At 33.6% G+C, this 72,089-nt stretch overlaps 3 protein-coding genes across 3 annotated transcripts; 2 read left to right on the top strand and 1 right to left on the bottom strand.

Moving 5' to 3' along the window:
* Nucleotides 1-22,910: 22,910 nt before the first annotated feature.
* On the top strand, nt 22,911-29,027 carry LOC114309233 (protein IQ-DOMAIN 13). The gene is made up of 6 exons (XM_028254937.2): nt 22,911-23,407; nt 24,537-24,634; nt 25,137-25,592; nt 26,224-26,460; nt 27,358-27,489; nt 28,061-29,027. Exons 2-6 carry the CDS (start codon nt 24,560-24,562, stop codon nt 28,817-28,819), a joined length of 1,659 nt encoding a protein of 552 aa, XP_028110738.2. The 5' UTR covers nt 22,911-23,407; nt 24,537-24,559; the 3' UTR covers nt 28,820-29,027.
* A 1,808-nt stretch (nt 29,028-30,835) lies between these two features.
* On the bottom strand, nt 30,836-35,991 carry LOC114309232 (stearoyl-[acyl-carrier-protein] 9-desaturase, chloroplastic). Its single transcript, XM_028254936.2, has 3 exons — nt 35,778-35,991; nt 32,549-33,056; nt 30,836-31,805 (listed from the first exon to the last, which is right to left on the bottom strand). Exons 1-3 carry the CDS (start codon nt 35,906-35,908, stop codon nt 31,245-31,247), a joined length of 1,200 nt encoding a protein of 399 aa, XP_028110737.2. The 5' UTR covers nt 35,909-35,991; the 3' UTR covers nt 30,836-31,244.
* A 10,320-nt stretch (nt 35,992-46,311) lies between these two features.
* LOC114309248 (uncharacterized) lies at nt 46,312-49,300 on the top strand. Its single transcript, XM_082876512.1, has 6 exons — nt 46,312-46,359; nt 46,459-46,527; nt 47,205-47,372; nt 47,478-48,084; nt 48,224-48,620; nt 48,736-49,300. The coding sequence occupies exons 1-6, from the start codon at nt 46,312-46,314 to the stop codon at nt 49,298-49,300; spliced, it is 1,854 nt and encodes a 617-aa protein (XP_082732638.1).
* Nucleotides 49,301-72,089: the final 22,789 nt, after the last annotated feature.

Here is a 72,089-nt window from a genome sequence, read left to right as displayed (position 1 = left end):
ATGATTCGGTCATCATTCTAATTATCTGACACAGGAGGTGCCGGAGGCGGAGGTGGAGGATGTGGCTGCTGCCACTGTTGTTGCCATTCCTGTTGTTACCTCAATGTCTCTATCATTTCCTGAATTAGTCTTTCCATTCTATCCAGTCTGGCAGTAGAAGATTCCTCTATCTGATCACCTCTTGTTCTCACCATCTGATTAAACTTGCATTATACTTTATACAAAAGATACACAGGTATGCATATACTAAGGAGCATACATCATCGAATAATTTGAAATACAAGCAGTTCACAAACTTATAACACATAGTCATTCATATCAAAACAGTTAGGCATATTCTCGATGCTTCCGAGTCCATATTTATCACATGAATGCATCCTAGATCTTTTCTAGACGCTCATTGCTCTTTTGGACAAGTGTGTGAGTTATTAACTCGTGCTCTGATACCACTCTGTCATGACCCAAACCCGTCCCTATGGGTTAAGGCCATAACCGGCCAGTAATCACGAGATTACCTACGACCTCAAACCAAATAAAACAAAACTCATCAGAGTAAAAGGGCCAAACGGAAGCAATTAAACCTTTGTCCATAGAGCTGTGCTTACATGGCACATCCAAACAACCAAACATATATACATTAATAACTCACAACAGAAGTACAGTAGCATAAGTTTTGTACATACATGTTCATATAAGTTTAAGTCAACCCATCAAAACTATATACAAGTATATATAAAGTCCTCGCCAACATGACAAAATAAACAAGACAACAAAAGGGCGAAGACGGGTCTCATGCATGAGACGTTTGGGCTGACTCTTCAAAACTTCGACTGTTTCTCACAATTTCACCGGGGCTGGTTTTGGACGTCCCTTGGCTCACCTACATATATATGAACGAGCGTGAGTGAATGCCCAGTGAATAATATCAAATGAGAAAGATACATAAGCAATCATTGAAATAGTTACAGCAGACGACCTTTGGCCTAATCATTTATATCTATCGGCCTTTGGCCCAATCATTTATGTTAGTCAACCTTCGGCCCAGTCATTTATGTCAATCAGCCTTCGGCCCAACCATTCATGTCAATCGGCCTTCGACTCAATTATTTATGTCAATCGGCCTTCGGCCCAATCATTCATGTCAATCGGTTGTCCATAATTCAAACTAGCAAACTTGTAAAGAAATAAGCAATTGGACAATTGACAAACTTCAAAATATTGATATTACTCACAGTGATCGGTCGGTTGGTTTGTCCTAGAGCTCGACCCTACATAGTCCATGAACACAAAAGGGTCACCAACAATTCAATCCGTTCTTAAATTCACATTTTCCTCATTAGGCTTTATTCTTATCTCTTTAACTCAATTACAATGCTTAATGTATGCCTAAGAGTACTTAGAAGTGAAGGAGAACGGAAAATGAAGCACAGAACGCATAAACAAAATTTCAGAAAATAGGGTCCCCGCTCGAGTGTAGACTTCCCCGCTCGAGCAGACCCAATTGGTCTGCAAAAGTGCTGGTTGCATCAAATCCACGCTCGAGCGTGAACTCGGGCGCTCGAGCGGAAGGTCTGTCTATATAGCTCCCCGCTCGAGCGGACGCCATGTCTGCAAAATATGCTAGGAGCTCGTATTTCACGCTTGAGCGGCGGTTTCCCCGCTCGAGCGGACATCAAGAATTCTGGATTTTCCAGAATGTGTTCTTGAGCTCAAAACGACCTCCAAAGGTTCCAAACTCATAATCTTGGTTCCCAAACATGCAATTACATTACATACCATAAGTACACAAGTAATAGGAGGCCAATTGCTCAAAATCATGGTCACATTTCTTCAAAATCAATCAACATTTTTTGGTATACTCATGGCTCAAGCTTTCAAATCTCATATAAGTTCATAAATCAAACACGCATGCAATCTTTTAACTCCAATTCCATTTCAAAAGATGCAAATAGTGTATATTCTCATAAAGCTCAACAAAACCAAGCTTGCATGTATGATCAAACTTCTAATCTTGTTTAATTGGCATGCTACATGCTAGATTATGCAAACTTATGGCAATTGATAGCAATTCTATGCATGCATGACCATAACTCATCAAAATCAACACAACTCATGATTTAGCTTACCAATTAATCTTGAATTCATAAAATCACAAGCTCAAACTTAAGAATTTGGGGTTGATTACTCACCTAAGAGTTTTAATTCTCACAATCTATGGTAGATTCTTGAGTTGGACTTCAAATTCACAAGCCTTCAAGTTCAACTTTGATTCTCCTACACTCTCTCTCTCTTTAGTTCGGCCTCTCCCTCTCTCATAGAGTGATTTTAGCCAAGATGAAATAAAAGAGAGGTGTTGAGTGTATAACGACCCTCACTCAACACATTATTTTATTATAAAATAATTAGGCACCTAATTCATTAATTAAATCAATTAATTCTGATCTAAATCAATTTCCAATCAAATTTCACCATAGGCTCTAAAAATTACGCTAATCACAATGGCGTAATCAATTTCGGGTTCTGTGGCCGATAAGGCCTTCAATTTAATTTCCAAAGCAGATAGTCAAACAGATAATCCTACGGTGAACAAATAGAAATTCAAAACCACATATTTCACATAATGGCACACGAAATCATATTAGACACATAATCATACTCATATTACGGACCAATTAACACATTACGGAACAAGGATATCACAATATGCCTCCACCAAGGACTTAGCTTGGGAGGACTGTGGAACTGAATGCTTAGTATTGTATTTTCTTTATTTTATTTTGTACAAGCCTAGTGTATTGAGCTGAAGACTCACTTTTGATGTGCCCAAGTATTGACTTGGAAGAGTGTAAGCCTTTAGGGTTTATGATTATCTGTTCGACTTTCATCTCTTTTCTCAATCTTGTACCACATGCTGTAGATTCAGGATGTATTGTTTATGAATGGATATCGCATATGTCACCTTTTATATATCAAACTCTAATTTATGAAAACTTATCAATTCATATATATTGTCACTTATCAATTGTTATAAGATGGGTATATTGTATTTATTTTGGGACGTTATAGCAACTATGAAAGGATTAAGATCACAAATTCCTCTGTATAGGCACAATTCGGATTGGATTCGTATCTAAACAATCATAACTTCACTGAAACAAAAAGAACGAATAAAATTACAACTAAAAAGAGTTTTGTCAAATGAGGTTACCAATAATAAAAACTTAACAATAAGGATTAAATTGACCCAAAAAAAAAAAAATTACATTTAAAAAAAAAAACTGAGTTATTGATTACATGTGATGGTTGCCATGAATGATTTTGGGATGGCTTTTGCGCAGAGGTGAAATTGTGAAAGCAATCAGGCACGTGCATACAGATAGTTATAAGTGCACATCAATGAGTATATGTTCACCTATTCGAAAGCTTGTGAACACAATCATGCCGATTGCCCAACATGGTATATGCAACTTTTCAGAAAATATATGAAACATGATCTGATCAATTGGTTGAGATACAAAGGCTAATGGGCCACAATCCACTTCATCACTTGTTTCCAAGTATTAATTCATCTTGATATTGTGTTTCTAACTAATAAAAGTCACGACTTATTTTTGCCAGTTGAGTGGAAGAGAAAGTCCATTTATTTATATCATTTGTGCAATTTAATTAATTAAAAGCAATGTGTATATATTTTACAGTAATACTTTAAATTTATTGAATAATTTTAAAAAAATCTGGAATGCATTACTTGGTTGCAATACCCTACATGGGTTATACATACATGTAACATATAAGTTTATATATAAGAGGTCATGCTCATAACTGTTAATAAAGAGAGAAAAATTTGAAGGCATTTTTTTTATGAATTCAGATTATTTATTCCTTTCTATGCACTATCTTTTATCCTTTTGAATTTGATTAGTTTGATAGAATTATTTATGCTAACAGAGAAAGCCTAGTAAATCAATACAACGTAAAATTCAAAAGGAGGTATATAAAGAAGCAGGTGATCTTAATTCATTTTTTACACATTTCAAATCACTTTCACATTTATTTATTTATTTATTTTAATAATTCTTTTTTTATCTATCTAGCAAAACTAATGACAATCGTATGACGATTATTAGCATTTTCCATAGATATATTCTCCACAATAACAAGGGGTAGGCATAATTTCATGGTTGATTTTTGTGGGGTTTATAAGATAGAGGGCCAACCACCACCACCATAATGGGGCAATTTAAGAAATTAGTTAAAAGTTAATTTATAATTTTTTAATTTATTTTGAATCATATTATTTTACATATTTTTTATATAAAAAATGATTAAAAAAATTAATTTTTAATCAACTTCTCACATTACTGCAATTTAATGCAAGCCAACAAAACAGGGCAGTGTTGGGTTGAAAAAGTACAGGTCAACAAAGGAAAGTGACCTTACTTAAAGCACAGGGTGTCCTTAAATTCAACAGGACCACCATATATTCTTATCTATTAACATTTTGTTTAGTGTTGGCGTTAAAATTGAAGGTCTTGAGTTTTAGTGATCTTAGGGGTGATTTGGAATGTTTAAATAAGTGTTTGTCTTGATTTTTTATAAAAAAAATATATAGGAAAATAGAAAAAATAATTAAAAAAGTAAAAATGAGATATTAATACATATTGATTGATATAATCTAAATAAGTGCATGTATGTAAATAAAAGTATCGGCAATTCTAAAGGCCTCAAATTCGAGGCCTCAAATCTTTTTTTTTTTTTTTTTTAAGGGTGATTATGTGTAGAGATGTGCCAAAAAATTAGATATTACACACCAACTCATCGTATAAAATTATATAAAATTAACAAAATTTAACCAATAGTCTAACTGATTAGTCAAGTTTATCACTCAACCAGAGTCCAACCTAATTGACTGATCAGTTAGGCTGTTAGTTAAAATTTTTTAATTCCATATAATTTTGTACGATGAGTTGGTGCGAGATGTCTAATTTTTTGACACACCCTACACATAATCACTTTTAAAAAAAATTTAAAAAAAAAAAATCAACATAGCTCAACAAATAAAATTAAAAAAAAAATGCATATGGAATTGACAAATTTTAACCAATAGCTTAACTGATCAGTCAATTTTATTACCCAACCAGTCCAACCCAACTCACTCACCTTATCAAACTATATAGGCTGAGTTGGTGTGGGATGTCTAGTTTTCTAGCACATCCCTACACATATACCACCTTTGCAAAAAGAAAAGAAAAGAGAAAAAAAATTTAAAAAAAGAAACTAAACTAACACAGCAAAAAAAAAGAAAAAATAAAAAGAAAAAGAAAGAATTTGAGGCATATTTGAGGCCTCCAAGCATTATACAAAAAGCATACCTTTTTAATGGATGTTAAACACCTACCTAATGAGCAACTCAAGGGGTTGTGGCATCCTGGCAAGATTTTGGGACGTAAGTCCTGAGGTCCCAGGTTTTACTCTCTCCAAAGCCAGTCACTTGAGCGACAACAAATATGGTTGGTAGGACCTCTCAATGGTTAGGCCTTTTTTTTTTTTTTTGGATCTTAATAAGCTATTGAAAATTTGTCGAATCGTTTTCTTTAAGATATTAAGAATATTTGAGATGCACATAAATTAATTTGAATATTCAGTTATTAAAAAAAGAAATTTGTTAAGGTTTGCAAACAAAACTTTAATGAGACACAAACAGCTTGTATGAACAACTTAGATAAAATAATTTTTTTGAAGAAAATTATTTACTTTGGTACTTAAAGATAGCAAAATAAATAATAAATAGATAATGTTGTTAATGTACTTGTCAAATTAATAAGACAGTTCCTTCAAAAAAAAAAATTTAATAAGACAGTGGTCATCTTTATGGGAGGAGTAAGAGGAAATGAAAGATTGAAGGAGAGTTTGGGAAGATAGTTAAAAATTATTTTTTGATTTTTTTTTGACTTTTTTATGAGAGAGGAAAATGGGTTAAAGGAAAATATTATAGATCCTAGGTGAATTATCAAATATTCTACTAAACTTTTCACATTGGTGTGAGATCCACACACATGTAATTTGTGTAGATCCCACATTCATGTGAGAGATTTTATAAAATATTTAGTAATTTATTTGGAATTTCTAATAGAACTCCGAGTTAAAAGCCGAAAAGTAACTGCGTTTCCAAAATAGAATTGATAGCTGTTGTAAGTTTTATTTACTTGAAAGTTTTGGAATGTAATTGTAAAATGTTTTAAAATTATATTATGATGTATCAGAAAAAAAAAAAAATTAAAATTAAGAAAAAACTATCTTAAATCTTGGGACATGACATGTGCCGCTTATGCTCTATTGATTTATGATTAATTTTTCACAAATTTTATTTTTTTTCATAATTCTTGTTAAAAGTAGGGACAATTATGTCCCATTGTAACTTAAAAAAATAATTATACAAACATAAAGAATTTATGATTTTAATTTAATATTTATAAAGTTTATAATTGATTTATAATTATTTTTAAAATAAAGTACTGGCTTTTTTAAGGCTAGGAGAATGGAGGATTAGGCAATTCTTTATTAATTAATTAATTTTGAGCTTTTACGCTAGGCAATTTGTTGTAACTTCTACTTATTCAAAAAATAATTTAAATAGTACTTTTATTATTTGTAAGTTGAGAAATAAGTGCTTTTAGATTCAATTTATAAATTATCAATTTAAATTTAAATAAGTTGCAACAAACTTACCCTAAATCAACACATAACACGTGTATTTTACATTTTAAAAATAAATAAATAAATAAAGAAAAAATTAAGAAAACATCCTTCTTCAACTTTGTATAGTAGGAGAGCTCTAAGATATTTTTTTTTAGTAGCTAAGGTTTCTCAATATTTTCACAGAAAAAATTTAACTTTGAAAAATTTTGCTCGGCTCAAAGAAATTTTGGGCTTAATTCAGAAAATTTGTCTGCAAAAATTGAAATTTCTCAAAATCGGACAAAATTTCTCTGAGTTAAATTTTCTCTGTAAAAATATTAAGAAAGTTTAACTATTATAAAAATATTTTATGTCTTTTATCTTATAAAATCTTAATATTAGAAATCTTAAAAGAATTCTCCATAAATAGTGGGCTAATAAATGTTAACGTAAAGATCGAGTGGACTGGCTTTTAATATGGTACTTGATTTTTTTTTTTAGAAAAGTTTTCAATATCTATTTATCTATACTATATATTAAGTAAAAAGAAATTTTTAACCTCAAGCTTTGTGAGAACTCCAATCTCTCAATTTAAATTTCTTGATTTTTTGATTTAAAAAAAAAAATCTTAGCATTTATTAACATCTCCAAACTCCCAAGTCTTACCCCTCATAATAACACTTTAATGCATTAAGAACAAACATAAAAAAAATTCTTTGAAATTCAACACACATGAATTCCTTGAAAAGTCCCAACACATATGATTATTATCCCTCATAATAACACTTTAATGCATTAAGAACAAATATAAAAAAAATTTCTTGAAAAGTCCAACACATATGATTATTATCAAAATATTAAACTTTAATATAATATAATAAAAAAAACACATTTAATTTCTTGAAAAGTCCAACACATATGGTTACTATCAAAATATTAAACTTTAATATAATATAAAAAATGAAAAAAATAAGACATTAAAAAAAAAAACTTTTAAAAATCACAATTCATATATATAGATAATTGTAAACACAATAAAATAGAAGGATATTCATGTCTATATGTTTTTTTTATAAGATCTCATCAATTATAATAAGATAGCATTTTATTTCTCTCATCTTATAATCTATATATATTATATTATATTATATATTATATATTATCTATCTATACTATATATTACGCAAAATAAGGTTTTTAACCCCAAACCTTGTGGGAGCTCCAATCTCTCAATCTAAACTTTTTTATTTTTTGATTTAAAAAAAAAAATCTTAGTATTTATTAACGTCTTCCAACTCTCAAGTATTACCCTCATAATAACACTTTAATACATTAAAAACAAGCATAAAAAAAATTCTTTGAAATCTAACACATATGAATTCCTTGAAAAGTCCCAACACATATGATTATTATCTCTCATAATAACAATTTAATGCATTAACAACAAGCATAAAGAAAATTATTGAAAAGTCCAACACATGATTATTCTCAAAATATTAAACTTTAATATAATATAATAATAATAAAAAAAGACATTTAATTCATTGAAAAGTTCAACACATATGATTATTATCAAAATATTAAACTTTAATATAATATAAAAAATGAAAAAAAAAAGGACATTTAAAAAAAAAACATTTAAAAATCACAATTCACATAGAGCTCCAATCTCCCAACCTTAATTTTTAAAATTTTTTATTTAAAAAAAAACTCAACATTTATTAATTTGGTCAAAATCTCCTGATCAACATTTATTAACTTTTTTTTTCAATCCACATGTCTTTCCACATGCCTACATTTATTGATTTGGTCAAAATTCCTAATCAGCATTTAAAATCTTCTCATACAAATAATTATAGATACAATCCGTGCATAGTTATTGCAGTAGCCTTTTTAATTTCTCATATACACCATGGTTAGTGATAAGATTGTTAAATTATTTTTATAAAAAATCTTAAAAAACATAATTTATATATTAAAAAAAATTTAAAACAAATACAAATATCTATAATTATCCCGTGCATAGCACGGGTAATAGACTAGTACTATATATTAAGCAAAAGGGGGTTTCTAACCCCCAAGGCATGTGGGAGCTCCAATATGCCAATCCTAATTTTCTAATTTTTTATTTTTTTTCAAAAAAAAAATTAACCTCAGCATTTATTAATTTTTCTCAACCCATAAGATTTTTTGACTTCTCTCATAATTATTATAGTACATTTTTTAAAAGAAATAATTTGTATATTAAAAAAAATTTAAAACAAATATAAATATCTATATCTATCTATTTATTTATATCTATCTGTAACCCACAAGGTTTGTGGGAGTTCCAATATCTGAACCTTAATTTCTTAATTTTTTTGATTTTTTTTTAAAAAAAGACTTAGCACTTATTAAATTCTTCCAAGTCTTTTTAACTTCTCCAATACACACACTCTATTTAACTTTTTGCATACCCATTGCAAACAGTGAGCCTCCTTTTTGTTTTATCCTTCTTGACTTCTCACTTCTACACTTTCAACTTCAGTGACCACGTATACAAACAGTAAGTTTTCTTTTTGTTTTCTCTTTCTTGACTATTCCTTTTATTTACTGTTTTAATATTAGAGTTACATAGCGCATACAAATATTTGTGATTTGTCTAACGAATAAAAAATTATAATTTGATTTTTTAATATGATTGAAGTTAGATAAATATAAACCCTCACAAAGAGAAAAATGTGATTATAATTAATTGAATGATTCTTTTTTTTTAATGTGATTGTAATTAGTTTAATAGTTCTTTTTCTTCATTTATTTATTTTATTATGGAAAAAATGTGATGTGATTGTAATTTGTTCAATGACTCATTTTTTTAATATGATTGTTGTAGTTAGTTCAATGGTTTTTTTTTAATGTTATTTAATCTTTTTATTTAGTATTTTAATTTTATTTTTAATATGATTGAAATTAGATAAACATAAACTCTCACAAAGAAAAAAATGTGATTGTAGTTGGTTCAATGTTTTTTTTTTTTATAATGTGATTGTAGTTAGTCAATGGTTCTTTTTTTCATTTATTTTTTTTTTTTATTATGAGAAAAATGTGATATGATTGTAATTTGTTCAACGGTTATTTTTTTTAATGTGATTTAATCTTTTATTTACTGTTTTAATGATTTTTCTTTACAATTATTTATGAAAAAAATATGATTGTAATTAGATAGTATAAAAATATTTGTGATTTGATTTGATTTTTTTCTGATTTGATTTTTAAAGTACCAATTATTGATAATGATTAGATTGTATTTTGAAAAAAAAATTGTAATTGATTTTTTTAACTCTTTGTGTTTTTTGAAAAAAAAATTATTGTGTTTTTTTAACTATCAATTCACTTAATTTGTGATTTGATTTTTAATTCACTGTATTTTTTGAAAAACAAAATGGATTGTACTCATTAGGGTCACTATGTTTTTTGAAAAATAAATTATTGTGTTTTTTAATTATCAATTGACTTAATTTGTAATTGATTTTTTTAATTATTTATGATGATTAGATAGTATTAAAAAAATTGTGATTTGTCTGATTGAAGTTATTTCCTTTTGTTTATAATTTTATTTTTTAATATGATTGAAGTTAGATAAACATAAACACTTACAAAAAGAAAAAATATGATTGTAATTTGTTCAATGGTTCTAAATAATCTTTTTATTTACTATTTTAATGGTTATTTTTTTTAATTATTATTTTTATTATGAGAAAAATGTCATTGTAGTTAGATAGTATTAAAAAAATTGTGATTTGTATGATTGAAGTTATCTCCTTTTGTTTATAATTTGATTTCTTAATATGATTGAAGTTAACTCACAAAAGAAAAATGTGATTGTAATTTGTTTAATGACTCTAAAAAATATTTTTTATTTACTATTTTAATGGTTCTTTTTTTAAATTATTATTTTTTATTATGAGAAAAATATGATTGTAATTAGATAGCATTAAAAAAATTGGAATTTGTATGATTGAAATTATCTTCTTTTGTTTATAATTTGATTTTTTAATATGATTGAAGTTAGATAAACATAAACACTTACAAAAAGAAAAATGTGATTGTAGTTTGTTCAATACTTCTAAATAATATTTTTATTTATGATTTTAATGGTTCTTTTTTTCAATTTTTTTTATTATGAGAAAAATGTGATTGTGGTTAGATAGCAATAAAAAAATGTGATTTGTATGATTGAAATTATCTCATTTTGTTTATAATTTGATATTTTTAATATAATTGAAGTTAGATAAATATAAACACTCAATGGGGTTTTTAAGCAAAAAGGAATTTTTAACCCCAAGGTCTGTGGGAGTTTCAATATCTCAATATGAATTTTCTAAATTTTTTATTAAATAAAAAAACTCAGCATTTATTGATTTAGTCAAAATCCTCTGATCAGCATTTATTAACTTTTTTCAATCTACATGTCTGCATTTATTGATTTGGTCAAATCTGCTGATCAGCATTTAAAATCCCCTCATACAAATAACTATAAATACAATCTGTGTATAGTTACTGCAGTATCCTTTTTAACTTCTCTCATACACTATGATTAATGATAATATTGTTAAATTATTTTTATAAAAAATCTTAAAAAATATAATTTATATATTAAAAAAATCTAAAATAAATATAAATATTTATAATTATCCCGTGCATAACACGGGTGATAGGCTAGTACTATATATTAAGCAAAAGTGGATTTTTAATCCCAAGCCTTGTGGGAACTCCAATCTCCCAATCTAAATTTCATGATTTTTTGATTTTAAAAAAAAAACTTTGCATTTATTAACTTCTCCCAACCCACAAGTCTTACCCTCATAATAACACTTTAATGCATTAAGAACAAGTATAAAAAAAATTCTTTGAAATCCAACACATATGAATTCCTTGAAAAGTCCCAACACATATGGTTATTATCCCTCATAATAACACTTTAATGCATTAAGAAAAATTATAAAAAAAAAAATTTCTTGAAAAGTCCAACACACATAATTATTATCAAAATATTAAACTTTAATATAATATAATAAAAAAAGAAGTCATTTAATTCCTTGAAAAGTCCAACACATGTGATTATTATCAAAATATTAAACTTTAATATAATGTAAAAAAAGAAAAAAAGAAGACATTTAAAATAAAATAAAATAAAAAGACATTTAAAAATCACAATTCACATATATAGATAACTAGCCTATCACCCGTGCTATGCATGGGATAATTATAGATATTTATATTTGTTTTAATTTATTTTTAATATATAAATTATATTTTTTAAGATTTTTTATAAAAATAATTTAACAATCTTATTACTAATCATAGCGTATAGGACAAATTAAAAAGGTTACTACAGTATCTATGCACGGGCTGTATCTATAATTATTTGTATGAGGGGATTTTAAATGCTAATCAGGAATTTTGACCAAATCAATAAATGCAGGCATGTGGATTGGAAAAAGTTAATAAATGCTGATTAGGGGATTTTGCCTAAATCAATAAATCCTTAGGGTTTTTTTTTTAAATCAATATTTAGAAAATTAAGATTGAGAGATTGGAGCTCCCATAAGGCTTGGGGTTTAGAAATTCCATTTTTCTTAATATATTTACAATTATTTATATATGTGAATTGCGATTTTTAAATGTTTTTTTTAAATGTCTTCTTTTTTTCTTTTTTTATATTATATTAAAATTTAATATTTTGATAATAATCATATGTGTTAGAATTTTAAGGGAATTAAATGTTTTCTTTTTTTTATTATATTATATTAAAATTTAATATTTTAATAATAATCATATGTGTTGGACTTTTCAAGAATTTTTTTTTTATGTTTGTTCTTAATGCATTAAAGTGTTATTATGAGGGATAATAATCATATGTGTTGGGACTTTTTAAGAAATTCATATGTTGGATTTCAAAGAAATTTTTTTTATGCTTGTTCTTAATGCATTGAAGTGTTATTATGAGAGTAAGACTTTAGGGAATTGCGATTTTTAAATATCTTTTTTTTTTTAAATGTCCGTTTTTTTTCCTTTTTTATATTATATTAAAGTTTAATATTTTGATAACAATCATATGTGTTAGAATTTTCAGGGAATTAAATGTCTTCTTTTTTTTTATTATATTATATTTAAGTTTAATATTTTAATAATAATCATATGTGTTGGATTTTTCAAGAAATTTTTTTTATACTTGTTCTTAATGCATTAAAGTGTTATTATGAGGGATAATAATCATATGTATTGGGAATTTTCAAGGAATTCACGTGTTGGATTTCAAAGAATTTTTTTTTATGCTTGTTCTTAATACATTAAAGTGTTATTATGAGAGTAAGACTTTGGAGTTGGTAGAAGTTAATAAATGCTAAGGTTTTTTTTTTTAAATCAAAAAATTAAAAAATTTAGATTGGGAGATTGGAACTCTCACAAGGCTTGGAGTTAAAAATTCATTTTTGCTTAATAAAAGTACTAGCCTAACACCCGTGCTATGCACGGAATAATTATAGATATTTATATTTGTTTTAGATTTTTTTTAATATATAAATTATGGTTTTTTAAGATTTTTTATAAAAATAATTTGACAATTTTATCACTAATCATAGTGTATGGGAGAAGTTGAAAAGGGTACTGCAGTAACTATACACGGATTGTATCTATAATTATTTGTATGAGGGGATTTTAAATACTGATCAAGAGATTTTAACCAAATCAATAATTGTATGCATGTGGAAAGACATGTGGATTGAATAAAGTTAATAAATGCTAATCAGATGATAGATATTGATATTTTTTTACGATTTTTTTTAACATATAAATTATGTTTTTTAAAATTTTTTATAAAAATAATTTAACAATCTTATTACTAACCATAGTGTATGGGAGAAGTTGAAAAGGGTACTGCAGTAACTATACACGGATTGTATCTATAATTATTTGTATGATGGGATTTTAAATACTGATCAAAAGATATTAACCAAATCAATAATTGCAAGCATGTGGATTGAAAAAAGTTAATAAATACTGATCAGGAGATTTTGACCAAATCAATAAATACTGAGTTTTTTTTTTTAAAATAAAAAATTTAAAAAATTCAAATTGGGATATTGGAGCTCCTACAGGCCTTGGAGGTTAAAACCCCCCTTTTGTTTAATATATAGTATAGATAGATAGATGGGATAATTATAGATATTTATTTTTGTTTTAGATTTTTTTAATATATAAATTATGTTTTTAAAGATTTTTTATAAAAATAATTTAACAATTTTATCACTAACCATAGTGTATGAGAGAAGTTAAAAAGGGTTCTGCAATAACTATACATAAGTTATATCTATAATTATTTGTATGAAGAGATTTTAAATGTTGATCAGGGGGTTTTAATCAAATCAACAAATGTAGGCAAGTGGAAAGACATGTGGATTGAAATAAGTTAATAAATGCTGATCAGGAGATTTTGACCAAATCAATAAAAGCTGAGTTTTTTTTTTAAAATAAAAAATTTAGAACATTTAGATTGGGATATTAGAGATACTACAAGCCTTGGGGTTTAAAAATCCCCTTTTGCTTAATATATAGTACTAGCCTATCACCTGTGCTATGCACGGGATAATTATAGATATATATATTTGTTTTAATTTTTTTTAATATATAAATTATGTTTTTTAAGATTTTTTTATAAAAATAATTTAACAATCTTATCACTAACCATAGTGTACAGGAGAAATTAAAAAAACTACTGTAGTAACTATGCACGGGCTGTATCTAAAATTATTTGTATGAGGGGATTTTAAATGCTAATAAGAGATTTTGATCAAATCAACAAATGCAGGCATGTGGATTAGAAAAAGTTAATAAATGCTGATCAGAGAATTTTGACCAAATTAATAAATGCTGAGGTTTTTTTTTTAAATCAAAAATTTAGAAAATTAAGATTGAAAGATTGGAGCTCCCATAAGGCTTGGGGTTTAGAAACCCCATTTTTCTTAATATATTTACAATTATCTATATATGTGAATTGCGATTTTTAAATGTCTTTTTTTTTAAATATCTTTTTTTCCATTAAAATTTAATATTTTGATAATAATCATATGTGTTTGACTTTTCAAGAAATTAAATGTCTTCTTTCTTTTATTATATTATATTAAAATTTAATATTTTGATAATAATCATATGTATTTGACTTTTCAAGAAACTTTTTTTATGCTTGTTTTTAATGCATTAAAGTATTATTATGAGGAATAATAATCATATCTGTTGGGACTTTTCAAGGAATTCATATGTGTTGGATTTCAAATAATTTTTTTTTTTATGCTTGTTCTTAATGCATTAAAGTGTTATTATGAGTGTAAGATTTGGGGGTTGGAAGAAGTTAATAAATGCTAAGTTTTTTTTTTTTTTTTATAAATCAAAAAATCAGGAAATTTAGATTGGGAAATTGAAACTCCCACAAGACTTGGGGTTAAAAATCCTCTTTTACTTAATATATAGTATAGATATAGACAGATAGATATATCTTTTTATTTGTATTTTTATTTTTGTGTGATTTCTATTCGGGTAATTTTTTTTCAATTTATTTAAGATGGAGTTGTGAGTATTTTTTTTTTAAATTTAATTTATCTGTGGTTTCTATTTGTTTTTAATTATTATTATTTAGGTAAGTTATGATGTGAGTTAGATATGTGATAGACATGTGAGTTTTATTGATTTAAAGTTTATTTAGATAAACTTTAAAGATTTTTTTTAGTATTTTAGTTTTTTTTTTGTTATGTTATAATATAATATATAAAATATAGGTAGATATCTACAACTTTAATAAAAATATTATCTGATTTTTTGGGGAAGAGAAAAGGAATGCAAGTTTTAATATTTTTTTTTTGAAAATTTGTGAGAGAGATTAGGAGGGAGAGATTATGAAATATTTTTGTTATTAAATAAATAAATCAGTCAATAGTTTTTTTTAATCTATTTTGTAAATTAAAAATCAATAATTTTGGAAAATTGATTAATTTGTCCTATTAAGTGATTTAAAATTTTGATAGATATACATTAAAAAAAATACATAATTATATTATTAAATCATAATTCAAATTTAGATGTTATATCTTTCTGAGATCTATAGCTAAATTCTTATATTTTTTATTATTTTTGTGTGTAACCATAGTGTGTGAGAGAAATTGAAAAGGGTATTGCAATAATTATGAGAGAAGTCAAAAGCGATTATGGGTTGGGAGAAGTTAATAAATGCTGAAATTGGGTTAGGAGAAGTCAATAAATGCTGAGATTTTTTTTTTTAAATCAAAAAATTAGAAAATTAGGATTAGGAGATTGGAGCTCCCACAGGCCTTGGGGTTAAAAACCCCCTTTTGCTTAATATATAGTATAGATAGATGTGTTGGACTTTTCAAGGAATTAAATATCTTCTTTTTTTTATTATATTATATTAAAGTTTAATATTTTGATAATAATCATATATTATATTAAAATTTAATATTTTGACAATAATCATATGTGTTGGACTTTTCAAGGAATTAAATGTCTTTTTTTTTTATTATATTATATTAAAATTTAATATTTTGATAATAATCATATATTATATTAAAATTTAATATTTTGACAATAATCATATGTGTTGAACTTTTCAAGGAATTAAATGTCTTCTTTTTTTTATTATATTATATTAAATTTTAATATTTTGATAATAATCATATGTGTTGGACTTTTCAAGAAATTTTTTTGTGTTTGTTCTTAATGCATTAAAGTGTTATTATGAGGGATAATAATCATATGTGTTGAGACTTTTCAAGGAATTCATATGTGTTGAATTTAAAAAAAAAAAAATTATGCTTGTTCTAAATACATTAAAGTGTTATTATGAGGATAAGACTTGGCGGTTGGGAGAAGTTAATAAATGCTAAGGTTTTTTTTTTAAATAAAAAAATCTGAAAATTTAGATTGAGATATTGGAACTCCCACAAGGCTTGGGATTAAAAACCTCATTTTGTTTAATATATAGTATAGATAGATAGATAGATAGATAGATAGATAGATAGGTAGATATCTACAATTTTAATAAAAAATATTATCTGATTTTTTTGGGAAGAGAAAATGAATGCTAGTTTTAATTTTTTTTTTGAAAATTTGTGAGAGAGATTAGGAGGGAGAGATTATGAAATATTTTGGTTATTTAATAAACAAATCAGTCAATAGTTTTTTTTAATCTATTTTGTAAATTAAAAATCAATAATTTTGGAAAATTGATTAATTTTTCTCATTAAGTGATTTAAAATTTTGATAGATATACATAAAAAAATACATAATTATATTATTAAATCATAATTCAAATTTATTTGTTATATCTTTTTGAGATTTATAGTTAAATTCTTATTTGTTTTTAATTTTTATGTGTAACCATAGTATATGGGAGAAATTGAAAAGAGTGTTGCAATATTTATGAGAGAAGTCAAAAGAGATTGTGGGTTGAGAAAAGTTAATAAATGCTGAGATTTTTTTTTAAATCAAAAAATTAGAAAATTAGGATTAGGAGATTGGAGCTCCCATAGGCCTTGGGGTTAAAAACCCCTTTTGCTTAATATATAGTATAGACTAGCCTATCACCCGTGTTATGCACGAGATAATTATAGATATTTATATTTGTTTTAATTTTTTTTAATATATAAATTATGTTTTTTTAAGATTTTTTATAAAAGTAATTTAACAATCTTATCACTAATCATAGTGCATGAGAGAAATTGAAAAAAGTACTGTAGTAACTATACACAGATTGTGTCTATAATTATTTGTATGAGGGGATTTTAAATGCTGATGAAGAGATTTTAACCAAATCAATAAATGCAGGCATGTGGAAAGACATGTGGATTGAAAAAAGTTAACAAATGTTGATCAGGGGATTTTGACCAAATCAATAAAGGCTGTTTTTTTTTAATAAAAAATTTAAAAAATTCAGATTGGGATTATTTAGAGCCATTGAACAAACTACACTCACATTTTTCTTTTTGTGAGTTAACTTCAATCATATTAAAAAATCAAATTATAAACAAAAGGAGATAACTTCAATCATACAAATCATAAGTTTTTTAATATTATCTAACTACAATGACATTTTTCTCATAATAAAAAAAATAATTGAAAAAAATAACCATTAAAATAGTAAATAAATAAGATTATTTAGAACCATTGAACAAACTACAATCACAGTTTTCTTTTTGTGAGTGCTTATGTTTATCTAACTTCAATCATATTAAAAAATAAAATTATAAATAAACGGAGATAATTTCAATCATACAAATCACAATTTTTTTAATGCTATCTAATCATCATTAATAATTAAAAAAATACAATAATTTATTTTTCAAAAAACATAGCGAGTTAAGAAGATCAATTACGATATGTTTTTTTGGGTCAAAATACAATCTAATTATCATCAATAATTGGTACATTATGTGACCCTAATGAGTACAATCCATTTTGTTTTTCAAAAAATACAGTGAGTTAAAAATCAAATCACAAATTAAGTGAATTGATATTTAAAAAAACACAATAATTTTTTTTTATAAAAACACAATGAGTTAAAAAAATCAATTACAATTTTTTTTTTAAAATACAACGTAATCATTATCAATAATTGGTACTTTAAAAATCAAATCAGAAAAAAAATCAAATCAAATCACAAATATTTTTATGCTATCTAACTACAATCATATTTTTTTCATAAATAATTGTAAAGAAAAACCATTAAAATAGTAAATAAAAGATTAAATCACATTTAAAAAAAATTATTGAACAAATTACAATCACATCATATTTTTTTCATAATAAAAAAAATAAATAAATGAAAAAAAGAACCATTGATTAACTACAATCACATTAAAAAAAAAAAAGCCATTGAACTAACTACAATCACATTTTTTTTTCTTTGTGAGTGTTTATATTTATCTAATTTCAATCATATTAAAAATAAAATTAAAATAGTAAATAAAAATATTAAATAATATTAAAAAAACCATTGAACTAATTACAACAATCGTATTAAAAAAAAGAGTCATTGAACAAAGTACAATCACATTACATTACAATCACATATTTTTTCTTTGTGAGTGTTTATATTTATTTAATTTCAATCATATTAAGAATAAAAATAAAATAGTAAATAAAAAGATTAAATAACATTAAAAAAAAAACATTGAACTAACTACAACAATCATATTAAAAAAAAAAATCATTGAACAAACTACAATCACATCACATTCCCATAATAAAATAAATAAATGAAAAAAAAGAATTATTAAACTAACTACAATCACATTAAAAAAAAAAATCATTCAACTAATTATAATCACATTTTTCTCTTTGTGAGGGTTTATATTTATCTAATTTCAATCATATTAAAAAATCAAATTATAATTTATCTAATTTCAATCATATTAAAAAATCAAATTATAATTTTTTATTCATTAGACAAATCACAAATATTTTTATGCATTATCTAACTACAATATTAAAACAGTAAACAAAAGGAAAAGTCAAAAAGGAGAAAACAAAAAGAATACTTACTGTTTGCATATGTAGTCACTGAAGGTGAAAGTGTATAAGTGAGAAGTCAAGCAGGAGAAAACAAAAAGGAGACTCACTATTTGCAATAGGTATGTGAAAAGTTAAAAAGAGTGTGTGAATTGGAGAAGTTAAAAAGACTTGGAAGAATTTAATAAGTACTAATTTTTTTTTTTTTTTCAAAAAAAATCAAAAAAATTAAGAAATTAAGGTTCATATATTGGAACTCCCACAAAACTTGTGGGTTAGAGATAGATATAAATAAATAGATAGATATAGATATAGATATTCATATTTGTTTTAAATTTTTTTTAATATACAAATTATTTGTTTTGGAAAAGGTACTGTAGTAATTATGAGAGAAGTCAAAAGGTCTAGTGAGTTGAGAGAAGTTAATAAATGTTGAGGTTAATTTTTTTTTAAAAAAAAAAGAACAAAAAAATTAGAAAATTAAGATTGACATATTGGAGCTCCCACAGGCCTTGGGAGTTAGAAACCCCCTTTTGCTTAATATATAGTATAGATTGTAAATATATTAAGAAAAATGGGGTTTCTAAACCCCCAAGCTTTGTGGGAGCTCCAATCTCTCAATCTTAATTTTCTAATTTTTCGATTTAAAAAAAAAAATCTCAATATTTATTGATTCGGTCAAAATCCCTTGATTAACATTTATTAACTTTTTCCAATCCACATGCTTGCATTTATTGATTTGGTCAAAATCCCTGATTAACATTTAAAATCCCCTCATACAAATAATTATAGATACAGCTCGTGCATAGTTACTGCAGTAGCCTTTTTAATTTCTCCTGTACACTATGGTTAGTGATAAGATTGTTAAATTATTTTTTATAAAAAATCTTAAAAAATATAATATATATATTCAAAAAAATTAAAACAAATATAAATATCTATAATTATCCCGTGCATAGCACGGGTGATAGGTTAGTATATATTAAGAAAAATGAGTTTCTAAATTCCAACCCTTATAGGAGCTCCAATCTCCCAATCTTATTTTTTAAAATTTTTTATTTAAAAAAAAAACTCAGCATTTATTGATTTGGTCAAAATCTCATAATCAGTATTTATTAACTTTTTTCAATCTACATGTCTTTCCACATGTCTGCATTTATTGATTTGATCAAAATTCCTGATCAGTATTTAAAATCCTCCTCATACAAATAACTATAGATACAGCTCGTACAGAGTTACTGCAGTAGTTTTTAAAAAAAAAAAACTCAACATTTATTGATTTCGTCAAAATCCCTTGATCAACATTTATTAACTTTTTTCAATCTACATGTCTTTTTCACATGTCTGCATTTATTGATTTGATCAAAATCCCTGATTAGTATTTAAAATCCCCTCATACAAATAATTATAGATACAGTCCATGCATAGTTACTGTAGTAGCCTTTTTAATTTTTCATATACACCATGGTTAGTGATAAGATTGTTAAATTATTTTTATAAAAAATCTTTAAAAACATAATTTATATATTAAAAAAAATTAATAACAAATATAAATATTTATAATTATCCCGTGTATAGCACGGGTGATATGCTAGTACTATATATTAAGCAAAATGGGGTTTTTAACCCCAAGCCTTGTAGAAGTTCCAATTTCTCAATCTAAATTTTCTGATTTAAAAAAAAAAAAATCTTAGCATTTATTAACTTCTCCCAACTCCCAAGTCTTACCATCATAATAACACTTTAATGCATTAAGAACAAGTATAAAAAAAAATTCTTTGAAATCCAACACATGAATTCCTTAAAAAGTCCCAACATATATGATTATTATCCCTCATAATAACACTTTAAAAAAAAAATCTTAGCATTAACTTCTCCCAACTCCTAAGTCTTACCATCATAATAACACTTCAAAGCATTAAGAATAAGCATAAAAAAAATTCTTTGAAATCCAACACATGAATTCCTTGAGAAGTTCAACACATATGATTATTATCCATCATAATAACACTTTAGTACATTAAGAATAAGTATAAAAAAAATTTCTTGAAAAGTTCAATACATATGATTATTATCAAAATATTAAACTTTAATATAATATAATAAAAAAAGACATTTAATTCCTTGAAAAGTCCAACACATATGATTATTATCAAAATATTAAACTTTAATATAATATAAAAAAAGAAAAAAATAAGACATTAAAAAAAAAAACATTTAAAAATCACAATTTACATATATAAATAATTATAAAAACAATCCGTGCATAGCACATGGTGATATGTTAGTATATACATATTGAAATTGAAAGTTCTCTTTAAATTTTAATTTCCAAGATTTTTTTTAAAATTTTTATTAGCAGGTCAACCTAAAATTTAATTTAAGTTTAATTTTTCTAAAAACGAAAATGTTTTTTATTTTTATTTTTATATTTTTTTATATATATTTTTATAATAAGCAATGTTAGAGATTTTAAATAAATTATCAAATATTTTACATAATATTCACATAAGGCATTGGCTTCCCTCCCGTCCCAGATCGGATTGGAGGGTAATGTTGGGCTTGTGGGGGCTTACCATGGGTCTCGTTTCGATAATTCGAACCGTTTAATTATGTGTAGAACTCATCGAACATTATATGCTTATAAAAAATCACGTTGATCGGATATTGATAGCTATCTCATCGGATCAATTTTTTGTCAATTGTTTATTTTTTCATTGTCCATTTTTTTTTTATATAAAAATGATTTGATCTCTTAACTTTCGATAACCGATCAATATGATTTTTTACAAACATATAATACTCGACGAGTTTTACAAATTGAACGGTTCAAATTATCCAAACGGGTCCCATGATAGGCCCCTACAGGCCTAGCAACACCCTTCAATCCGATCTGGGATTGGAGATTGGACTGGAGGGAAACCAGACCCTCCACATAAATATAAGACCCACACCATCTGGGACCCGCACCATTGGGGGTGTTTGGAAGGAAAAAGTTTTGGTTTTTTTTGACTAAAATAAACAAAATAAGTTAAATAATTAATAATATAAAATGTCACATCAAATCTATAATTATTTTATAAAAAATGGTTGAGAGCACTAAAATGGGAGCACTAGGGAGAGCACCAATAATGTGCCAGTGAGCTTATTTTTTTTCTTTTTTTTTTTTGTTTTTGACATTCCCAATACATTAGTGCTATTAGTGGCGCTTTTTTAATAGTATGAATCATTGTTATTATTTTATTTATTTTTCAGAAATATCACATCAAATTATAAAAAAAATTAACTATCTATCCAAACATAACTATTTTAACTCAATAAAATAACCAACTTCCTAAATGCCCACAATAAGGCTGCTAATTCAAAAAAATCAACTAAATTTAAATTTAAATCACAAAATAATAATTTTAAATAATTAAATTTAAATTTGTAATATTACTACTATATAAAATATTTGATAATTGGGTCTTTAGCAAATTTTGGAATTTAGACCTTGACCCTTGCTTTTCCAATGGACCGTTTGGCACGCGCCAATACAGAGGTATGTGGGGTACAAGACATTTATTGTTTTTTTTGGTGTCATTCATTGTCTTTGTCACCATAACGTAATAATGAATATTTAATTAAATAAAAAAAACACAGATAGAAAAAGAGAAATAGAGAGCAACCTAACCTAACCGTATACAAATAAGTGGGGAATTGCTGTCTAAAATAGTCTTCCCATTCAAGTAAAGTTTGTTGTTGTTGGCCAATCTTGAGTGACAAAGTAGCCAACCCTTCTCTCTCTCTCTCTCTCTCTCTCTCTCTCTACCCATTTCAGACCATGATATTTCATACCATGATATGATATGATCAACCCAAGCAAAAAAACAAAAATTAAAAAATCAGAAAAAAGGTGAGAAAGGTAGGAAGAAAAAGTAAAAACCTTGCACGGAAGAACCAGATTCTAAGTTCTCTAAAGAGACTTGGTAAAAAGCAGAGTCTGAACCCAAAATTCTTCACTATTATGAAGGGTAGAAGCATGTTATGGTGTGCTTCAGGAGAGGGAGGTTAGAGAGAGAAACTAATTAAGAGTTTTAGGTTCATCTCTCTCTTCTTCAACAGTTGCTTTCTTTTTTCCTGGTTCAGCTTTCTGAAAGGTGTTTGGAAGAATGGAAAATAACTTCTTCAGGTATAATTACTTTCTTGTTTGTCTCAATTGCACATGGGTATGTGCTAATTTATTTTATTTATGGAATTAATTGACTGTAAATCTTGAAAAGGTAGGTTTTTGGGTTTCTTCCTTTGTGGGTTCTGAAATTTTTGTTGGGTAAAATTCTCCTATTAAATTCCTTTCTTACTTTGCTCTGTCTTGCCTTGTAGTCTTTGATGTTTGTTTACCTGGTGAACTGTTAATTTGTCTTTAAACTGTTACAGATATATTTTATAATCTCTTTGATTTTCTTCCCCTGTCCTAATTTCAGTTTTTTTTTTTTTTTTTTTTTTTTTGTTCCCTAGAAAAATCATCTTCTTCTATTCTTGTTCCCTGTACAGAGGAAATAGACCAGGCTTGGGCTAGAATTTGTCATTTCCTTAATTCATATGTATGTATGTCACAAGAATTTGACATGAGATCTTTGCCTCAAAAAATATATTTTTGGATCTGTATGGATAAGAATATTTTAATTAGGTTTTAATATCACACACTTGGCTCTGACTGCACAATCTTGTATCCTAGAATATAGTAGGTGATTCTGATATGTGAAATCATGCAGATTATCTAAGTTATTTACTGAGAATTTGAATCCCAACTGAAATTGTCCTCGTTTGCTCCATCAATTTAAAGTTTTTTTTTTTTAGAAGTTTTATTTTCTTTATTTTTTCCCATTTGTGATTCTTTGTGGTGAATAATCCAGGACAGAAGCAATTTTCTTGTCATAGATCGACAAACTAACTCATCTGAATGAAAACAAGTTCTTGGATATCATGATAATTTGTTTATATTTGTCTGATTTTCTGTCTTGTATATCTGTTATTCATCAATTTTGACCTAGATGATCATAAATGCCGAAAATATTCAGCTGTGAAGAATGTATAAAACTCGTGGATCATAAATTGAGAGCGGTTTTTAATCTGTACTATTGAGGGTATTCATAGTCATTGACATGACACTGTAAACATTCATATGTCCCGAACATTGCTTCATCATATATAGCTCATTGGGAGGCCATAAACTCTTATACGTGATCTTCATTGTAATGCGATATCTGGATGTTGGATCATCTGTAATCAATTATACTAATTTGTTTTTCCCATTTCAGGGAGGAAAAGTGATGCTAGAAACATGGGGAAGAAGGGAAGTTGGTTTTCTGCAATCAAGAGGGTTTTCATACCCAGTTCTAAGGAGAAGCCTGTAAATGTAAGTGAAATCTTACTTGGTGTGTGTTTAGATGCAATTTCAAGTAGTAATGACGTCCAATTTCTAACCACAAAAGAAATCAGTAATCAGATTACAAGGCCCCAAAAAATGCTTTTTGTTTTTGATGACATATGTTGTGTTCAAATGAAAAAAAGTAAAAAATTCTAGTTTTTTTGGTTTTTCAAAGGCTTTTGGCCTAGAACGTCAATCAAAAGAATTTTTTTTTTTTTTGAAAATTAATTATTATTTTTTTGCTTGCTGAATCAAAATTTGTGTTCGTCATACCAAACATGCAAAGTTAAGAGAGCCGGCCATCTTGTGTAAAGTTGGTTTTTTTCAAAATTTAAATTGTAGAACAACTTAAGTTTTGTTTGAATATGTGCTGTTTGTTTAGAGTTTTGGAAGTGCTTGTACTTTGCTTTGAGACTGAAAGCAAGGAAGATTTTGTGATGCTTTTCAGTTGATGTCATTGGTTTCACTTAATTAGGTCGTATTGTTGTAGGGATCGGAGAAGAAAAGTTCCAAGGAAAAGAAGGGGCGAGGAATATTGAGGCATGGAGAGACGAAATCATTCATTCCCCTCTTCAGGGAGCCGAGCAGTATTGAGAAAATCCTCGGGGAAGTAGACCAACAGAACATACTTATTGGGCCATCCACGCCTGCTGAGGAACCAAAACCAGCACCTTTGGTGGTCCCCCGGGCTGCCTCTCCTAGGGTTGCTTCTCCAAAAGTTGTGTCTCCCAGAGCTACTTCTCAACGTGTTACGTCTCCCAGAGCCTCTGTTCAACGAGTTACGTCTCCCAGAGCTGCTTCACCACGTGTTGCTTCTCCTAAAGCGGCTTCTTCAAGAGCTGTTGTTCAGCATCACCATAAGGAAGTCAGCTACAGGCCAGAACCGACTCTAAGATTCCACCATATTTCTGCCACCAAGATCCAAGCAGCCTATAGAGGCTACATGGTAAGATTTCTTAGTTTTTGTTGTTTGGTGGTTGAATTTAAATAGATAATGAAATATATAATAGAAAAACTAATAAACAAAGTCCAACTTGACTCAGTTTTTATTTTATGAACTCTTATATCTGGTACTGGCATTACCAATTGAGACTGTTTAAGATTGAGTTGTTAGTTCTTCCCTTTGAGATCCCTTTCATCCATTTGCTAGCACGTCCTCACTTTTGTGCTGTGTTTAGATCTTGGATTTGTATAGGGAAAACAAATCATAAACAAAAAGTGGAAAAAAAAAATTCAGCTTCTACTTCATTCATTTTTCCCGTCCTGTTATTTTCCTTCGACAAATCCAAGATCCAAACACAGCATTGGGGACAAACCAGCTTTGACATACCAGTTAATTGATTATGGTTTGACCTTAATCCCGTAAAACTTAAGCATGTAATATGTAATTTGTGGACATATTCATTGACTGGACTGTACTAGGCCACATTTTTTTTTTCTTTTTAACTATTTCAGAGAATGTTTTCACATTTCAGAGCCATCTCAGAATGGCATAAGGTTATTTGGTTGGTTTGGTTTTTATGGCTCCAGTATTTGATTCTCACCCAATTGACGTTGCGAGTGTTTTTATTATACAGGCAAGGAGGAGCTTTAGAGCTTTGAAGGGTCTTGTGAGGCTTCAGGGAGTGGTGAGAGGCCAGAATGTGAAGCGACAAACTGTGAACGCCATGAAAATGATGCAACTCTTAGTGCGTGTTCAAACTCAAATTCAGTCGCGCAGGATCCAGATGTTAGAAAACCAAGCAATCCAACGTCAATCTTACAAGAACGACAAGGAATTAGAGAGTAACTTCGGCAAATGGACTGCAAGCCAGGTACTAGTTATTTAAGTTTTACAGTGATTCATTTGTAATTGCTTTCCTACTTATTACCCTTTCATTATTGGCCCATTTATGGGAGGTTTTGACCAACATGTTCACACTAGTTGTGACTTTGAAAAGTTGATGCAATATTTACAGCAGTTCTAGTGGGCCTACCCACTTAAATGTTTTATGGGTTTGACTTGGTCAAATATGGTACATAGATTCGTACTAGACACATAAATGCAATCCATTTACCTCCATTACTGAACATGTTGCATTGGAACCCCCTGTTTCGGCATGTAAAAAAATCAGTTTCTGTTGGGCTGGGATGGGCTCGAGCTGAGACCACCAGGATCCCACCAAGCCAATTGGCCCTAGCCTAATCCCATCTTGTGGATCTACAAGTTGGGCTTTTTCCGGGGCCCTTCTTTTATTTTATTTTTTCAAAATTTTCACCAAAAACTGAGCTTGCTGGGGTTAGGTCAGGTTGGGCGTCAAATACCTTGGCCTAGGCCCTACATGCGAAGTCATCCAGGTCTGGGCTCTGGCCAGCCCACAGTCCTCTGGCCAAATTTTACACAACAACATGGACGGATTAATCTCGTCCCTTGACATTATTATGATGATAATCTTGTGTGGATTCTTATACAAACCATTTAGCTTCCTTCAATGTACTGTATATGTCACAGGCAGCTCCAATCAAACTTAAGACTAGATACTTGAAGTGATCATGTTGGTTCTTGGATTCTTATTTTCATGGTATTTCATTGGCCTTAAGGATTAATGTAAACTAATCAAATTGATCATTTGATTTTTGATTTTGTGATTTTTTTTTTTTTTTTAAAAAAAGTTTGTTTCTAAATTATCAGTTAGGCTAAGTGCAATTGTTAATTGGGAATGTTGGTATAGTCTGAGGCAGGTCATCAAGGAGACTGGGATGATAGCTTGCTGACAAAAGAGGAAAGAGAGGCAAGGCTGCAGAAAAAGGTGGAGGCAATCTTCAAGCGAGAAAGATCAATGGCTTATGCATATTCCCACCAGGTATTGTACCTCGTTTTAGCTCAAAGCATCTTTGTTTTTTGTGCCCATCTTAGTACATATGCTCATCGTGGAGTGGGACTTCAATTGGATCATGATGTTGCTGAATATCGACTCTGTATATCTGCCAAATCGACATTCTTAGTTTTGCCCACTGCATGTTTTATGTCTTGTGTTCAGAGACCGTAATTTCTTGCTCAGTCGATTGATGTCTTAGTCAGCACAACAAGAGTTTATCCCAAAATCTTAATCTTGTGTTGGATAGCTTGATATACATTGTTGGATCCATTTTCTAACAGCTTAAGCGTTTGCGAATAATTGGTGATTTAACAGTCTAAAAGGCTATGTGTCTCCCAGGAAATTCTCTGTACAAATTACTTGTTTTGGTGTCATTTTCATTTAGAATGTTTTTGTTTCCGTACATTTTCGTGTTTTCTGAAACAAAAACATTTGAGAAGATTGAAAACTCCTATTGTTTCATATGATTTTCAATTTATTGGTTCCAACACAATTTCCTTTTCTTGATTATTTTTTTCCCCTGGCTTTTTATTTTTAAAAATTTCCTTGCCATCAGTTGTGGAAAGCCAATCCTAAATCAGCTCAAACATCGCAAACGGACATCCGGTCCGGTGGTTATCCTTGGTGGTGGAACTGGTTGGAACGCCAACTACCTCCTCCCACAAACCCTCCCGAAACTCAATCCACAAAGTCTTTGCACCCTAGTCCTCTGAGGCCTACTCTTGAGCCAAAACCGAGCCCACGACCCGCATCTGTCAACTACAAGCAACAGAATATTGGGTATGACAGTCTTGAAGTAACGACGCCAATGTCGACAAGATCAGCAGTACCTGCAAGAACTAAGCACCTCTTTACACCTACCAATAGAACACCACCGCGACACAGCTCTGGTCTGAATCTGAGATATTCAAAACCAAGAACTAGTGCTGCTAATTCTGCCTTTGATATGGCAATGAAGGATGACGACAGCCTCACGAGCTGCCCCCCATTTTCTGTTCCAAACTATATGGTGCCGACTGTTTCGGCAAAAGCTAAAGTGAGAGCGGGTAGCAACCCGAGGGAGAGGTTTCCAGGAACTCCGAGCAGTGTTGGTGGAGGTGGCGGTGGCGATTCGAAGAGGAGGTTTTCGTTTCCTCTAACACCGAACATTGGGTCTTTCAAGTGGAACAAAGGAGGGTCAAGCAAGGAATCAACAACTCCACAGAGGGTGTTGGAAAAGCATTCTTCTTTGCAATCTATAGATGATTTGAGTATTGATTCAACCATTTCTATGCCTGCTGCTGTTGGGAGGAAACCGTTTAACCGATTCGTGTGATTGCTTTTTTCGTTTTCTTAATTTTGGATTTGTTAACCTTTTTCTGTTATAACTATATTGGGGCTTTTCTGATTATTCTTTTTTTTTGCAATACTGAAGTTGTGTGTTGTTATAATTACTACAAAATACTGATCATATGTATAATAATAAAGAAACAGTAGGAAATGATGATGGGTTTGAATGGAAGAGGATTTGGGTTTTTGAAAAATGTAGTGTGTTCGCATTTATTCTGTTGGATTACCATCATTGACTCTAATGGATAGACATTCTTTGAATTACAAGCTTTCTTTTCTTTTGGAGTTGTCTTTTCTCTAGTCTATGATCTAGATTGGAGTGCGATGGTACAATTTATTATGAATTTTATTTTAATAATTTAAACTGTTCATTTTTATTGTTTTTCATGTTCATTTGGCACATGGTATCTTTTGTTCTCGCAACTTCTTTGTTTGTTGGTGAGCTCCATTTATTGGTCTGAGCTGACTTATTCGAAATTCTGGGTTTTTTCTTTTCTTTTCTTTTTTAAAATTTTATTTGTTTTCTTTTTTTTTTTTTGTCTTTTTCTTTTCCTTGTTCATTTATGTTACCATTCCATGGTTTTTCTTTTCTTTTCGCACATAGCACCTTTTGAGTGTGTTTGTTTTGAGGGATTATTCCATGAGATTGGACTATTAATCTATTGTTTAGTTCAATTTTTTTGTTTCGGATTAATAGTCCCTCCGGACTATTAGTCCCTCGTATGAGGGATTATTGTATTCTAGGAGGAGGGTGAGATTATTTCCATGGGATTGGTATCCCATCGGATTAATGGGTGAAATGTCCATTTTATCCTCATGCTATAAACAATTGGAAAAGAGTAAAATAGTCTTTTGAATATTTATAAATTATTTTTTTAGTGTTGTTAAATTAAAATTATATATTAAATAAAAAATATAAATTATGAATTAAATTTAATTAAAAATAATAAATTAAAAATTATGGCCTTATAATTTTTTTAGTGTTGTTAAAAAATTAAATTTATATATTAAATAAAATTATTTTTTTATTGTTGTTAATTTAAAATTATATATTAAATAAAAAATATAAATTATAAATTTAATTTAATTAAAAATAATAAATTAAAAATTATGGCCTTGTAAATTAAAATTTTTTAGTGTTGTTAAGTTATAAATTATAAATTATAGATTATAGATTACAAATTTAAAATTATATATTAAATGAAAATTATAAATTACAAGGGTAAAATAGTCTTTTAAACATTTATTTTTATCCAGTCTATCCAATCAAACATTGGATTTACTAAAAATAGTTCAATCCAGATATCTAATCCCACGACTAAACAAACTTAGGATACAAATGCAGTCCAACCAAATAGTCCAGGGACAATGTATCCAAAGACTAATAGTCCGATGGATTACGATCCACTCTTATTCAGTCTGTCTAAACAAGCACACCCTTTATCTTTTAGGATTTTTATTTTTGTCTTTTAGCACATGTTTTTGGGTGGGTTGGAGTAGGTAAAAAAATTGGGCTTAGGGTTTTCTGTTACCATATGATTTGGGCTTAAAAAATTTTTTGGCTAGAAAAAATTGTTCGTCTGTCAACACATAGGCTTATAAGTGTTGGGGGATTCGGGATCCATAAACATGCACATACCATTATGGCCAACATATAATTGTTTAAAATTCATACATACTTAAAAGTGTAAGTTTTAAAGTGGTGAGTCTATTCAATATATATTACGATCTGCTTTTTATTTTTTTATTTTAATGTTTTAATTTTTATCTGATAACCTACCTTTACTCATGCCCCAATAGGGGCATTTTTCAACATTTTCCCCCATCAAATCAAATGGCGCTTTAATTTTTTTTTTCCAACGAGGTTCTTAGAATAGATGGATCAGGCCTTCGAACCAACCAAAAAAAAAAAAAAAAAAAAATTGAGAAGAAGAAAATTTAACTTAATCAGAAGGCCACACAATGTAGAGGGAGAGATGTGAGTTTGTTTGCAGCCCCTAAATTTTGAAAAAGAAAACTAGGTTTATCAACCACAATTATCATTTACAACAATGTTGGAGAATTACTTAATTTTCTACTACATTCTTACACATTCTCATATGGATCCACACTTAAATAAAAGAGCGTAAAAAATCAAATGCCCATATCTTTCACTCAATCACTTGTTGTGGTTCCCAAGATGTCCAACTCCCTCCCTTATATGTTGGCTTAGTAGAGCCATCATTTGTCCCCTATTTTATGAACAATTAGTTGGTCCTTAGGGGCATTGACTTGGCAATGCTACAAAACAATTCTGATTATTGATATGTGCAGGTTCTACGTAAGATCTATGTAGAATCCACACAAATCAATTATCAAGATTGTTATGTGACATTGTCACACGGGATATGAAATAATTTTTCCTATTTTACTTAGAGCTTCACCGATCTGTTAAAAATCCAGCTAAAAGGTATAACAGGTGTTTTCTTGGCTCTCAATTGAGCTCTCTCCTCTAGCCTTCGAATTTTTGGACCTAACCCACAAACATAATCCTGAGCCTTTCGTCCCTCGCCGGAGAGTGTACTAAGCTTCTCTACATTCCATTTGTCCAACAAAAACTCCAGTATGTTAGCATAGTCCGTCGCAGTGTACACACCGAGCCGCTGAGCAACCGTTGAGAAGTGCACGAATAAATCTTCGTCATGACCATCATACATCCAGTGAGCTGGCATAGCAATTTTCTTCTGCATCATGTTGGCAAATGCAACGACAGCTGCGTCAGGATCGATCTGAAACAAGTTCTCCATTATCTTGGTGTAAGCAATTTCATGACGCTTCTCATCAGAGGCTATTGTACCACATATTTGTGCTAAGTTGCTGTCACCATAATGCTTGGCAAGCCTGGCTGTGTTGCCATGAGAAATAAATGTTGCCCTTTCTTGAAATGATGTGTAAATGAGTCCTAGGTAGGGATTGTTTTCCGTTTGAATATCCTATATATGAAAAGATGAAGACCAACAAAATTTACAAGCACAAGTAATATGGACCAAAATAAGTTATAGCAGTTAAACTGCATCAGGTGAATATGAGTAATGCTAGAAAAAAGACCAACCAAAAAAAAAAAAAATTCAATAAAAGCAATGTATAATTCATATTCATTCTAATTGCGGACCCACTATTTATTGAAAAGTACAAAAAAAAAAAAAAATGAATTTTATATAAAAACTTAAGATCAATTTGAAATTTTTGGGAAAAAAATCTTGTTTCATGTATTACTTTGCGGCAATGTTAGGTTGACATAAATAAAAATTAAAAATTGTACAAAAAGTATGTGATGTGACTGAGATTTATTATAAGCATAACTCAAATTACGTTTTAAAAATAAATTTTAACCATATAATACATATTTTATAATTCTGTTTTTGTACGCTTATTATATGACAATTTTAACCATATAATACATATTTTATAATTCTGTTTTTGTACGCTTATTATATGACTATAACTTTCTTACTATCTTGAATAAGACCCATTAAAAAATAACAAAATTGTGACAAGATGTGCAAGGAACGAGAAAAGCTAGGCGAATTTTACTCCAAAATTTAATGTATGATTCAGGTTAATTTGAATAGCATGATCTACATTTAAAACTAATCTGAATCACACGGTAAATTTTCTTAACAAATTTTTTAGTAAACTTTCTTGGTGTGTATAGCTTGGCTAGTAAGGAACTTACCATTCCGGACCCAATCAGGTACTGCACAGTCTTCTCAATTTGTTTCATGTCAACACGGCCAGAAAGATAGAGGTACTTGTTGAGGAGATCACCATGCCTGTTCTCTTCAGCACTCCATCCCCTTACCCAAACAGCCCAAGGACTGAGGCTTGACCCTGTTTCATCCCCAATTCCATCATACCCATTAAGCATGCTCTGGTAAGTTGGAAGAGCTTCTTCTGTGATCATGTCTCCGACCAACACAACAAAGTAATCGTCTGGAAGCTCCATTGCTCGCTCTCTCAGTTCCACCACCTGATCCAAGAATCCATCGGATGACGGGTCTGGAAGAAAGTGTTGTGGTTGCCAGCATTTCTCCACTGGTTTTAGGTGAACCAAGACATTGGTTTTAGCCCAGTCTTCTAAGGATTTGAACAACTCTTTCTTTTCGGGTGGCATGAAATGAGTTACTAGAGAACGTGGCTTGTGAGCAAGGCTAGGAGGCTTGTTCAAATTACAAGCAGGCACCCTAAAAAAAAAAAATTATTTGATTATTGACACAAATGGTGTAGAGATACAAAGATATATAATATAAGACATACAATTTAACATAAAAGAGATGACAACATTATTTTTTCATTCATACGAATAACGAATTATTGTTAAAAAATAAAACTTCAAGAAAATCTAATGTAATTATGCTGAACTTGTGAGGCTTACTCTATTTTCTGGAAATTTTACGGAAGGTCAGTGTAATTTATCCCAATTAATTTTTTTAGGAAGAGGCTTCTCTCCTATTCACCACTGGCCCCGTTCTAATGATTTCATTTTGTTTGATTATGCATGTAGATCATCTATGAAAAAAAATTTAAACTGATCTGATTTTTTTTTTAATACAAAGATAACATTAGTATGTTAATAGTTATATTTTAACACAACCCAATGTCTCTTCATAACTTGACCAAAATCTCATCCTAAGACCTAAGTGCCCACTTTATAACTATTTGAGTTACTACTTGGATCAAATTGATAGGATAATCATAGCCGCATATTTTGATGACAATCAACATAATTTTAAAAAGAGAACTTTTTTTTTTTCCAAACAAATATAATAAAATTATGAGTTATGATTATTTGATTAATTTAATTTTTTTTAATACAAATAATCTACATACATAATCAAACAAAATGAATGATTCAAATTATTAAAACAAACCGATGATAAATCCCAAAAGCCCAACCACAAACAAATTGCATCTAGAATGATGTCAACAAATTGGGTTAATTTTACAGTGTTAATGTTATACTAAACGAATTTTTGTGTATTTTTTTTTTATATAACAAGCAATTTTAAATATTATTAAAGAATAAATTACAAACACACCCCCTAAAGTTTACTTAAATTACACATTATCCCCTATAGTTCTAGAAATTACATTATGCTTCTTAAGGTTTCTAATTTCATAACAAATAGGTCATTTTATTAATAAATCATCAAATTAATTAACATTTTTTAATAATGTTAAAATTTTATTTCAATTAATAATTCAGATAATTTTATAATTGTATAGGTGAACAATTAGAAATTTCACTTTTTCAATTAATTCTGTTAAATAAAATTTTTTGACAGGGAGATATTTGTAATTTTTTAAACCACAGGAGTAATTCGTATTTTAAGCAAATCTTATAAAGTGTATTTGTAATTTATCCATAACTAAATGAGTCGTGTTGGGTAGCTCGAAATGAGCTACCCCGAATCCCCTTAATTTTTTTTTTCTTTTTTTTCAGAAGCAGAGAAGGAGGAGAGGAGGAGAAAGGAGGGAGGGGGAGGAGGAGGAAGGAGGGGACTGGTGGGGGCCTTTCAGAAGCAGAGAAGGAGAAGAGGAGGAGGAATGAGGGAGGAGGAGGAGGAAGGAGGGGACTGCGACGGCGGGGCTGGGCTGCGACGACGACCGGCGGCTGGGCGACGATTGGCGACTGGGCATCGGCGATCAACGATCGTCTTCTCTCTCTCTCTCTCTCTTTCTCTCTTCCCCTCCCCTCTGCTTCTCTCCCTCTCCCTGTTTCAGAGTTGAAAATGGAGAAAGAAAGAAAAAAAAAAATCCCCAAAACGACGTCGTTTTGGGGATTAGGGGGATTAGGAGGGGCCAAATTCGAGCTCTCAAACATTATTCTAACTAATATAGAAAAGGAATATTTATTCTAAGATAAGGGCGCACAATACTTGTTGATATCCACTCCTTGTATGATCAGTTCGATGCCAGGAAATTACGCTGGTGCACAAATGTAGGACCAACCGCTCTTGTTTTTTCATTTTTTTTTTTGGGGGGTTCTTAAATCAATAATGTTAGAGATTAAAAATATGTAGACAAAAAAAATATATATTAAAAGAAAAGTAATAGGTGATTCAAATTGGAGGTCTTACAATGAATTTAGACTATAACTGTTTCTTGATATTTTTGTGTGTTTTGGTGTAACTATTAAAACAGATTATAAATTGTAACTTAAATAAGAATTTATTAATATGTTTGGTGTGGCTGCTAAATTATAGGCTTAAGTTGGTCAAATAGTATTTGGTAAAAGTTGTAAAATAACCTCTTGATGTGTAAATGTCAATTTTACCCGTATTAATTGTAAATTGAATTAACCTTTGTTATTTGTAAATTGAATTAACTTTTATTTTCTGTTATTTACTACTAGTCCACGTTCCTCTTAAAAAAAATTAATATACAGTCTATTTGGGTCTTTTTCTATTTTCACCAAACAATAAAAATAAAAATAAAATCTAAAGGTATAATCATAGATTAACATGCCTACAGAAGAAACTGGTATATCAAAAGCCGGAGGTGAACAATTTCTCAGAATTAATTTTTTTTGGGTTAAAATAAGTTGCTAGAATCAGGAACTGTTTGAAATAAATTTAATCAAATAATCCAAAATAATTTTTCCAAAACTAGAATTTATAAGTTGGCTAAAAAAAGCCACACCAAACACTCCATTATTGGATTTCTCCTTGTTAATAACTCTATTTCTCTCCTTCTTTCATTAATTTTATGGAGTTTGTCTTCATTAATCTTCCGAATAATTTTGCAATAGTTTGAATGAGAGAGTGATAAACCACAAAACACAATCAAAAAACAAAATAAAAAATTTACCAAATTTATATCTTAATTAAATTTTGAACTTCCACATATTAGAGGGCACAGAAGATAATATTGATAATATTAGTAGTAACTAACAACAAACTCACTTGGAGGTGGTGGACATGGTGGAAGACATGGAAACCTTGTAGTATAAAAGATGGGATTTTGGGGAGGGAACAGAGGAAGGTAATTTCAGAGAGTGAAAATCTAGATGAGAACAACTAAAAACCAAAGACATTTTTCTCTATTTGCTTTGCAGTATACTAACCCTTTCTTCACTGAAATGAGAATTTGAGTAAATGAGAAGGGATATGGGGTAATGAATGGAAAGGAAGTACAAGGGCCTGATTTATAGATATACACAAGTGTATGTGACATCATGGTTGCGAGTTGCCAACAGCTGCAGAAAAATAATTTTTTTTTAAATAAGGTTAGAGAAATTGGAATTAATGCGGATGATGTAGAGATACAAATATAAATAATGTAAAATATAAAATTTAGTATAAAAGATATGACATAACTAACGAATTATTGATGAAAATTTTAAATTAAAATTTAAAAAAAATTTAAACTAATTATGCCAAACTTATAGGTTTACTCTATTTTTTTTCAAATTTTAACGAAGGTCCATGTAATTTTTCCTAATTTATTTTTTTGGTAGGAAGAAGCTTGTCTCTCATCCACAACTGGCCCACTCCAATGATCACTTTGTTTGACCATGCAAATGTATACATATGATTTATGAAAATAAATTTAAATTGATCCGGTAATTATAGCCACATATTTTAATGACAATTAAGATAAATTTTAAGAATAATTTTTTTTTTCTTCCAAACAAATATGATAAAATAATGAGTTATGATTATGTGATCAATTTAATTTTTTTTATGAATAATCTGCATATATAATTAAACAAAATAAATAATTTAAATTATTAAAATAAAACCCTGATGAATCCCACAAAACCAAACCAACCACAAACCCATCATTCATTTTTATGTGCAAATTCCATCTAGAATGATGTCATAGTCACCCAATTGGGTTAATTTTACAACGTTAATGTTATACCTAAACGATTTTTTGAGTATTTTTTATGTAACAAGTAATTTTGAATATTTCGTTTGGTTTTAGGTTTTTTGCTAAAAAATAAAAAATAAATAAAATTGATTACATAAGTCAATAAGATAAAACATTACATTTAAACTATAATCATTATATTTTTTTCTCTCATAAAAGTTAAAAAAGCCAAACCAAATACAAAAAAACTAGTTAAAAAAGTCAATACTAAACGAAAACTAAATATAGGAAAAAAAAAGAAGAGAATATTATGAGATAAGGGCACACAATATATATGCTATTAGAAAAGAAAATCCACTCTTGTTCGATGGCCATCTCTCTTAGACACAAATTAAAGGGTGTTTGATAATATGATTTAATACTTAAAATTGAATTGATTAAGTGATAATCAATTAAGTTTTATAATTGATATCATCTAAAAATTTAAGTATCTCTTAAAATATAAGGTAAAAAATTAAAAAAAAATTTAAATCATATACAACTTACTTAATTATAACTAAATTTATAAATATTAAATATAAATATCGATATACACTATTATAAACTCACTGCTACCACCACTATCATGCCACCGCTACCACTACCACCATGCCACCACCACCACTACCATCATGCCACCACTACCACTACTACCACCACAACCACCACCATCGCTACCACTACTACCACCACAACCACCATAGCCACCACCATCGCTACAACTACTACAACCACAACCACCACCATCATATCACCACCATTACTACCACCACCACCACCATGACCAGTACTATCACTACTACCACCGCCACCACCATGCCACCACTACCACTACCACCGCCGCAGCCACCACCATCACGTTGTTACCACCACTACTATTAGCACTTTCATCACCATTGTCATTATTACAATGAACATCGCCATCATTTTACTATTACTATCATCGCTACCACCGCCACCGCCACCACCACCATTATTACCATCACCATCACTATCACCATCATCACAATATATAAATTAAAATATACAATTTAAAAATAAAGAATTTCAAATTTTATCTTACACATATTAAAGGGAAAATTATGCAAATAGTCTCTGTACTTTACACGATGTGTCAATTTGGTCCCTGTAGTTTCCATTTACTCGATTTTGCCCTTTAATTTAACGGATTGTGTCATTTTAATCCAATAAATAATGGTTGTTAAATTAATTTAACAGAAAATCAAACAATGTGTCAGTTTGGTCTTTGTATTTTCCACAATGTGTCAATTTAGTCCCTGTCAAAATCGAGAAAATTGAAACTACAAGGACCAAATTGACACATTATTTGACCTTTCGTTAAATTAATTTAACAGTCGTTATTTATTAGATTAAAATGACACAATCCGTTAAATTAAGGGGTAAAATCGAGCAAATTGAAACTATAAGGACCAAATTGACACATTGTGTAAAGTACAGGGACTATTTGCATAATTTACCTCATATTAAACAACTATTTTAATTCAATACTTAAATTTTTATCAAATAGCTTATCAACTTAAAAAATTTAGTATTTAGTTTTTAATACTTAATTTTCAGTGTTCAGTTTTCAGCTTTATCAGACACTACCTAATTTTTCAATAATATTAAATCAATTTTTCTTAAATCAATAATGTAAGAGATCAAAAACATTTAGACACAAACTAAATTTTCATCTATATGCTCTGATACTACTCTTTATTTACATATTTATCCACAAAAATTAATTTAAAATTATTTTAATACTCTTCAAATGTGGTTATATTGTAAGCTTCTTGTTAAAACTGTTATCATACCAGCTAAGCCTGTTGAAATAAGTAAAATGACATAAAACTAGCTATAATAGTTAACCAGCCTCTTTTAAAGAGCTCTTAGAAATACTCTTACAATGAATTTAGACCATAATTTTTTTTTAAATATTTTTGTGTGTTAATATTATTGGATTTCCAGTCTTTAATAATTATATTTGTCCGTTTAATTATCATTATTATTATTTTTTGAGAAATGCTGCGATGTGCAATGCATGTCGTTTGTAATATTACTACAAAATTACGTAAGTTTTCTCAAATTTACATAATAGACTTGTCCAAATTTATGTTCAATTTACACATTTTATGAGATTATTTATATAAATTTATGAAAACTTACGTAATTTTATGATAAAACTATATATAATGTGTACTGCACACCGAAAAATTTCCTTTATATTTTTGGACAAAAGAGCCACTAGTTCTTTCATTCGTCAATCATTACATTCTTCTCATCCTTTGATTTTTCTTTGTCTGTCAAACTGTCTCTGTTTTCCCTTGCGTCAAGTTATATCTAATATTATATATATCTATATTGTTGGAGGGAATAAACTCACCCACAATGAAAGCAAAATATGTAGATGAACAAAAATGCTAGAGGTCCCAAAAATTCTATTAAAAATTTTACCAAATGTCTCACATGGGTGTGAGACTCACATGGGAGCCACATTGTGTGGGTCCTACACCCATGTGAGACATTTGGTAAAACTTTTGGTAGAATATTTGGGGTCTCTAGCATTACTCGTAGATGAAAGAGCCAAAGTAAAAACAACAAAAAAAAAATTAACACAAAAATATAGGTGATTCAATAAATTCCCTAACATTAAAAGGTTTTTTTTTTCTCACTCTCTCATTGTGCTGGTATCCTAGCACAAAACTCAAAAATTTAGTCAGAATTTAAATCTTAGAGAAATTACAAATCAGGAGGACAATAGAAAAATTGTTACACCATAAATGAAATTTTTGTAGTGTAAACAAAAATGGTTTGCACCATGAATATAGGAAACTGTAATGAACCCCCAAATAATCTATTAAATTTTTTATTAAAGCTCTCAGTATGGAACCTACACAAATCTACATGTGTGTGGATCCTACACCTTAATAAAAAAAATTTAATAGATTATTTAAAATTCCTAACTTAACTCTTCGCAATTTCTTCTTAAATATAAGTGGGTTGTGAGGTTAGCAACACTGATGAGAGAGTGAGAAAAATAGTGAGAAGTGTATATATGATACATCTTTTTGAAGGTAAATATTACAGAATTTCTCAACAAGGTTCCCTCTTTTTCAACTTCACTCACAATCCTCAACTTACACATTACATCACAATGTATATAAATATGAGAAAGGTTGAACAAAACCCATAGAACTACCAAGACCAATCACCAGAAAAATGAGTACAGCTTGCCCCAAAAATCCATCTTCCACGTCACGCAACCAATTATGGTACCACCAAGAGACAAATGCTAAAAGTGGTATTGGATCATTTGTTTAACATTAGAATTAAAATAAAAGAGTTGGACTCACCTCCTATCCAAATTTAAATCTAATTAGGCTGTGGGGCCTATCATGGATATAGTTTAGAAGATCAAAACTGTTATTTTATTAGGTCCTACTTGTATATCATTTACAAAAAGAATTACGTGGATCCGATATTCGTAACTCCTTCGTTTTATCGAGTTTGTCTTCAAAAAAATTAATGGTCAATGTGTTTTAAAAAATAGACCATCAATTTTTTTTTGGTATAAATACGATAGAATGAATGAGTTTTAAATATCGGATCGATTTTATTTTTTATTTTTTATAGATGATATACATGTAAGATTCAACAAAATGAACGATTTAGATTATTAAAACAAGATCCGTGGTGAGCCCACGAGTCCAGACAACACCCTCTAGTGTAGATGATGGACTGGAGAGAAGCCCAACCCAAAATAAAAGTGTTTTGAAAATAGTAAATGCTAACAAGTGTCTCATGGCATTAATTGTTTAATGTTCGGAAGTGTGTAAAAAATCTTTTAAAAATTTGTAAATATGTTAAAAAATGTATTGATTTCAATAAACATATATTAATTTTAGTGAAAAGTGTTTTGTGCTTTTTAATTTTTTTGTCTTTTACTTGTACCTCAGAAGCAATGCCTCTTTGAAAATATATGAAAATATTAAAATGTTAAAATTAGTTTGATTTGATAATCATAACTTTTTTCATTTTATTACATTTGTCTCCAAACAAATGAACGACAAATATATTTTTGAAAACAAATTAGTCTTGTTTTAGAGATAAAATAAAAATATTACTATTATCAAATTAACATATACATTAAGTGTCTTACAAGATGAATAGTTTAGATTATCGAGACGGGAACTGTGGTGGACTCCACAGATTCAAGTTCTTTCATGTTGAGATGCGAACATGAGAAAAACTTAACCCTTAGAGGTATATAAAAATGTTAAAAGATGTATTAATTTTAATAAATAATGTATTAAATTTAGTAAAAAATATTTTTATCTTTTTAATATGAGAAATTTAGCCAAAACCCCTCCATTGGATCCTTGTTTGGTGAAAATGATAACCTTAGTTATTTTGCTTCATAAACCCCTTAAGGAAGAGATGCATAATTGAGCAAGGATAGAGTAAAATTTCTTTTTTTCTTTTTTTTCCTTTCTTGGACAATATTGCCCATGCATATATATCTCATAGAACTCTTTTGATAATAGACACTTTTATTTTATTTTATACAAGTTTAAAAATATTGTGTACGTGTATTTTTAGTTGGTTTATCTAGTATGTACTATATTTTTTGTAATAGTAAAATGTTACTATGAATCTGAGTAACATGTTACTTTTTACGTCAATTTCGATAGTAAATTTTTTTATTTTTTAAGAATTTCATAGTCAACATAGATCTTATGTAATAGATCTTGAAGAGAGGATTATAAAAATATTAATTTTATTAAAAACTGTCATTTAGATCAAAAGTTATATTATTTTAAAATTTATAAATTACTCATTAAGTATATTTTGATAATAGTGATATGTGTTAGACTTTTTAAGAATTTTTTTTTATACTTATCCTTAATGCATTAAAATTTCATTATGGAGAAATTTTGACCAAATCCACTTTTATTATATCTCAAGAGCATTTATAAACAAGATCCATAAACTATTAAATGATGCAAATCAAGCACCCATTGCACATGATCCCTTAACAGATAGAGCGGTACAGATTGATGTGAATTGATACGGCTTTAACTGATTGGATGGTATTTTGCACGACTCTATGCGTAATATATGTATTTGCACTTGGTGCCCATTACTCTTTAACTCAAGTTCCCAATAAAAACATTAAATTCTGGTAGAGATTTGAAAATGAAAAGATAGGTGAAACACAGATTAAATGTAACTATATTTTACTTACATTTCACACTTTTTTTTTTCCTTTTCAAATTCATTCCAAATTCATGAACAAAATGTTGGAAAATAATGGTTTTTCGACAGCTTTAATTTGAAATTAAAGTGGAATCCAACCGCCGGTTGAGGTAGGTCTGGGTGGTTTTGCATTCTCTCAAGTGAGAAGATTACAATATAAAAATGATAGGCCAAAACCATTGAGTCGTGAATGAGAATTGTCTCATAAAGTGAGCATCAATAAAGTTGGGCTTAGATTTAGACTTATTTTGGTTTGGATTGTGCCTAGGCTTGTGTTTGTGCATGTGTTGGGTTTGGACTTGGACTTGGACTTGGACTTGGATTTGGACTTAATCTTGAGCTTGGGCTAAGTTATGTTGTGTTGGGCTTAGCTTGTGCATGTGTTTGACAATTAGGTTTGGATTAGGTTGTGACCCAACATTAGTATCCATTTTATGACCCATCTAGTTAGTTTATTCAAACATCATTATATACATATTTATTTATATATATTAAGTACATGGGAGGTTTAGACCTTTGTAACTCTCATCTTTTGATGATGGAGTTGATGATCATATTAGTGGCCATAGGTTTTCAACCTTTGTAACGCTAGCCCTAATGATTAGAGTTGATGGCCTTGGTTAATGGCATTTGATAGCCCTATTGATGTATAGTGTTCATGGCTAAGGATTCCCCTGCTTATATAAATAGAGACTTTTCCCTTCTAACTTGGTAGAATAATTTTGGAGAGATATTTGATGAAAAATGGAGATGGTGTTTTGAGATAAAAAGTTAGAGATGGCTTTTTAAACCAAAGAACAAATTTTCCTATCTTCTTTTACTAGCCTTTTCTTTGGTTCTTGTTAGAGAAAGTGCATTCATTATTAAGTTTGCCAAAACTATTCAGAAGATGCTTCTGTATTAGTTGGTTTCGATCGTCGTATCTTGGGAGACAGACGCCGGCGTACCTCTAGCCTCTATCAGGAGATCGTGCATCTATTTTAAGGAAATTGTCTAGTGCAGGCTTTGGTTTGCTTCTTTTTTTATCATTTGTTCTTAATTTTTTCAATATTTACAAAGATGAGTTCTAATATTTAGTTATCGATGTTAATAATTTGTTCTATTAGTAATATAATCTAATTCATTTCTGTATTTTTAGTTGTATCACTTATTCTGTATTTCATCATTTTAATAAAAAATTATTTTGTCATTTCTATTTAATTTATTTTATATATATTTCATGTATTATTATGGAAAAATACCAACACAAAAAATACAGTCAACCCAAATTTACATGCACCGTAACTAGTATACAAAAAGATAATAAGCTATAGATGCTCCTTTCTTCATTTTCACATTGTTTGCTTGGTGTTTGATAGTAGCACAGGTTATCATAATACTGCCTTGAAGGTAGTAAAGTTTTTCAACCCTTTGGTCTTTTAGTAACACTTTGCCACCCGGAAGACACGAGCTTTTTCTCTCTGCGCTAGAACCTACAACACTTAGAATCCAATATTTTAAGAGTTAAATCGATTTCATACAACAACTACTCTCTAACGGAGTTGCCACTTTAGACTATGTGAAGTCTAAGGATAACATTGTGGATCCGCTAACCAAAGGGTTAAATCGATTGTTAGTAGAGAAGTCGTTAGAAGGAATGAGTTTAAGGCCTTTAGTGTATGGTGTTATTGGAATGAAAACCCAACCAAATTGATTGGAGATCCCAAGATCTAGGTTCAATGGGACAACCTAATTGCGTGTAACGGTGGTATGTCACTAAGGAGGTTAAACCTTCGATTATTCCTTTAGTAGTGATACCTGCAAGTGAAGAGGTTAAGCGGGGTTTTTAATGACTCTAGTATGTTGAGCAGTTGAGCTGAGTATAGTAGGATACTCAAGTAGAGTCACTTATGTGAGTGTGAAGTGGGGCCGCTTCTATAAGAATTGACAATGCCGAATTCTTTAAACTACTCATTGAACCAGGTTAGTGTTCCAGGGCCAAACCAGACACAATAGTGAGAATAAAATGATGGTTGGAGTATTTCTTGTGTGAGGTCTAATGTCTTGGTTTACATAAACGACAGAACAGTTCAAGACTTTGTGTTTAGTGGGCAGCCAGTGAATCTGATAGACTTCACTAGGAGGGGTTCAAAGCCAAAAGCTATCTTTTTCGATGTAGGAGTTATTTTGTTGCACTCTCTATCCGAGTCTTTGTTGTTAAGAGTTGTCCGTTTGTTGTTATTCGGTTAATTTTTATTTATGTGGGAGATTGTTGAAAAATAATGATTTTTTTGGTGACTTTAGTGCAATATTAAAGTGGGTGCCAATCCTCAAATGAGGTAGATTAAAGTGGGTTTAGATTCTTTGTGATGAAATCTTTACACTACAAAAAGAATGACAAAAAATCATTGAGATTTGAATGAGAAATTGATTCATTAAATTGGTCTCATGAAAGAGGAGGTGTTGAGAAAGGTGTGTAACCTTCTATCCCACATTGATCGTAGATGAGAGCATTGATGGGTATTTAAATTCCAATTTTTGCTTAAGAGTGTGAGCCCTTTGGGGTATTCAAATTTTCCGAAAGAAAGGAGTTATGAATGCTGAAAGGATGGACTTGGCCAAGACTATGGTCTAAGTTGGTTATGCAAAAATTACCACACGGGGGCGCGCCACCTGCCCGGGCCGGGTTCTTGGGTCGTAGATCTTGGATCTTGAGGCTTGGGTTAGGTTGGGGCTGGGCCGAATAGGTGGTCCACCAACCTAATCTTTTTGGGCCAAGCCTGGTTGGTGGCTGTAGATATAGACACATGTGTATATTTGAAGTGTGTAACTCACACACATAAAGTTGCATCAGTTTTGTTGCATTTGTTAGGCAGTTTTGCAGAGATTTATTTATGCATTTGTTGCAGAAGGCTCCTCCTCTCTCTCCCTCCATGTGTATAAAAGGAGACACTTCTCCTTTAGTTTTCTACCCATAAATTTTGCTATCTTTGTGTTCTTCCAAAGTTCCAGTTTTTTTTTTTTTTCCTAGTGTGAGAGAGTGTTGCCTAAGTTCCGTTCGCTGAAGCTACTCAGTAGGTGCCTTGTTGTAACTGGTCCAACTGTTGTATGCTGGGAGACAGACGTCAAACAACTTCCAGCACCTCAATCGGTGAGGCGGCAAATCTATTTTAAGGAAACTATTTAATGCAGGCTTCGGTTTGATTTTTTTTTTGCCATTTTCTTTTACTATGTATTTCTGCTCAATCTATTTTTAATTTCTGGCATGAGTTTTTGTTCTGTAATTTGAATTATTAATTATGAATCTATTTGTTTATTTTATTTCACATTTTTTACAAGACTAACTTGCACCTGATATCGTTTGAACCTGCACCCCAAAAAAGTTAGAACCATATGAAATTGATGTTGAAAAAAATGTCTTGAAAATATGTAAAAATGTTAAAAAGTGTATTTGATTTCAATAAAGTTTATTGAATTTAGTAAAATGTGTCTTGTGTTATTCAATTTTTTTGTCTTTTACTTGTGCTTTAGGGGCACTTGTTAGCAAATTGATATTTTGTTTTACCAAACTTTTTTTTTTGTTTTTTAGAAAAATAGAAACAAAATTCAACCAAATATGGTGAAGTGAATTTCTCATATCTTACTTTTTTTTGAAACTATTTTTTAATGCTAATATATATATATATATATATGACTATTTTAGTGACCTTTTTTTATTTGTATGGTTTGCGTTAATATTTGTATTAAATTTTATTGTTTGATTTGAGTAATGAAAAAAATAATAACATTTGTATGGTTTAATTATTATTTTTATTGTTTGGTTTGACTTCCTATTTGTATGGTTGAATATTATTATTTTTATTCATATCGTTTGAGTTAATTGTCTAATTTTATTAATAAAAATAAAAAATAATATTTGAATGGTTTAGTTATTATTTTTATTGTTTGGTTTGACTTACTATTTGTATGGTTGAATATTATATTGTTTTTATTCGTATGATTTCAGTTAATATTGCACACTTTGAATATTATTATTTTTAATTTTTACGATTTCAATTAATATTTGGATGATTTGAATATTATTATTTTTTATTTTTATTACCACTAATTGGTAGTTTTCCCTTTTACATAAGTAATTTTAAATAAATGTTTTGTTCATATTAATTTCAGTCATACATTTCATTTTAATTGTGCAATGGTTTATGGGAAATTTATTGGAAAGTCCTATTATAGTAAATTATGGTCCATTTGGTCCCACATTTTTTCCCTTTGTTTGACAAGTCCATTTAGTGTGTACTTTCTTACTGGGTAGTCCTTTTTCAAATGTTAATAGGGTGTAGTCGGACAGATATGCCCTCACGTTCCAATTTTATGAGGATTCTTATGCGTTCATTTTTGGTATGTGCAAGTCACGTTTTGGGGGAGTTCAGGAAAGCAGTTTACATAGGTATCAAATAGCGGGGCTAGAGTTTTATTGCTTTCTGTTGTTCGGAGTAGGGCAACGCAGCTAGGGTTGCAGTGGGGGGTTACGTGGATCACTGGCTTCTACCGGTCATTTTTTCACAGGTACGTTATGAAACCATTTTATTATTCAACATTTGCACATTCAGGATCACTCAATATTGAGTCTGTCATTGAACATTGGTTTGGTGTATGTACTCATTTTGTATGTGTACCCGGTTCTTTTTTATTAGTTGCATTTATATGTTGTTACATTGTTGTCGGAGAATTTGCCGGTATACCCCGTTTGGTGATTAATCAATGCAATCGTTTGACTTCATTTTTTTTCCTGTTCGACTTCTATTGTTTTCTGTTATCACACATAGTTCTTATTGCAGGTCTATTTTCAATTGTGGGGTTCGCGTAGGGAAGGGGGAGTGTTTTTTTCTTTTGCATGTGAGGGAGGGGGGAGTGTTTTTTATTCTGTTCATGTGGGGGAAGGGGCGGATTGTATCATTTTGCACCAATGGTGCGTATTTATATATGACTTATACATCTTTCCCTTACAGATGGACGCATTTATAATGCTTATGTGTTGTTACCAATCTACGAATGTTGCGTACAACTCACAACCGCCACACACTTATGACAAACTAGCTGAATTTGTTTGTTCAAAATTCAAGGAACTCACCCCGGGGAACATATTATTTTTCTTCAAAATACCGGGGTACAATGAGTTCACATTACAAAATGACGTCGACGTGGAAAATATGCTTTGTCTTGCGTGGTCGTTTCGGTTACAGGTTGTCGACGTGGTTGTCAAACAAAATTTGCGTGCGGACACATGGATTCAATCCAATAATCAAAGTGTTAGCGGAAAATTATCGCTGCATCGCCCAAGTGAGTTGGACAATTTTGAGATAAATGATGAGGTTGACTTGTTGCAGACATTCTGCCCCCATAATGATAAGGTATTCATGTCAGAGTCATGGGCAAGTGGGTTCACTCATATATGACAACATTTTGAAGGTGGTGCAACTGAATTCCGTAATCTGTTGCGCAAATACGCTATTTAGTGCGGCTTCAAGTTCACTTATGTTAAAGATGACTTTGTCCGGATTACCGCCATTTGCGCAATGTTTGCAACGAAGGGCTGCAATTGGAATGTTCATGCAAGAAAATTGGAGGCAAATGGGTTCTTCTACCTCCGCAAATGGGTTAGTGAACATACCTGTGGTGTTGCTATACGCACGTCCACAAATCGGCTTGTTGGATCTGACTTGGTGGTCGACATCATGGCAGAGCGGATATGTGACAGGCCGCTCACACGTCTAACTGAAGTTATACTTGACATGAAACAAGATTACGGTTTGGACATAACTTACCGTGTGGCGTGGCTTGGGGTTGAAAAAGCAATGGGGGAACTATTTGGTGCGTATTCAATTTCATTCGATCAGTTGCGGTGGTATAGCGCTGCTGTGATGGAACACAACGCCGGCAGTTACGTTACCCTCGAGCACGATGAACACACCCACCGGTTCACAAAATACTTCATATCTTTCAAGGCATGCATCGATGGGTTCACCCACTGCCGTCCACTCCTTTTCCTTGATGCCACATTCCTCAAAGGTCATTTCAAAGGATTTTTAACCCTAGCAGCCACTGCGAAGGACGGCAACCAAGGTTTGTATCCCCACCAAATTTTCCTACTAACACATCATTCTATCATATATAAACATTTCCACCATTCACACATTCACGTTTGACATTCACAAAATATACTTTTTAACAATTGTTATGAACGTCCATCCATGTGTTACAGGGTTATTTCCACTAGCATTCGCTGTGCTCGACTCCGAGAACACGACAAACTGGTCGTGGTTTCTACAAAGCCTCGCACATGTTCTAAATAGGGACAGACCACTCACATTTATTTCAGATCGGAACACCGGGTTACTGGAAGCAATGCCAACTGTTTTCCCTAACGCGGAACATGCCTTCTGTTTGCAGCATTTGCAAAGAAATCTGTGTGACAGGTTGCGTTATACAAACAGTATGCACCGGGCTGGGTTGGTGAGCAAATTACCCCACTGCGCATATGTACCAACGGTTACCGCGTTCAATGATAAACTCAAACAATTCCACAAATCAGGCCGCGGTGTTGTATCCAAATTCCTTGCTACCACACCACCACAACATTGGGCTAATGCATTTTTCAGGTAAACGAAATGGGCATCACCATAATTCTCAACAAAATTCACCCTACACAATGTTACCAAACCGTCCACATCGTTCTACAATCCATAACACTTGTAACTCATTTTTAAATTGCAGGGGAAGACGGTATGGCGAGATGTGCTCAAATGATGTAGAATCATTCAACTCATGGATACGGGAGGCCCGTAATCTGCTAGTCACCAGGATGGTTGACAACATCAGAGCCAAAATAATGCATCAAATGTCAAAGCGTAGAGATGCATCCCAATCATGGACTGGTACAATATGTCCAAAAATGGAGTCCCGTTTGGAGAAAGCATTCAACAAAGGCAGGTCATGGCGAGTCAGCCAATCAAATGCAGACGTATACGAGGTCCACTCATTCTCTTCAGTTACAGTCAACATTGGCACCCAAACATGTTCATGTTTCCAGTGGCAACTTAATGGGTTCCCCTGCGCACATGCAATGGTCGACGTTAGGAAGAGCGGTCGTGATTTGAACGATCTTGTAGAACCCTACTTCCATGTGTCAGAATACTGTTCGACTTACGCCGCAAGTATCTTCCCAATTCCAACCGTGAAACAACCACCGTTTGATCCGCATGACTACCTCATCAACCCCCCCCGTTGTCAAACGCCCTTCCGACAGGCTAAAGAAGAAGCAGATACTATCAAGGGGTGAGCATGTGCAACAGATCCACTACGGCAGGTGTGGTTGCATGGGGAACCACAACAGGAAAACATGCAACGAGCCTATTTAAACCGCTCACGAAAGCCCAAATGTTCAACATTACAATTTTCAGTTTTCGTACCTACGCTGTGACAATGCCAAATAAATATTTATTTACGTTTTTGTTATTTTCACGAACAATCTCTATTCATTTTTGAGGCAATTATATAAAAAGTGTGCGACGACACACCATTTACGAAGATTCAATGTGTAACGTACACATCATATAATATGTGTATTACGACAATAGTCAACCCTCCAAATTTCACACATCCACACATTGCCAACAAAAAAAAGAACAACACATACTGTACCAACATTACCGTGGGACTAAAACAACACATTTTAATCACTCACCAATTTTCGAACATTGAATGTAAACAAGTTATTTTTTTGTAACAACACCGTGCCACATCCACGTAAATCGTTACTTACGTGTTTGTTATTTTCTGTAATTATGCAGTGCCACAGACGCATAAGATGTTATTTACGTGTTTGTCGTACAGTCCTAACATTACCCTGGGACTAAAACAATAATTTCGGAGCCACTTCCATCTAGAAAACACATTACATCATATTCATTCCTCACCAGACATTATCGTCTTGTTAGGTTGACATTACACGTACACAAACACTTCCCTCAAACGTCAACATAGCGTCGCACATGCTAGACACTACACTCCTAACACTTTCAGCAACCAAGTCATACAGAACATTTAAACACCATTGCAACCACAATGCCAAGCATAGTTACATCACACCCTTTTGTTTTAAAGTTATCACCACACATTCACATCACTCAACTGCATCCACTTCCATCCTACAAACGTGTGACGAAGCATAATACAGCATGACAAACATTTCACGATACGCAATACATGGTTTTCGTTCCAACTGACACGTTCTCGTCATTTTAACATGCCATTACACTGTAACAACCCTCGTCACTGTTTACTGATTAACCACTGATTACCGTTAAACTGAACTGATTATGACTGATAAGTGAACTGAATAAGCTACTGAACTGACCGACTGAAATTGAAACTGAATTGACTGGGTATACCTGTTTAATTGTAATTCTATCTGTTTGATTATTTGATTATCTGTTCGTGCTTTTATGTTTAAATTGCAAATTGAAGGCCTTATCGGCGGCCGAATCCTAAAGTAATTGATGATTTGTAATCCTTAGAATTAATGTGATTTTATGGTATATTTATCTGAAAACTGATTCGGTATGATTAAATTAGGTTAATTATTGAGAAGTTACATAGTTTGACTTAACTACAACTTTGCCATTTGAGTGAGCCACTACATCAAACCTTGTCTAAGGCTTAGTCTTGTATTACAAACATTTGCTCAGCCATTATTCTTGAGTGTATAGCCGACTAGAGAGGGAGAATAGGGAGGTAGAGTGAATTCATCTTGAATTGCTTGGAATCTTGAAGAATTGTGAGAGATTTGCCTTCTTGAGCCTCCATACCTCTAATTCAAGACTTAGGTAAGGAATTCCAACCCCTCCTTGTTGTATTTAAGCTTGTTCATGCGTGGTTCTTGAGCCTCCAGTGATTTAAGTCAAGTTTTGGTCTCATAATGTTGAATTGGAGCCTAGTTCATGTATGCATGCCTTTACTTTGAAGTTTTGAAGTTGTCCTTCATGAAATTGTACATGCATGCTCATATTTTTACAATAGACCATGTTTTCACCTTGTCTTTGAAAGAATTGGCTCAATAGAGCATGAAATTGAAGCTTGAAATGGTTTAAATTCATGCATGTTTGCATGTTCTTCATATTTATGGAAATTGGTTTGAATTGGATTTATTTGAAACACCCTTGGGCTTTGATTTTACAAATTGAGCTTTGAATCATGTTAAAGTATGAGTTTTGATGTGTTTTCTGGACAATTGGCCCTATGGTTTAAAACTTAGTTTTGAGCTTGAGGTTCAAATCTGGAATTTCCAGAATTTGGACTCACGCTCGAGCGGGGTGATTGGCGCTCGAGCGTGGAAATCGTGCTCCTAGCATTTTGTTCTGTTTTGCAGTCTGCTTGAGCGGAATAATTGACGCTCGAGCGGGACATTGTGTCTCATGCTCGAGCGGGTGTCGAGCGCCCAGTCGAGCGTGATTTTCGCCTATCTAGCACTTTTGACTGTTTTGCAGAACGCTTGAGCAGGTAAGTCTACACTCGAGCGGAAACCTTTGTCTGCATGTCCGCTCGAGTGGATTAACCTACGCTCGAGCGTGACCCTTGTTTTCTGAAAATTTTGAAAATGCTTTTTCAAGTGCATCTTTGCATCCTCATCTCATCCTACGCATTCTTAGGCCTAGTTTAAGGCATCTTAATGAGGATATAGATGTAGAACACACCGAGGCAATTAGGGATTAAGTTATTATCCTTCCCAACTGTGTAGCTTAGTGTGTATTCAATCTGTAACTGTGTAGGGTTGGCGACTGGGGACGCGCTCTAGCTTACTGTAGCCCAGAACTCTATGAGTAACAACTGTGTAAAGATATGTTCAAAATGATTATCTTCTGAACAATTGAACCGTACTGCTTTCTGAACTGATACTGTTTATTGAATGAATGTATGTCCTATATTCTGAACTGTATTGTGGCATCCTTAGCAACTACTGTTTATTGTTACTGCTACAGAGATCTCTGTCGGTTCCCTCGTTGGAACCACTACTGTTACTGACTGATGGCCATCATTTACTGCTCGGTCTTTTTAAGACCTACTGTTTACTGTACTGTTATGCTAATGGATGTACCACATATGACTGTATCGACTGAACGACTGAAATACTGATTTAATGAACTATTTTCATTACTGTAAGGACATTCATTCTTAACCTCTTTACGCATTGTGTTATTCACTGGGCTTTAGCTCACTGTTCATATATATATGTAGGTGTGCAGGCACCAGACCGCAGCTAGAAGCGTCGAGGTAAACTCCAGTTTTGTCAAGCCAACCGTTGTACCTCACTGCGAGGTTCCGAGCCTGTCAAGCTACGGCTTAGGGGTGTTTTTAAATTCCCCGTTTGTCTCTGTATCTGTCCTGTTCGACTGTATAGGCTGTTACTGTACTTTTTGATAGGGATTAGGTCCCTGAACTGAATGATTGTATATATGTACATACTGTTTTGTCTGACTGTATATATTTGAATGAAAAGTCTTTTTGGCATACAGACTGTCACAGCTCATTGGACATTGTTTATTTACTGTATTGGCTTCTGCCAGCCCCTGTACTCTGTATTACTGTATTACTATTAAGCAGGCCTTCGGTAATCTCGAATTACTGGCCGGTTACGGTGCTAAACCCATAGGGGCGGGTTTGGGTCGTGACAGAGTGGTATCAGAGCGATACTTACCATGAGTTATACCGCACACACGTGTCCAAATGAGTTATAGGATGTCCTAGAAAAGTGATTAGGGCATTACATGAGCATGATAAGTGTGTGATATGACTGACTGAATATATGCTAAAGTATGAACCTGTGTAAACAATGACTGCCTATGTTGATAATTGTTACAACTGCTTATAGTGAAATGGATAATGCAAACACTACAACTGAATCCTCATCCTCTGAGGCCAGAATGGCCAGACTGGAACGGATGATGGAACTGATAACTGAAAGATTAGACCAGCAACAGAATCAACAGCCCCCACCTCCTCCTCCGGCTGTACCAGAACAGAATACTAACGTTAATGATAGGGACATAATTGCTCTCACCCACAAGTTCAGCAAAATGAAACTGCCATCCTTTCAGGGAGGCCTTGAACCGTTAAAGGCTGAAGCATGGGTTCTTGAGACTGAAAAATTATTTGAGGTTTTTCCGTGCTCTGAAGCACATAAAGTGCTATTGGCCACCTTTACTCTACAAGAAGAAGCTAGAAGGTGGTGGATGCTTATCCGTAATAAAAATACAGTTATGACTTGGGCTCAATTCAAAGGAGACTTCTTCGAAAAGTATTTCCCTCAGTGTGTCAGGGATAGAAAAGTAACTGAGTTTGAACAGCTGAGACAGGGCACAATGTTTGTTGCTGAATATGAAACAAAATTCACCGAACTTGCTAGATATGCACCACACATGGTGGACACCGAGTACAAGAAGGCCAGGAAGTTCGAAGGTGGCCTTAATGTTGCAATTCTCGACAGAATTAATGTTTTAAAGTTACCGAATTATGTAAATGTTCTTGACCGAGCCTTGATGGCTGAATCGAACATCGAGGCACTGAAAACTGAAACACCAGCGTCTGAATGGCGTGGGAAAAGGCAGGGTTTCAAATTCAAGAAAGGCAAACATAACCCAGTGAACAAGAAACAAAATACGGGGTCAACAACTAGCCCCAGCTAGGGAAGTGGTTTCATACCACCCTGTTCTGAGTGTGGCAAGAAGTACAAAGGGGTTTGTTACAAAATATATGGAGCTTGTTACAGGTGTGGCAAGGTGGGCCACATGGTTAAAGACTGCCCCTCTGCTCCACAGGCCAGCAGTAAAGCTACACCAAGCGTGGCAGCCTCAACTGTTGCCCCAAAACCGAACCCCAAAGCTACCGGGAAAGAGCCCATGAGGCAGGGCCGAGTGTTTGCCTTAGTACCGGGAGACATGCAGAATACCGAGACCGTTGTGTCAGGTATTCTCTCTATTTGCACCCAAAATGCTTATGTACTGATTGATTCGGGGTCTACGCATTCATATGCGTCGCATGCTTTTTCGCGAAAACTGAATAGACCATTAGAACCCATGAATTATCTATTAGCTGTATCATCACCCATTGGGGAATCTATGACCTGTGCATATATGCACCCTGCTTGTGAAATTATTGTTGGTGATGCACATTTGTTTATTGACTTATTACCTCTGAACATTGATCATTTTGATGTAATATTGGGAATGGACTGGTTAACAAAATACCATGCTACTATAGACTGTGTAACGAAACAAGTAGTTTTTCGTCCACCGGGTTTACCCAAATTTGTGTTTAATGGGGTCGGAGTAGTACCTCCTCCCTATTTGATTTCATCTGTGAAGGCTGTTAAATTGATTGGAAAGGGGTGTATCTACTGATGATGATGCTAACGTGAACAGTATTCCTATAGTTAGAGAATTTCCAGATGTTTTCCCAGATAATCTGCCAGGGGATTTGACTGACAGAGAGATTGAATTCACCGTTGATGTGATTCCGGGAACGCAGCTAGTATCTAAAGCTCCTTACTGAATGGCTCCAACTGAACTGAAGGAATTGAAAGTGCAATTGCAGGAACTGTTAGATAAGAAGTTCATCAGACCTAGCACTTCGCCTTGGGGTGCTCCTGTTTTATTTGTGAAGAAGAAAGACGGCTCACTGAGACTGTGCATTGACTACCGTGAACTGAACAAGGTAACTGTGAAAAATAAATACCCATTGCCACGTATTGATGACTTATTTGATCAGTTACAGGGTGCTCAAGTGTTTTCTAAGATCGATCTCAGATCCGGATACCATCAGTTGAAAGTTAAACCAGAAGACATTGATAAAACTGCTTTTCGAACGAGGTATGGACATTACGAATTTTTAGTTATGCCTTTTGGAGTTACCAATGCACCTGCTGCATTCATGGGCCTCATGAACAGAATCTTTAAACCGTACCTTGATGACTTTATTGTTGTATTCATTGATGACATACTGATTTACTCCAAAAGTATAGAAGAACATGAACATCATCTGAGACTTGCCCTACGGACCCTAAGAGAACAGAAACTTTATGCTAAATTGTCTAAATGTGAATTTTGGCTTGATCATGTTATGTTTTTGGGGCATGTTGTTAGCAAAGATGGCATTTCTGTTGATCCGTAGAAAATTGAAGCTGTAGTGAACTGGCCTAGACCAACAAATGTGACAGAAGTTCGAAGCTTTTTGGGACTAGCCGGGTATTACAAAAGATTTGTCAAAGACTTCTCCAAAATTTCCTTACCATTAACTCAACTGACACAGAGGGGGATGTCATTTGACTAGACTGACCAAAGGGAATCAGCTTTCCAAGAGTTGAAGACTCGACTCGTGACTGCACCAGTTCTTACCTTACCTTCAGGTACGGACGGTTATACCATATTTAGTGATGCTTCTCATAAAGGTTTGGGGTGTGTTTTAATGCAGAATGGGAGAGTGATTGCCTATGCTTCCCGACAACTGAGACCGCATGAAAAGAACTACCCGACCCATGATCTGGAACTTGCGGCAGTAGTATTTGCACTAAAAATCTGGCGTCACTACCTTTATGGGGCGACGTGTGAAGTATATATCGACCATAAGAGTCTGAAATATTTCTTCACACAGAAAGAACTGAACATGAGACAGCAGAGATGGCTAGAACTGATTAAAGACTATGACCTGCAGATTTTGTACCATCCGGGAAAAGCCAACACCGTTGCCGATGCATTGAGTCGGAAATCGACTGGAAATTTAACCTGTTTGCTTACCGGGCGGAAAGAGTTGCTTTGTGACCTTGAAAAATCTGAAATTGAAATTGTTGTACGAGAATAAGGTGGAACCTTAGCTGCTATTTCTGTTCCACCGGCATTGATTGAAGAGATTAAAGAGAAATAGCAATTGGATGACTTCTTGAAGAAGATCATCGAAGAAAGGGAATCCAAACCAAGACCGGGTTTCAAATTTGAAAGTAATGTACTGAAATTTCAAGAAAGACTGTGCGTACCAAATGATTCTGAATTAAAAAGAAGAGTTCTGTAAGAGGGCCACAATTCAAAATTTTCTATCCATCCAGGGAATACGAAAATGTATCAAGATTTGAAACTGAATTTCTGGTGGCCGGGAATGAAGAAAGAAATTGCCGATTTTGTATCAAAATGTCTTCATTGCCAACAAGTCAAAGTCGAACATCAACGACCCGCAGGCTTATTGCAGCCCTTACCGATACTGGAGTGGAAATGGGAACATATTACCATGGACTTTATCGTTGGATTACCTCGCTCTAGTAAAGGTATGGACTCAATTTGGGTTATTGTTGATAGACTGACTAAATCTGCTCACTTCTTACCTGTTAAGACAATTTATAACGCGGACAAATTGGCTATACTCTATATTGATGAAATTGTTAGACTACATGGAGTGCCTGTGTCCATTGTTTCTGACAGGGATTCGAAGTTTACGTCGAGATTTTGGCAAAGCTTACAGACTGCATTGGGTACTGAATTGAGACTGAGTAGTGCTTATCATCCTCAGACCGATGGCCAGTCAGAAAGAACCATCCAGACTCTGGAGGATTTACTGAGAATGTGTGTCCTTTATTTTCAGGGAAATTGGGAAAGTCATTTGCCATTGGCTGAATTCGCCTACAACAACAGCTACCATTCAAGTATTGGTATGGTGCCTTTCGAGGCATTGTATGGCAGAAAATGTAGATCTCCGATTTGCTGGGCAGAAGTTGGAGATGGGCCTTTGCTTGGGCCCGAGATTGTTTATGAAACAACTGAGAAAGTGAAACTAATACAACAGAGACTGAAAACTGAGCAGAGCAGACAGAAGAGTTATGCCGATGTTAGAAGACGAGATAGAGAGTATGAAGTGGGTGATCATGTTTTTGTGAAAGTGACACCGATGAAAGGCCAGACTCGTTTTGGAGTCAAAGGCAAGTTAGCGCCGAGATATGTCGGACCGTACGAGATTATCGAGAAAATCAATCCGGTGGCGTATCAAGTTGCGCTTCCTCCTGAAATGGAGCATATGCACAACATCTTCCACATATCTATGTTGAGGGACTACCTCCGGGATCCTTTTTATGTGATAGAGCCTACTCGTGTAGTGTTGAGTGATGACTACACTTACTTGGAACGGCCCATACAGATATTAAACAGACGGATCAAGAAGTTAAGAAATTGTCACGACCCAAACCCGGCCCTATGGGTTTAGCACCGTAACCGGCCAGTAATCCGAGATTACCGAAGGCCTGCTTAACAGTAAATACAGTAAAACAGAGTACAGGGCCTGGCGGAAGCCAATACAGTAATTAAACAATGTCCAATGAGCTGTGACAGTCTGTATGCCAAAAAGATTTTTCATGCATTCATACATATACAAACAGTACAGTCTTTACAAAATTTACAGTTACACAGTACAGGGACCTAATCCCTTGATAACAGTACAGTTAGTAACTGTCAGTCTATACAGTAATCCAAACAGTATGGAGACAGACGGGGGAAACAAACAAAACACCCCCAAAGCCATAGCATGGCAACTCGGAACCTCGCGGTGAGGCACAAAGGCTGGCTTGACAAAACTGGAGTTACCCTGACGCTCCTAGCTCCGATCTGGTGCCTGTACACCTACATATATATATGAGCAGTGAGCTAAAGCCCAGTGAATAACATAAAGCGTAAAGGGGTTTAGAATGAATGTCCTTACAGTAATGAAAAACAGTTCAATTCAATCAGTATTTCAGTTGTTCAGTACAGTAAACAGTCATATGTGGTACATCCATTAGCATAACAGTGACAGTAGGTCTTAAAAGACCGAACAGTAATGATGGCCATCAGTCAGTAAACAGTAGTGGTTCCACGAGGGAACCGACAGAGAATTCTGTCGCAGTAACAGTAACAGTAAACAGTAGGTACTAAGGATGCCACAGTACAGTTCAGAAATAAAGGACATACATTCATTCAGTAAATAATACCAGTTCAGTAAACAGTTCAGTTCAGTATTCAAAAGATAATCAGTTGAACATATCTTTACACAATTGTTACTCACAGAGTTTGGGCTACAGTAAGCTAGAGCGTGTCTCCCCAGTCGCCAACCCTACACAGTGAACAGATTGAACACACACTAAGCTACACAGTTGGGAAATATCATAACTTAATCCCTAAATTGCCTTGGTGTGTTCTACAACGATATCCTCATCTAGATGTCTTAAACTAGGCCTAAGAATGCCTAGAATGGGATGAGGATGCAAAGATGCACATTTAAAAGCATTTTCAGGATTTTCAGAAAAACAGAGTCCCGCTCGAGCGCAGGTTTCCCCGCTCGAGCGTACAGGCAAACAAAGGTACACGCTCGAGCGTAAACTTTCCCGCTCGAGCGTATTGTAAAAGTACTAGATGGGTGAAATCCCCGCTCGACGCCCGCTCGAGCTTGAGACATGACTCCGCTCGAGCGCCCAATCTTCCGCTCGAGCGGACTGTAAAACAGTGCAAGATGCTGGATGCTCGGATTCCACGCTCGAGCGGCATTTCCCCCGCTCGAGCGGAAATGCGAAATCTGGAAAACCCAGATTGCACCTCCAAGCTCAAAACCAAGTTCAAAAGCATCAAAACTCGACCTCTTGGGCTAAATTTCCAGAAAACACATGTGAACTCATAGTTAAACATGGTTCAAAACTCAATTTGAGAGATCAAAGCCCAAGGGTGTTTTATTCAAACCCAATTTCAAATCCATTTCAAGAACAATATGAACATGCAACATGCATGAATTCAAACCACTTTGAAGCTTCGATTTGATGTTCTAAAGAGCCAATTCTTTTCAAAACATGATGAAATCATGGACCATTACAAAATTATGAACATGCATGTGAGGAAACATGAACTTACAACCTCAAAACTCAAGAATGGCAACATGCATGCAACAATCAAGCTTCAATTCAACATCTAACCCATGATTGGCTCTAAACTCCATCAATATGACATGAACCATGCAAGAATCCACTCAAAACATGAACAAGAAGACAATGGAGCTACCTTAAGTCTTGTATTTAGGATAGGGAAGCTCAATGTGGAATCTACACTTCAATCCAAGCAATTCTTCAAGATGAATTCCAAGTTCTCTCACTCTCTCCCTCTCTTGGTCGGCTAGAGCAAGAAAATGGCTGAGCAAAATGTTGCCTAAGTGTATATTGAGGCTCAAATATGTTATATTGAGTGGGCCACTAAGGGTGGCAAAATGGTAATTAAGTCCAACTCTTTAATTAGCTTAATTTAATCTAATTTAATCATACCTAAACAGTTTTCAGGTAAATACACCATAAAATCACATTAATTACGAAGATCATAAAACATTAATCAATTCCCAGTTCGGCCGCCGATAAGGCCTTCAATTAGCAGTTTAAACATATAAGCATGAACAGATAATCATACAATCAAACAGATAGAATGCAATTCAGCTAACATATACTCCATCAATTCGGTTTCCAATTTTAGTCAGTCAGTTCAGTACTTTTACCCGTCCCATTATCAGTCACGATCAGTTCAGTTTTAACGATAATCGATGGTTATCGGTAATCAATCAGTCATAAGTCGGTAAACAGTATGAGGGTTGTTACAGTCTCCCCTCCTTATAAAGAGTTTAGTCCTCTAAACTCGAGTTACCTTCATTCTGGAAGAAAACAGGATTCAGTGGAAACAGTTCAGGATATCGTTTGGCCATGTCATCTTCCCTTTCCCAAGTGGCATACACGCCACCATGGTTCTGCCAGTCAACTTTCACTAGTGGGATCTCTTTGTTCCTCAGTTTCTTGATCCGTCTGTTTACAATCTGCATAGGCCGTTCCTCGTAAGTGTAGTCGTCACTCAACACTACACGAGTAGGCTCAATTACATGAAAGGGATCCCGGAGATAGTCTCTTAACATAGAAATGTGGAAAACATTATGCATGTGTTCCATTTCGGGAGGGAGCGCAACTTGATACGCCACCGGATTGATTTTCTCAATAATCTCATACGGTCCGACATATCTCGGCGCTAACTTGCCTTTGACTCCAAAACGAGTCTGGCCTTTCATCGGTGTCACTTTCACAAATACGTGATCACCCACATCATACTCTCTGTCTCGTCTTCTGACGTCAGCATAACTCTTTTGTCTGCTCTGTGCAGTTTTCAGTCTCTGTTGTATCAGTTTCACTTTCTCAGTTGTTTCATAAACAATTTCGGGCCCAAGCAAAGGCCCATCTCCAACTTCTGCCCAGCAAATTGGAGATCTACATTTTCTGCCATACAATGCCTCGAAGGGCGCCATGCCAATACTCGAATGGTAGCTATTGTTGTAGGCGAATTCAGCTAATGGCAGATGACTTTCCCAGTCTCCCTGAAAATCAAGGACACACATTCTCAGTAAATCCTCTAGAGTTTGGATGGTCCTTTCTGATTGGCCATCTGTCTGAGGATGATAGGCACTACTCAGTCTCAGTTCAGTACCCAGTGCAGTTTGTAGGCTTTGCCAAAACCTCGATGTAAACTTCGAATCCCTGTCAGAAACAATAGACACAGGCACTCCATGCAGTCTTACAATTTCATCAATATAGATAACAGCCAATTTGTCCGCATTATAAATCGTCTTGACAGGTAAGAAGTGAGCAGATTTGGTTAGTCTATCAACAATAACCCAAATTGAATCCATACCTTTTCTGGAGCGAGGTAATCCAACGATAAAATCCATCGTGATATGCTCCCATTTCCACTCTGGTATGGGTAGGGGTTGCAATAGTCCGGCAGGTCGTTGATGTTCAGCTTTGACCTGTTGGCAATGAAGACATTTGGACACAAAGTCGGCAATTTCTTTCTTCATTCCCGGCCACCAGAAATTCTGTTTCAGATCTTGGTACATTTTCGTATTCCCCGGATGGATAGACAATTTCGAATTGTGGCCTTCTTGCAGAACTCTTCTTTTCAGTTCAGTATCATTTGGTACACACAGTCTTTCTTGAAATTTCAGTACATCATTCTCAAATTTGAATCCCGGTCTCGGTTTAGATTCTCTTTCTTCGATGATCTTTTTCAAGAAGTCATCCAGTTGCTGTTTCTCTTTAATCTCCTCAATCAGCGCCGGTTGAGCAGAAATAGCAGCTAAGATTCCACCTTGTTCTCGTAAAACAATTTCGGTTTCAGATTTTTCAAGGTCACAAAGCAACTCTTTCTGCCCTGTAAGCAAACAGGCTAAGTTTCCAATCGATTTCCGGCTCAATGCATCGGCAACGGTATTGGCTTTTCCCGGATGGTACAATATCTGTAGGTCATAGTCTTTAATCAGTTCCAGCCATCTCCGCTGTCTCATGTTTAGTTCTTTCTGTGTGAAGAAATACTTTAAACTCTTGTGGTCGGTGTACACTTCACATGTCACCCCGTACAGATAGTGACGCCAGATTTTCAGTGCAAATACTACTGCAGCAAGTTCCAGATCATGGGTCGGGTAGTTCTTTTCATGTGGTTTCAGTTGTCGGGAAGCATAAGCAATAACCTTCCCATTCTGCATTAAAACACATCCCAAACCCTTATGAGAAGCATCACTAAATACAGTATAACCATCCGTACCTGAAGGTAGGGTAAGAACTGGTGCAGTCACTAATCGAGTTTTCAACTCCTGGAAGGCAGATTCCCTTTGGTCAGTCCAGTCAAATGATGTCCCCTTCTGAGTTAACTGAGTCAATGGTAGAGCAATTTTGGAGAAATCCTTGACAAATCTTCTGTAATATCCAGCCAATCCCAAAAAGCTTCGGACTTCAGTCACATTTGTTGGTCTAGGCCAGTTCACTACAGCTTCAATTTTCTGCGGATCAACAGAAATTCCATTTTTGCTAACAACATGCCCCAAAAACATAACATGGTCAAGCCAAAATTCACATTTAGACAGTTTAGCATACAGTTTCTGTTCTCTTAAAGTTTGTAGGGCAAGTCTCAGATGATGTTCATGTTCTTCTATACTCTTGGAGTAAATCAATATGTCATCAATAAATACAACAATAAAGTTGTCAAGGTATGGTTTAAAGATTCTGTTCATGAGGTCCATAAATGCAGCTGGTGCATTCGTGACTCCAAAAGGCATAACTAGAAATTCATAATGTCCATACCTTGTTCTAAAAGCAGTTTTATCAATGTCATCTGGTTTAACCTTCAGTTGATGATACCCCGATCTAAGATCAATCTTGGAAAACACTTGTGCCCCCTGTAACTGATCAAATAAATCATCAATACGCGGTAGTGGGTATTTGTTCTTTACAGTTACCTTATTCAGTTCACGGTAGTCAATGCACAGTCTCAGTGAGCCGTCTTTCTTCTTTACAAACAAAACCGGTGCACCCCATGGGGAGGTACTGGGTCTAATAAACTTCTTGTCTAACAGTTCTTGCAATTGCGCCTTCAATTCTTTCAGTTCAGTTGGTGCCATTCGGTAGGGAGCTTTAGAAACTGGCTGTGTTCCGGAAATCACGTCCACGGTGAATTCAATCTCCCTGTCAATCAAATCCCCTGGCAAATTGTCTGGAAAAACATCTGGAAATTCTCTGACTATAGGAATGTAATTCACATCAGTTTTAACATTATCAGTAGACACAGTCAGTACAGAACACAGATATCCTTTACACCCCTTTCTAATTAATTTAACAGCTTTCACTGACGAAATCAAATACGGAGGAGGTACTACTCCACTCCCATTAAACACAAATTCAGGCAAACCCGGTGGACGAAAAACAACTTGCTTGGTCACACAGTCAATAGTGGCATGATATTTTTGTAACCAATCCATCCCCAATATTACATCAAAATGATCAATGCTCAATGGCAGTAAATCAATAAACAGATGCATATCCCCAACAATAATTTCACATGCGGGGTACATATAAGCACATGTCATGGATCCCCCTACGGGTGATGATACGGCTAGCAGATAGTTCATGGGTTTTAAGGGTCTATCCAATTTCCGTGAAAAAGCATATGATACATAAGAATGCGTAGACCCCGAATCAATCAGTACATATGCATTTTGAGTACAGATAGAGAGAATACCTGACACAACGGTCTCGGTATTCTGCACGTCTCCCGGTACTAGTGCGAACACTCGGCCTTGCCTCATAGGCTCTTTCCCGGCAGCTTTAGGGTTAGGCTTTGGTGGAGCATTTGATACTGCTGCGCTTGGTGCAGCTTTGTTATTGCCCTGCGGAGTAGAAGGACAATCTTTAACCATGTGGCCCACCTTGCCACACCTGTAACAGGCTCCTGATAATTTGTGACAAATCCCTTTATGCTTGTTACCACATACAGAGCAGGGTGGAATGAACCCACTCCCCTGGCTGGGGCTAGTCATTGATCCCGTGTTCTGTTTCTTATTGGCTGGGTTGTGCTTGCCTTTCTTGAATTTGAAACCCTGCCTTTTTCCATGCCATTCAGTTGTTGGTGTTTCAGATTGTTTCACTGCTGCAATGTTCGACTCGGCCATCAATGCCCGGTCGAGAACACCCACAAAAGTCGGTAATTTCAAAACATTTATCCGGTCAAGTATTGCCACATTAAGGCCACCTTCAAATTTTCTGGCCTTCTTATATTCAGTATCCACCATGTGCGGTGCATAACGGGCAAGTTCAGTAAATTTGGTTTCATATTCTGCAACGGACATTGTGCCCTGCTTCAGCTGTTCAAATTCAGTCACTTTTCTATCCCTGACACACTGAGGGAAGTACTTTTCAAAGAAGGACTCCTTGAACTGAGCCCAAGTCATAACAGTATTTGTATCACGGATCAACATCCACCACCTTCTAGCCTCTTCTTGTAGGGTGAAGGTAGCTAACAATACTTTGTTAGCTTCTGAGCACGGAAATACTTCAAATAATTTTTCTGTTTCCAGAACCCAAGCTTCAGCTTTTAACGGTTCAAGGCCTCCCTGAAAGGATGGCGGTTTCATTTTGCTGAACTTCTGGGTCAAAGCAATTATGTCCCCATCATTCACATTCACATTAGGTTCCGGCTGTACCGGAGGAGGAGGTGGAGGAGGTGGGGGCTGTTGGTTCTGTTGTTGTTCTAGTCTAGCAGTTATCAGTTCTATCATTCTTTCCATTCTTTCTATTCTTGCCTCGGTAGACGAGGATTCAGGTTCATTTGCATTGTCCATTTCACTATAAGTAGTTATAACAGTTATAACAATTGTAACATAAACAGTTGCATATTTAAACAGTTATCACATTAACATGTATTCAGTCATAACATAGCCACACACTTTTCAAGTTCATGAAATGCCCTAATCACTTTCTAGGACATCCTATAGCTCATTTGGACACGTGTGTGCGGTATAACTCGTGGTTAAGTATCGCTCTGATACCACTCTGACACAACCCAAACCCGGCCCTATGGGTTTAGCACCGTAACCGGCCAGTAATCCGAGATTACCGAAGGCCTGCTTAACAGTAAATACAGTAAAACAGAGTACAGGGCCTGGCGGAAGCCAATACAGTAATTAAACAATGTCCAATGAGCTGTGACAGTCTGTATGCCAAAAAGATTTTTCATGCATTCATACATATACAAACAGTACAGTCTTTACAAAATTTACAGTTACACAGTACAGGGACCTAATCCCTTGATAACAGTACAGTTAGTAACTGTCAGTCTATACAGTAATCCAAACAGTATGGAGACAGACGGGGGAAACAAACAAAACACCCCCAAAGCCATAGCATGGCAACTCGGAACCTCGCGGTGAGGCACAAAGGCTGGCTTGACAAAACTGGAGTTACCCTGACGCTCCTAGCTCCGATCTGGTGCCTGTACACCTACATATATATATGAGCAGTGAGCTAAAGCCCAGTGAATAACATAAAGCGTAAAGGGGTTTAGAATGAATGTCCTTACAGTAATGAAAAACAGTTCAATTCAATCAGTATTTCAGTTGTTCAGTACAGTAAACAGTCATATGTGGTACATCCATTAGCATAACAGTGACAGTAGGTCTTAAAAGACCGAACAGTAATGATGGCCATCAGTCAGTAAACAGTAGTGGTTCCACGAGGGAACCGACAGAGAATTCTGTCGCAGTAACAGTAACAGTAAACAGTAGGTACTAAGGATGCCACAGTACAGTTCAGAAATAAAGGACATACATTCATTCAGTAAATAATACCAGTTCAGTAAACAGTTCAGTTCAGTATTCAAAAGATAATCAGTTGAACATATCTTTACACAATTGTTACTCACAGAGTTTGGGCTACAGTAAGCTAGAGCGTGTCTCCCCAGTCGCCAACCCTACACAGTGAACAGATTGAACACACACTAAGCTACACAGTTGGGAAATATCATAACTTAATCCCTAAATTGCCTTGGTGTGTTCTACAACGATATCCTCATCTAGATGTCTTAAACTAGGCCTAAGAATGCCTAGAATGGGATGAGGATGCAAAGATGCACATTTAAAAGCATTTTCAGGATTTTCAGAAAAACAGAGTCCCGCTCGAGCGCAGGTTTCCTCGCTCGAGCGTACAGGCAAACAAAGGTACACGCTCGAGCGTAAACTTTCCCGCTCGAGCGTATTGTAAAAGTACTAGATGGGTGAAATCCCCGCTCGACGCCCGCTCGAGCTTGAGACATGACTCCGCTCGAGCGCCCAATCTTCCGCTCGAGCGGACTGTAAAACAGTGCAAGATGCTGGATGCTCGGATTCCACGCTCGAGCGGCATTTCCCCCGCTCGAGCGGAAATGCGAAATCTGGAAAACCCAGATTGCACCTCCAAGCTCAAAACCAAGTTCAAAAGCATCAAAACTCGACCTCTTGGGCTAAATTTCCAGAAAACACATGTGAACTCATAGTTAAACATGGTTCAAAACTCAATTTGAGAGATCAAAGCCCAAGGGTGTTTTATTCAAACCCAATTTCAAATCCATTTCAAGAACAATATGAACATGCAACATGCATGAATTCAAACCACTTTAAAGCTTCGATTTGATGTTCTAAAGAGCCAATTCTTTTCAAAACATGATGAAATCATGGACCATTACAAAATTATGAACATGCATGTGAGGAAACATGAACTTACAACCTCAAAACTCAAGAATGGCAACATGCATGCAACAATCAAGCTTCAATTCAACATCTAACCCATGATTGGCTCTAAACTCCATCAATATGACATGAACCATGCAAGAATCCACTCAAAACATGAACAAGAAGACAATGGAGCTACCTTAAGTCTTGTATTTAGGATAGGGAAGCTCAATGTGGAATCTACACTTCAATCCAAGCAATTCTTCAAGATGAATTCCAAGTTCTCTCACTCTCTCCCTCTCTTGGTCGGCTAGAGCAAGAAAATGGCTGAGCAAAATGTTGCCTAAGTGTATATTGAGGCTCAAATATGTTATATTGAGTGGGCCACTAAGGGTGGCAAAATGGTAATTAAGTCCAACTCTTTAATTAGCTTAATTTAATCTAATTTAATCATACCTAAACAGTTTTCAGGTAAATACACCATAAAATCACATTAATTACGAAGATCATAAAACATTAATCAATTCCCAGTTCGGCCGCCGATAAGGCCTTCAATTAGCAGTTTAAACATATAAGCATGAACAGATAATCATACAATCAAACAGATAGAATGCAATTCAGCTAACATATACTCCATCAATTCGGTTTCCAATTTTAGTCAGTCAGTTCAGTACTTTTACCCGTCCCATTATCAGTCACGATCAGTTCAGTTTTAACGATAATCGATGGTTATCGGTAATCAATCAGTCATAAGTCGGTAAACAGTATGAGGGTTGTTACAGTCTCCCCTCCTTATAAAGAGTTTAGTCCTCTAAACTCGAGTTACCTTCATTCTGGAAGAAAACAGGATTCAGTGGAAACAGTTCAGGATATCGTTTGGCCATGTCATCTTCCCTTTCCCAAGTGGCATACACGCCACCATGGTTCTGCCAGTCAACTTTCACTAGTGGGATCTCTTTGTTCCTCAGTTTCTTGATCCGTCTGTTTACAATCTGCATAGGCCGTTCCTCGTAAGTGTAGTCGTCACTCAACACTACACGAGTAGGCTCAATTACATGAAAGGGATCCCGGAGATAGTCTCTTAACATAGAAATGTGGAAAACATTATGCATGTGTTCCATTTCGGGAGGGAGCGCAACTTGATACGCCACCGGATTGATTTTCTCAATAATCTCATACGGTCCGACATATCTCGGCGCTAACTTGCCTTTGACTCCAAAACGAGTCTGGCCTTTCATCGGTGTCACTTTCACAAATACGTGATCACCCACATCATACTCTCTGTCTCGTCTTCTGACGTCAGCATAACTCTTTTGTCTGCTCTGTGCAGTTTTCAGTCTCTGTTGTATCAGTTTCACTTTCTCAGTTGTTTCATAAACAATTTCGGGCCCAAGCAAAGGCCCATCTCCAACTTCTGCCCAGCAAATTGGAGATCTACATTTTCTGCCATACAATGCCTCGAAGGGCGCCATGCCAATACTCGAATGGTAGCTATTGTTGTAGGCGAATTCAGCTAATGGCAGATGACTTTCCCAGTCTCCCTGAAAATCAAGGACACACATTCTCAGTAAATCCTCTAGAGTTTGGATGGTCCTTTCTGATTGGCCATCTGTCTGAGGATGATAGGCACTACTCAGTCTCAGTTCAGTACCCAGTGCAGTTTGTAGGCTTTGCCAAAACCTCGATGTAAACTTCGAATCCCTGTCAGAAACAATAGACACAGGCACTCCATGCAGTCTTACAATTTCATCAATATAGATAACAGCCAATTTGTCCGCATTATAAATCGTCTTGACAGGTAAGAAGTGAGCAGATTTGGTTAGTCTATCAACAATAACCCAAATTGAATCCATACCTTTTCTGGAGCGAGGTAATCCAACGATAAAATCCATCGTGATATGCTCCCATTTCCACTCTGGTATGGGTAGGGGTTGCAATAGTCCGGCAGGTCGTTGATGTTCAGCTTTGACCTGTTGGCAATGAAGACATTTGGACACAAAGTCGGCAATTTCTTTCTTCATTCCCGGCCACCAGAAATTCTGTTTCAGATCTTGGTACATTTTCGTATTCCCCGGATGGATAGACAATTTCGAATTGTGGCCTTCTTGCAGAACTCTTCTTTTCAGTTCAGTATCATTTGGTACACACAGTCTTTCTTGAAATTTCAGTACATCATTCTCAAATTTGAATCCCGGTCTCGGTTTAGATTCTCTTTCTTCGATGATCTTTTTCAAGAAGTCATCCAGTTGCTGTTTCTCTTTAATCTCCTCAATCAGCGCCGGTTGAGCAGAAATAGCAGCTAAGATTCCACCTTGTTCTCGTAAAACAATTTCGGTTTCAGATTTTTCAAGGTCACAAAGCAACTCTTTCTGCCCTGTAAGCAAACAGGCTAAGTTTCCAATCGATTTCCGGCTCAATGCATCGGCAACGGTATTGGCTTTTCCCGGATGGTACAATATCTGTAGGTCATAGTCTTTAATCAGTTCCAGCCATCTCCGCTGTCTCATGTTTAGTTCTTTCTGTGTGAAGAAATACTTTAAACTCTTGTGGTCGGTGTACACTTCACATGTCACCCCGTACAGATAGTGACGCCAGATTTTCAGTGCAAATACTACTGCAGCAAGTTCCAGATCATGGGTCGGGTAGTTCTTTTCATGTGGTTTCAGTTGTCGGGAAGCATAAGCAATAACCTTCCCATTCTGCATTAAAACACATCCCAAACCCTTATGAGAAGCATCACTAAATACAGTATAACCATCCGTACCTGAAGGTAGGGTAAGAACTGGTGCAGTCACTAATCGAGTTTTCAACTCCTGGAAGGCAGATTCCCTTTGGTCAGTCCAGTCAAATGATGTCCCCTTCTGAGTTAACTGAGTCAATGGTAGAGCAATTTTGGAGAAATCCTTGACAAATCTTCTGTAATATCCAGCCAATCCCAAAAAGCTTCGGACTTCAGTCACATTTGTTGGTCTAGGCCAGTTCACTACAGCTTCAATTTTCTGCGGATCAACAGAAATTCCATTTTTGCTAACAACATGCCCCAAAAACATAACATGGTCAAGCCAAAATTCACATTTAGACAGTTTAGCATACAGTTTCTGTTCTCTTAAAGTTTGTAGGGCAAGTCTCAGATGATGTTCATGTTCTTCTATACTCTTGGAGTAAATCAATATGTCATCAATAAATACAACAATAAAGTTGTCAAGGTATGGTTTAAAGATTCTGTTCATGAGGTCCATAAATGCAGCTGGTGCATTCGTGACTCCAAAAGGCATAACTAGAAATTCATAATGTCCATACCTTGTTCTAAAAGCAGTTTTATCAATGTCATCTGGTTTAACCTTCAGTTGATGATACCCCGATCTAAGATCAATCTTGGAAAACACTTGTGCCCCCTGTAACTGATCAAATAAATCATCAATACGCGGTAGTGGGTATTTGTTCTTTACAGTTACCTTATTCAGTTCACGGTAGTCAATGCACAGTCTCAGTGAGCCGTCTTTCTTCTTTACAAACAAAACCGGTGCACCCCATGGGGAGGTACTGGGTCTAATAAACTTCTTGTCTAACAGTTCTTGCAATTGCGCCTTCAATTCTTTCAGTTCAGTTGGTGCCATTCGGTAGGGAGCTTTAGAAACTGGCTGTGTTCCGGAAATCACGTCCACGGTGAATTCAATCTCCCTGTCAATCAAATCCCCTGGCAAATTGTCTGGAAAAACATCTGGAAATTCTCTGACTATAGGAATGTAATTCACATCAGTTTTAACATTATCAGTAGACACAGTCAGTACAGAACACAGATATCCTTTACACCCCTTTCTAATTAATTTAACAGCTTTCACTGACGAAATCAAATACGGAGGAGGTACTACTCCACTCCCATTAAACACAAATTCAGGCAAACCCGGTGGACGAAAAACAACTTGCTTGGTCACACAGTCAATAGTGGCATGATATTTTTGTAACCAATCCATCCCCAATATTACATCAAAATGATCAATGCTCAATGGCAGTAAATCAATAAACAGATGCATATCCCCAACAATAATTTCACATGCGGGGTACATATAAGCACATGTCATGGATCCCCCTACGGGTGATGATACGGCTAGCAGATAGTTCATGGGTTTTAAGGGTCTATCCAATTTCCGTGAAAAAGCATATGATACATAAGAATGCGTAGACCCCGAATCAATCAGTACATATGCATTTTGAGTACAGATAGAGAGAATACCTGACACAACGGTCTCGGTATTCTGCACGTCTCCCGGTACTAGTGCGAACACTCGGCCTTGCCTCATAGGCTCTTTCCCGGCAGCTTTAGGGTTAGGCTTTGGTGGAGCATTTGATACTGCTGCGCTTGGTGCAGCTTTGTTATTGCCCTGCGGAGTAGAAGGACAATCTTTAACCATGTGGCCCACCTTGCCACACCTGTAACAGGCTCCTGATAATTTGTGACAAATCCCTTTATGCTTGTTACCACATACAGAGCAGGGTGGAATGAACCCACTCCCCTGGCTGGGGCTAGTCATTGATCCCGTGTTCTGTTTCTTATTGGCTGGGTTGTGCTTGCCTTTCTTGAATTTGAAACCCTGCCTTTTTCCATGCCATTCAGTTGTTGGTGTTTCAGATTGTTTCACTGCTGCAATGTTCGACTCGGCCATCAATGCCCGGTCGAGAACACCCACAAAAGTCGGTAATTTCAAAACATTTATCCGGTCAAGTATTGCCACATTAAGGCCACCTTCAAATTTTCTGGCCTTCTTATATTCAGTATCCACCATGTGCGGTGCATAACGGGCAAGTTCAGTAAATTTGGTTTCATATTCTGCAACGGACATTGTGCCCTGCTTCAGCTGTTCAAATTCAGTCACTTTTCTATCCCTGACACACTGAGGGAAGTACTTTTCAAAGAAGGACTCCTTGAACTGAGCCCAAGTCATAACAGTATTTGTATCACGGATCAACATCCACCACCTTCTAGCCTCTTCTTGTAGGGTGAAGGTAGCTAACAATACTTTGTTAGCTTCTGAGCACGGAAATACTTCAAATAATTTTTCTGTTTCCAGAACCCAAGCTTCAGCTTTTAACGGTTCAAGGCCTCCCTGAAAGGATGGCGGTTTCATTTTGCTGAACTTCTGGGTCAAAGCAATTATGTCCCCATCATTCACATTCACATTAGGTTCCGGCTGTACCGGAGGAGGAGGTGGAGGAGGTGGGGGCTGTTGGTTCTGTTGTTGTTCTAGTCTAGCAGTTATCAGTTCTATCATTCTTTCCATTCTTTCTATTCTTGCCTCGGTAGACGAGGATTCAGGTTCATTTGCATTGTCCATTTCACTATAAGTAGTTATAACAGTTATAACAATTGTAACATAAACAGTTGCATATTTAAACAGTTATCACATTAACATGTATTCAGTCATAACATAGCCACACACTTTTCAAGTTCATGAAATGCCCTAATCACTTTCTAGGACATCCTATAGCTCATTTGGACACGTGTGTGCGGTATAACTCGTGGTTAAGTATCGCTCTGATACCACTCTGACACAACCCAAACCCGGCCCTATGGGTTTAGCACCGTAACCGGCCAGTAATCCGAGATTACCGAAGGCCTGCTTAACAGTAAATACAGTAAAACAGAGTACAGGGCCTGGCGGAAGCCAATACAGTAATTAAACAATGTCCAATGAGCTGTGACAGTCTGTATGCCAAAAAGATTTTTCATGCATTCATACATATACAAACAGTACAGTCTTTACAAAATTTACAGTTACACAGTACAGGGACCTAATCCCTTGATAACAGTACAGTTAGTAACTGTCAGTCTATACAGTAATCCAAACAGTATGGAGACAGACGGGGGAAACAAACAAAACACCCCCAAAGCCATAGCATGGCAACTCGGAACCTCGCGGTGAGGCACAAAGGCTGGCTTGACAAAACTGGAGTTACCCTGACGCTCCTAGCTCCGATCTGGTGCCTGTACACCTACATATATATATGAGCAGTGAGCT

This window comes from Camellia sinensis, chromosome 6 (assembly GCF_055761805.1).
Source record: "Camellia sinensis isolate YWXY chromosome 6, ASM5576180v1, whole genome shotgun sequence".
Lineage (NCBI taxonomy): Eukaryota > Viridiplantae > Streptophyta > Magnoliopsida > Ericales > Theaceae > Camellia > Camellia sinensis.
Note: the sequence above shows the minus strand (reverse complement) of the source record. Positions and strands in the feature narration are given on the sequence as shown.

Coding starts and splice junctions, on each gene's coding strand:
- LOC114309233 (XM_028254937.2), top strand. CDS start 24,560: ATGGGGAAGAAGGGAAGTTGGTTTTCTGCAATCAAGAGGGTTTTCATA. Junction 26,461..27,357: donor GCAAATGGACTGCAAGCCAG/GTACTAGTTATT, acceptor ATGTTGGTATAG/TCTGAGGCAGGTCATCAAGG. Junction 27,490..28,060: donor CTTATGCATATTCCCACCAG/GTATTGTACCTC, acceptor CCTTGCCATCAG/TTGTGGAAAGCCAATCCTAA.
- LOC114309248 (XM_082876512.1), top strand. CDS start 46,312: ATGCCCTCACGTTCCAATTTTATGAGGATTCTTATGCGTTCATTTTTG. Junction 46,360..46,458: donor TTCTTATGCGTTCATTTTTG/GTATGTGCAAGT, acceptor TGTTCGGAGTAG/GGCAACGCAGCTAGGGTTGC. Junction 46,528..47,204: donor TACCGGTCATTTTTTCACAG/GTACGTTATGAA, acceptor TTTCGGTTACAG/GTTGTCGACGTGGTTGTCAA.
- LOC114309232 (XM_028254936.2), bottom strand. CDS start 35,908: ATGTCTTTGGTTTTTAGTTGTTCTCATCTAGATTTTCACTCTCTGAAA. Junction 33,057..35,777: donor ACCATGTCCACCACCTCCAA/GTGAGTTTGTTG, acceptor TTTTTTTTTTAG/GGTGCCTGCTTGTAATTTGA. Junction 31,806..32,548: donor ACCTGATTGGGTCCGGAATG/GTAAGTTCCTTA, acceptor TTTCATATATAG/GATATTCAAACGGAAAACAA.